Source organism: Carcharodon carcharias, chromosome 5 (assembly GCF_017639515.1).
Source record: "Carcharodon carcharias isolate sCarCar2 chromosome 5, sCarCar2.pri, whole genome shotgun sequence".
In the NCBI taxonomy this organism is placed as follows: Eukaryota; Metazoa; Chordata; class Chondrichthyes; order Lamniformes; family Lamnidae; genus Carcharodon; species Carcharodon carcharias.
The window spans coordinates 68716381-68788469 of NC_054471.1; positions in this window are offsets into that span (position 1 = coordinate 68716381).

The following is a 72089-nucleotide window of genomic DNA, read 5'->3' on the forward strand; positions in this document are numbered from 1 at the left end:
GGTGGGGTGGGGGGCCGGGGGGGGCGACGGCGGGGCATGAAGTGGGATGAGTTGACATGGATGGGGCATAGCGAGTGTGTGTATGTGTGTGTGTGTTGCGGGGGGTGGATGATGAGGGCTCAAGGGCTGTTTTCTGTTTCATTGTTTTCATTGTAACTGAAACAAAGTCCCAGAGCACTGAGACGAACCTTTAACTAGCTTGCCCCAGCATCTGACAGCCTTGTGGCTGCATCTGAACTCTTTCCAGGTTCTGTTAGTTAGTGGTTCCTCCACTCAGCCCCCACAATAAAAATCTGAAGATTCGGGGCACCTTCTCCCAAGTTGGAACAAAGACAGAAAATGCAGGAAAAACTCAGCAGTTCTAACAGCATCTGCAGAGAAAAAAATACAGAGTTAATGTTTCGAGTCCGTATGAATCTTCTTCAAAGCCCTTCAGTGCTGGTCTGCTGATCCTAACAGAAACGCATAACTGAGAGAGCTGATTCACACCAGCCCTTCAGAGCTCTGAAGAAGAGTCATATGGACTCAAAACTTTAACTGTTTTTTTCTCTCCACAGATGCTGTTAGATCTGCTGAGATTTCCCAACATTTTCTGTTTTTGTTTCAGATTTCCAGCATCTGTGGTATTTTGCTTTCTACTCCCAAGTTGGGTTTGCTGATTTGGGAATTTTCCCAGCTCTGTGCTCCCGCGTCAGGAGCGAAAATTTGGTCCAATGTTCACCTCAGTCCCACCTTCAAGTCACAGGTCTTTACCTACCCACCCAAATCACAGAGGTAATTTTCAACTTCCTCTGCTCACACTTTTTCCATTTAACCCATTCATAGGAAAGCACTTACTCTGCCTGATACAGTTCTTACTGTTACTCCCACCTTTAGTTCCTACCCAACCCGACTGATTTGCCCTCAAAGCAGACTTTGTGTTCCATGCTGCAGGTAGGAATTCTTGAACAATCAGAAGCTGCTGTGAGATTGGCAATTCGCACTTGCAGTGAAAGCTCACGGCTGGTATGAATCAGTTTCCTCAGTTATAGATTTCAGGTAGGACCAGCAGAAAAATGATTAGCCAATGAAGTGGCTTCTGATCAGATCCCATGGGATGGAAAATTAACCACTGCAGAGCAAAATTCCAATTCAACAGCTAGGTTTCCACTCAAAGCGGATATAAAGTGTGTCCGCACTGAGATACAATGCACATGCTGGCCTCTGCTCATGTCTGGAAGAGCCCATAGTATCAACTGTTGAAGGAAAAAACACATAAAGCACAGTGGCAATTGAAACTTTCTCCATAATTCTGCTAGCATGGCCTTCAACAAAGGACTGCAAAGAACTCTGATAAGCAGCATCTTTGAGCCAGTTATGGTCGTCAGTCAAATGACTATGGGTGCATCTCTGCTTGTCCAACAGTACTGAATCTATTTAAAAAATTATATAATTTTTCAGGATAAAGCAGACTTTACAATGTTAATAGTATATCTATTCTTTGGATTCTTAGCCATCCCTTGTCTTCAACTGGGTGTGGAAGGGGAAGGGATGCCTGTGAGGATTGTCGAAATAATTCCTCATTCCTGTGAATGAGGAATTTTTTCATGTTACTGGTGCTTCCATAGACTCGTGCAGAATTTAGAAAATGAGATGTGGTCATGAATAATAGTGGAGTGGTAAAAGTTTTTGTGGCATTCTGTCCTGGCTATGTTTGAGTTCTCAGATGTTAAATCTCTAATGTCGTCATCCACTAAATCAAATAAGATATCGGGCTGACTTTTCTTTGGGGGTTGGTGGGGAAGTGGCGGGTGGAGGGGAGGATAGTAGCAAACTGACTGTCTTTAAAAAAAGGCCACTCTGCAAGCAATAATAAGCTGCAGGTTGCTTTAATAAGCTGAGGGGCAGGCTTCTGCCCCTCAGTGGAAGGAAGTCCCCCCTCATGAGCTGCCACCTCCTGGAGTCCCAGCAGCATCCTGAGAGAATGGTGGGCACCATCAGGGTGGCAAGGAGGCCCATGAAGAAGTGTCATGGACAACGGATCTGGGTTTTCTTGGCAGGGAGGAACAGGAACTCTAGAGAGATGGGAGTGCGGGTTGGGGGGCAGGTTTTGGAGGCCACAAAGAGGCACAAAGGGCAGGGAGTGGTACTATCTTAGGGGAGTGTGCCCCCGATGCACACAGGTCATCCCTGAACCCTTCCTTCCTGCCCTGTCACCAACTTTGGCGAGAAACCAGCCTTCCCATTGTCACTGGCCTTCCACTACCCAGTGTATTATGGAGGTGGAGGCCAATTGAGCGCCTTAATTGCCACTTAATTGGGCAGTTAAGGGCCTCAATAGGCCTAAGGGAGGGTGGCCTAGTTGGCACTGTACCCCCCCCGCTCCCCCCCCCCCCCCCCCCCAAGTATTATGGGGACCGGGTCAGGGTGGAAGGTGGTGGGCTACCCACCTGACGTTTTTTACTTGCGCCCCCTGTTGAAAACACACCCGCTGATGGGGCTGTAAAATTCCCCATTGTCTTCTTGTCATGAAGGTGAAGCTTTCAACTCAAGATATTTAGATGCAGATGAGCGGTATATATAAAATTATCACTGGGAAATACAACTTCATCCTCATCCAGCTTAAACTTACTTTATCAGACTTTGAACTTATTTGTTTTAAAAGCTTGTAATATTGAAGAAGCTAAAGGACAATGAATATTTCATTAGTGTCATTAACTGCTGCATAAATATTGGCATCCAGATCAAGTTTGTCCACATTACACTTGGTTAATATTTATAGGTAGAAGCTAAAGTGTCATAATATAACAGAATCTGAAAAGTTTCTGCATCAATTGTCCTTTTTCCTAGTGTATATCTGATTTTTTACAATTTCTTATTTGAGTATCCTTAGAAAATGCCATTTTGCTTAATGGTGATTAAGATATTTTTTATATACATTGGCATCATTGGGATTATAGACACTTCACCTATTTTGACTTGCCTCATCTATTTCAGAAATCTCATTGCCTCCCTTCCTTCCTTTCTTGCATCCTTCTTTGCACCATTCCTCCCTTCTTTCATTCAGTCCTTCTTTAAGTCATTCCTTCATTCATTCCTTCCACATTCCTTCCTTCCTTCATTTTTTCCTTTCTTCATTCCGCATTAATTCCTTCATTATTCCTTCATTCTTGCCTTCCTTTGTCCTTGCCTTCCTTCCATCCTCTCTTCCTTCCTTCATTCCTCCCTTTTATCCTCTATTCCATCCTTCCTTCCTGCTTTCCCTTATTCCTTCCTTCATTCCTCCCTTCTTTTATCCCTCCTTTGTTCCTTCCTTCCTGTCTTCCTTCATTCCTTCACTCATTCCTCCATTCATTCCTTGCCGCCTTCCTTTATTCATTCCTTCCTTCATTTCTTACCTCCTTCCTGCCTTCAATCATTCATTCATTCCTTCCTTATTTCATTACTACCTTCATTCCTACTTTCCTTCCACCATTCCTTCCATCATTCCTTCCTTCGTCCTTGCTTCCTTCCTGCCTTCCTTCATTCATTTTACCTTCCCTCCTTCCTCCTTCCTTTTTTCCATTCTTCCTTCCTTTGTTCATACCCTTATTCCTTGCTGCCTGCCTTCCTCCCTTCATTCCTTCATTACTGCTTTCTTTCCTTCCCTCCTTCATTCCTTCCTCCCTGCCTTCCTTCATTCATTCACGCTTTCATTCATTTTCCCTTCCTTCCTTCCTTCTTTCCTCCTTCCTTCCTTCATACCTTCAATTCTTGCTGCCCACCTACCTTCTTTCATTACTCCCTTTTTTCCATTCCTCCTTTGTTCCTTTTGTCCTGCCTTCCTTCATTTATTCATTCCTTCATTCATTCCTTCATCATTGCTGCATTCTTTGCTGCTTGCCTTTCTTCATTAATTCCTTTATTCCTCCCTTCTTTCCTTTCTTCCTTTGTTCCTTTCTTCCTGTCTTCTTCCATTCCTTCATTCTTCCTTTCATTCCTTCATTCATTCCTTATTTCTTTCCTGCCTTCAATCATTCTTCCCTTCCTTCCTCCCGCCCTGCCTTCCTTCATTCCTTCACTCTTTCATTCCAATTTTCCTTCCTTCCTTCCTCCTTGCCTTCCTTCCCTCAATTTTTCATTCCTTCCTATCTCCCTTCATTCCTTCCTTAATTCCTTTATTCCTTCCTCCCTTCCTTCATTTCCTGCTTCCTTCATTGCTTGCTTCATTCTTGCCTTCCTTCATTCCTTTGTTTCTTCCTGCCTTTCTTCATTCCTTCATCTTTTGCTTCCTTCCCGCCTTCTTTCATTCCTTCATTCCTAACTTCCTGCCTTCCTTCATTCCTTCATACTTTCTTTTCTTCCATCTTTCATTGCTTTCTTTCTTCAATCCTTCCCATCTCCCTCCCATCCTTCCTTGCTTCCTTTATTCCTTCTCTCCTCCCTGCCTTCCATCATTCCTTTATTCCTTTTTTCCTTCCTTTCTTCTTTCATTCTCATTTCCTTCCTTCCATTCTTCATTCCTGCATTCCTCCCTTCATGCATTCCTCCCTTCTATCCTCTTCTCTATACTTCCTTAATTCCTGCCTTCCTTCATTCAATCATGGCTGATAAGTTCCTCAACCCCATTCTCCTGCCTTCTCCCCGTAACCTTTGATCCCCTTACCAATCAAGAACCAATCTATCTCGGTCTTAAATACACTCAATGACCTGGCCTCCACAGCCTTCTGTGGCAATGAATTCCATAGATTCACCACTCTCTGGCTAAAGAAGTTTCTCCTCATCTCTGATCTCATATAAAAGGTCTTCCCTTTACTCTGAGGCTGTGCCCTCGGGTCCTAGTCTCTCCTACTAATGGAAACATCTTCCCCACGTCTACTCTATCCAGGCCTTTCACTATTCTGTAAGTTTCAATCAGATCCCCCCTCATCCTTCTAAACTCCATCGAGTATAGACCCAGAGTCCTCAAACGTTCCTCATATGTTAAGCCTTTCATTCCTGGGATTATTCTCGTGAACCTCCTCTGGACCGTCGCCAAGGCCAGAACATCCTTCCTGAGATACGGGGCCCAAAATTGCTCACAATATTCTAAATGTGGTCTGACCAGAGCCTTATAAAGCCTCAGCAGCACATCCCTGCTTTTATATTCTAGTCCTCTCGAAATAAATGCCAACATTGCATTTGGCTTCCTAACTACCGACTCAACCTGTAAGTTAATCTTAAGAGAATCCTGGACTAGGACTCCCAAGTCCCTTTGCACTCCAGATTTCTGAATTCTCTCCCCATTTAGAAAATAGTCTGTGCCTCTATTCTTCCTACCAAAGTGCATGACCTCACACTTCCCCACGTTGTATTCCATCTGCCACTTCTTTGCCCATTTTCCTAACCTGTCTAAATCCTTCTGCAGCCTCCCCGCCTCCTCAATACTACCTGTCCCTCCACCTATCTTTGTATCATCTACAAACTTAGCCAGAATGCCCGCAGTTCCTTCATCTAGATCATGAATATATAAAGTGAAAAGTTGTGGTCCCAACACTGACCCCTACGGAACTCCACTAGTCACCGGCCGCCATCCTGAGAAGGAACCCCTTATCCCCACTCTCTGCCTCCTACCAGACAGCCAATCTTCTATCCATGCTAGTACCTTGCCTCTAACACCATGGGCTCTTATCTTACTGAGCAGCCTCCTGTGCGGCACCTTGTCAAAGGCCTCCTGGAAGTCCAAGTAGATAACATCCATTGGCTCTCCTTTGTCTAACCTAACAATTACCTCCTCAAAGAATTCTAACAGATTTGTCAGGCATGACCTCCCCTTGATGAAACCATGCTGACTTTTCCCTATTTTACCATGCACTTCCAAGTATTCTGAAATCTCATCCTTAATAATGGACTCTAAAATCTTACCAATGACTGAGGTCAGGCTAATCAGCCTGTAATTTCCCGTCTTTTGCCTCACTCCCTTCTTAAACATGGGGGTTACATTAGCGATTTTCCAGTCCTCTGGGACCCTCCCTGACTCCAGTGATTCCTGAAGGATCACCACTAACGCCTCCACTATCTCTTCAGCTATCTCCTTCAGAACTCTGGGGTATAATCCATCTGGTCCAGGTGATTTATCCACCTTCAGACCTTTCAGTTTTCCTAGCACCTTCTCCTTGGTAATGGCCACCATACTCACCTCTGCCCCCAGACTCTCTTGAACTTTGGGGATGTCAGTCGTGTCTTCCACTGTGAAGACTGATGCAAAGTTCCTATTCAGTTCTTCCACCATTTCTTTGTTCCCCACTACTACTTCTCCAGGGTCATTTTCCAGCCTTTCTCTTACCCCTTATATATCTAAAATTCTCTTGTAATTTTTTTTATATTATTGGCTAGTTTACCCTCATATTTAATCTTCTCCCTCCTTATTTCTTTTTTAGTTGTCCTCTGTTGGTCTTTGTAGGCTTCCCAATCCCTTGGTTTCTCACTGCTCTTTGCTGCATTGTATGCTTTCTCTTTAGCTTTTATTCTGTCCCTGACTTCCCTCGTCAGCCATGGTTGCCTCGTCCTCCCTTTAGCATGCTTCTTCTTCCTAGGGATGAATTTGTGCTATGTCTCCCAAATTACTGCCAGAAACTCCTGCCATTGATGTTCCATTGTCTTTCCTGCTAGGCTCATCTCCCAGTCAATTCTGCTCAGCTCCTCCCTCATGCCTCTGTAGTTGCCTTTATTCAACTGTAATACCGTTACATCTGATTCCAGCTTTTTCCTCTCAAATTGCAGGGTAAATTCTATCATATTATGGTCACTTCCTCCTAAGGGTTCCTTCACCTTAAGCTCCCTTATCAAATCTGCTCATTATACATCACTAAATCTAGAATTGCCTGTTCCCTAGTGGGCTCCACCACAAGCTGCTCCAAAAAGCCATCTCGTAGACATTCCACAAATTCCTTTTCTTGGGATCCACTACCAACCTGATTTTCCCAGTCTACCTGCATATTGAAATCCCCCATAATCACAGTAACCTTGCCTTTCTTACATGCCTCATTCCTCCCTTCATTCCTTCCCTCCATTGTACCTTCCTTCCTGCCTTCCTTCATTCCTTCCTTTGTTCCTTCAGTCCTTAGTTCATTCCTACCTTCATTTCTTCCTTCATTCCATCCTTCACTCCATCCTTCTTCCTTGCTTTCCTTCATTCCTTCACTCTTTCATTCCTATTTTCCTTCCTTCCTTCCTTCAATTCTTCATTACTTCCCGCCCCCCTTCATTCCTTAACTCCTTCCTGCTTTCCTTCATTCCTGTCTTCCTTCATTTCTTCCTTAATTCCTTCCTTCATCCTATCTTTCCTTCATTCACACCTTCCTACATTCATTCCTTCTTTTATTCACTTTTCCCTTTGATTCCATTCTTCCTTCCTTCATTCCCTCTTTCATTCCTTCATTACTTCCTGCCTCATTCCTTCCTTCCTTCCATCTTTACTTACTTCCTTCATTCCTTCCCACCTCCCTTCCTTCCTTCCTCTTTCCTTCATGTCCCGCTTGGTTCTTTCATTCCTTCCAGTCTGTTCTCCTTCATTTCTCCCTTCCTTCCTTTATACCTTCTTGCATTCCTTCATTCCTTCCTTAATTCCTTTATTCTTTCTTATGAGAGGCATGGGCCGGGTGGATTGGGAGCAGCTGTCCCCCTTAGTTGAAGGGTCAGTCACGAGGGGACATAAGTTCAAGGTGAGGGGCAGGATGTTTGGGGGGGATGTGAGGAAAAACCTTTTTACCCAGAGGGTGGTGACGGTCTGGAATGTGCTGCCGGGGAGGGTGGTGGAGGCGGGTTGCCTCACATCCTTTAAAAAGTACCTGAATAAGCACTTGGCACGTCATAACATTCAAGGCCATGGGCCAAGTGCTGGTAAATGGGATTAGGTAGGTAGGTCAGGTGTTTCTCACGTTTCGGTGCAGACTCGATTGGCTGAAGGGCCTCTTCTGCACTGTGTGAATTAGGTAGGTAGGTCAGGTGTTTCTCACGTTTCGGTGCAGACTCGATTGGCTGAAGGGCCTCTTCTACACTGTGTGATTCTGTGATTCTGTGATTCTTTCTTTCATTCATTGCTTCCTGCCTTCCTTCATTCCATCCTCCCTTCATTCATTACTTCCTTCCTCTCTTGCTTCCTTGCTCCCTTCATTGCTTCCTGCCATCCTTCCTTCCTTTATTCCTTCATTCATTCCTTCCTTCCTTCAATTCTTCATTCCTTCCTGCCTCCCTCTATTCCTTCCTTCATTCATTCCTTCCTTTTATTCTTTGCTTCCTTCAATCCCTCTTTCATCCCTACCTTCATTCCTTCCTGCCTTCCTTCATTCCTTCCTTTTATTCCTTTCTTCCTTCATTCAATTCCACTTTCATTCATTCTTTCATTCATTCACGCCTTCCTGCCTTCCTTCATTCCATCATTCCTTCCTGCCTTTCTTTATTGCTTCCTGCCTTCTTTCATTCCTTCCTTCCTTCAGTTATTCTTTCCCTCATTTCTTCATTCCTTCCTCCCTGCTGCCCTTCCTTCCTTCATTCCTTCGTGCTCCCCTTTGTTCTTTCATTTCTTCCTTCCTGTCTTCCTTCATTTCTCCTTCCTTTATTCCCCCATTCCTTTCGGCTTTCATTAACTCCTTTCTGCATTCCTTCATTCCTGTCTTCCTAGATTCCTTCCATCCTCAATTCCTTCCTTCAATCTTTCTTTCCATCACTCATTCCTTCCTGCTTTCCTTTATTCTTTCATTGCTTCATACCTTCCTTCATTCCTTCCTTCCTTCATTCATTCATTCCTTCAGCCATTCCTTCCTTCATTTCTTGCTTCCTTCCTGCCTTCGTTCATTCTTCATTCCCTCAATCTAGTCATCCTTCATTCCTTCCTTCCTGCCTCCCTTCCTTCCTGCCTCCCTTCATTCTTTCATTCCTTTCTTTCTGCCTTCCTTCAATCCTTCATTTCTTCTTGCCTTTTTGCATTCTAGTTTCCTTCATTCCTTCCTGCTTTCCTCACATCTTTGCTGTATTCCTTTATTAATGTCTTCCTTCATTCTTTCCTTCCTTAATTCTTTCCTTTAATCTTTCTTACCATCATTTATTTCTTCCTGCCTTCCTTTATTCCTTCATTCCTCCCTGCTTTCCTCCATTCTTCCTTCCTTCATTTGCTCATGCCTTCCTTCCTTCATTCCCTCCTTCCCTTCTTCCTTCCTTGTTTCATTGCATCCTTCATTCCCTCTTTTATTCCTGCCTTCCTTCCTTCATTCATTCATTCCTTCGTTCCTTCCTCCCTCCCATCATTCCTTCCTGCATTCCCTCCTGTCATCCTTCATTCCTTCCTCCCTTCAATCCTTTTTTTCTTCTGTCATTCTCTCTTTCATTCTTTCCTTCATACCTTTCTGCCTTCCTTCTTTCCTCCCTTCCTTCATTCATTCCTTCCTTTCTTCCTGCTTTCCTTCATTCCCCCATTCCTTCCTGCATTCCTTCATTCTCTTCTGCCTTCCTTCAGTCCTCCCTTCATTGTTTCCTGCCTTCCTTCATTCATTCTGCCTTCCTTTATTCCTTTCTTCCTTCTTTCCTGCCTTCCTTCCTTCATTCCTTTCTCCCTCCCTTCCTTCATTCCTTCCTACCTTTCTTCATCATTTTCTGCCTTCCTTCATTCCTGCTTTCCTTCATTGCTCCCTGCCATCCATCATTCCTTCAATCCTCCCTGCCTTCATTCCTTCCTCCTTCATTTTTTCCTGCCTTCTTTCTTGTCAGAAAAGTAAAAGGAAAAGCCCCTGGGATACAGGGGAATGTGGCAAGTTGGATCCAAAATTAGCTCAGCGACAGGAAACAAAATGTAATGGTTGATGGATGTTTTCATGAACTGAAAGTGGTTTCCAGTGGGGCTCAGTGTTGAGACTCTTGCTGTTTGTGGTGCATATTAATGATGTGGACTTAAATGTGGGAGTCATGATTGGGAAATTTTCAGATGACAACAAAAATTTGCCATGAAGATTGCGAACAGTATGGCTGTCGCCTCCAGAATGACATCAATGGTTTGTTTGAGTGGGCAGAAAAGTGGCAAATGGAATTCAATACAGAGAAGTGTGAGATAATGCATTTGGGGAGGGCAAACAAAGCAAGGCAATACTCAATGAATGGGAGGATATTGAGAGGGATAGAGCAAGTGAGAGACCTTGGAGTGCATGGCCACATGTCCCTGAAGGTGGCAGGACATGTGGATAAGGTGGCAAAGAAAGCATATGGAATGGGCAAGAATAGTATAGAGTATAGATTACAAAAACTGGATTGTAATGTTGGAACTGTATAAAACACTGGTTGGGCCACAGCTGGAAGTTTGTGTACAGTTCGGGTCACCACATTACAGGAAGGACATAATTGCTGTGGAGAGAGTGCAGAGGGGCTTTATGAGAATGTTGCCAGGGCTTGAAAATTGCAGCTATGTGGAAAGAATGGATAGACTGGGGTTGTTTTCCTTAAAAGAGAGGAGGCTGAGGGGTGTTTTAATTTAGCTGTACACTACAGAGGATACAAGTAACATCCCAGAAATAGCTGTAAATCAGGAACTGGAAGGGATGGAGGAAATCAGGAAAATTACAATCACCAGGGAAGTGATATTCAGCAGACTGTTGGAGCTGCGGGCTGACAAATCCCTGGGTCCTGATGGGCTTCATCCTAGGGTCTTAAAAGAAGTAGCTAGTGAGATAGTCAATGTGTTGGTTTTAATTTTTCAAAATTCCCTGGATTCAGGGAAGGTGCATTAGATTGGAAAATAGCAAATATAACTCCTTTCTTCAAAAAGGGAGGGAGACAGAAAGCAGTAAACCACAGGCCAATTAGCTTAACATCTGTCATAGAGAAAATGTTGGAAGCTATAATTAAAACTGTTACGGCAGGGCACTTGGAAAAATCAAGGCCATCAGACAGAGTCAACATGGTTTTGTCATGCTTAACCAATTTATTGGAGGTCTTTGAAGGAGTCACATGTGCTGTGGATAAAGGGGAACTGGTGGATGTACTGTACTTGGATTTCCAGAAGGTATTTGATAAGGTGTCACATCAAAGGTTATTGCGGAGTAATAAAAGCTCATGGTACAGGAGGTAACATATTAGCATGAATAGAAGATTGGCTATCCAACAGGAAACAGGGGTAGCCATAAACGGGTCTTTTTCTGGTTAGCGGGATGTAACATGTGGTGTGTCACAGGGATCAGTGCTGGACCCTCAACTTTTTACAGTTTATATCAATGGCTTTGATGAAGGGATTGAAGCTATGGTTGTTAAATTTGCCGATGACACAAAAATAGGTACGAAAGTAAGTTGTGAAGAGGGAGGTAAAAAAGGGACATAAATAGGTTAAGTGAGTGGGCAAAGATCTGGCAAATGGAGTATGGTGTGGGCAAATGTGAAATTGTCCATTTCAGCAGGAAGAACAAAAAAGAATCATGTTACCTAAATGGTGAGAAATTGCAGAGCTCCACTGGTTCAGAGAGATCTGGGTGTCCTAGTGCATGGATCACAAAAGGTTAGTATGCAGATACAACAAGTAATTAACAAAGCTAATAGAATGTTATCATTTATTGCAAGGGGAATTGAATGCAAAAGTAGGGGGGTTATGCTTCAGTTGTACAGGACATTAGTGAGACAGATTTAAAGTGATTTGAAAAATGAAGCAAATGTGATGTGAGAATAAACTTTTTCACTCAGTGAGTGGTTCAAATCTGGAATGTACTCCTGAAAGTGTGGTGGAGGCAGGTTCAATCGAGGCATCCAAGAGGGCATTGGATGATTATTTGAATAGAAACAATGTGTAGGGTTGCGGGGAAAAGGCAGGAGAATGGCACAAAGTCATAGGGCAGCATTTTTAGGATGGCATGTGGGCACGCGCCTGACCCGATTGGACACAAAATCGCTCGAGATGATGTCGGGTAAGCATCCCGACGTCACCTCTCGCTCATGTGTTTTGGTCGGCGGGCACGCTTCCGGCTTTTGCGCACACACGCCGACAATTAAAGGGTCAATTAGTGCAATTAAAGTTGTAATTGTCTCTGATTTTGCATGGTCCATCCAACCTTATGGTTGGCGGGTGGGCGAATCGGCCAGGTGGACTTTGTATTTTTCATGAAACCTAATCCAAGGGTGGGATGAGATTTCTGTTATTAAATTAAAAATATTTAAAATATATGGACAAAACTTTTATCATGTATATGTTCAGGTGACTGATTGTGATGCGTGGACATTTTTTTCCAGATTTAAAAAATTTTATTTATCCGTTTTGAAGTCTTTAACTCCCTGAGGCAGCCCTCTGCCTTCAGGGAGCTATCATTCAGCGCTTGCCTGTGCCCATGCTTATGTCGGCACCCCACCCCCCCACCCCCCAACCCCCCCCTCCCTCCCTCCCCCACCTCGGCAGCGCTGAGCATTTTAGCATGGGCTTCACATTGGCTAGCCGTTAATTGGCCAGCCAATGTGAAATCACGGTTGGGGGCCGATCGTGATCGGCGGTCCTTCCCTTGGCGTTCTCAGGCCTGCCGACCACGCCTGCACGCTGACCTAAAAACCCTACCCATAATACTCATTTGCAGAGTTGGTGCAGACATGATGGGCTTTATGGCCTCCTTCTGTGCCGTAACAATTCTGAGACCACATCCACAGTACTGTGTACAGTATTGGTCTCCTTAATGTAGGATGTAAATGCCATTAGACGCAGTTCAGAGAAGGTTTACTAAACTAATACCAGGAATGGGCAGGTTATTTTATGAGGAAATATTGGAATTTTATGAGGAAAGATTGGAATTTTTTTCTCTCAGAGGGTAGTGAGTCTTTGGAACTCCCTCCCTCAAAAGGCAGTGGAAGCAGAGTTTTTGAATGCTTTCAAGGCAGAGGTAGATAGATTCTTGATAAACAAGTGGGTGAAGGGTTACTGGGGGTAGGCAGAAGGTTACAGTCAGATCGGCCATGATCTTATTGAATGGCGGAGCAGACTCGGAGGGCCGAGTGGCCTACTCCTGCTCCTAATTCGTATGTTTGTTTGCTTGTATGTACAAGATTATGAGGGGCCTAAATAGAGTAGACAGGAATGCCCTGTTTCTCTGAGCAGAGAGATCAATTACCAGGGACCAGAGGTTTAAGGTGATTGGTAACAGAATTAGAGGGGACGTGAGAAAAATGGGTGTTTAGATTTCATTGCCTGGTTTGGTGGTGGAGGCGGAAACCCTCACCTGGATCAGCTCCTGAAGTGCTATTATCTGCAAGGCTATGGACCAGGTGCTGAAAAGTGGGATTGGAATAGATAGTTGGGATATTATTTTTTCATTTTCGTCTGGTGCAGACACAATGTGCCAAAACATTTTTATGGTTCAGTGGTTCCTTCCTTCATTGTTTGCATCCTTCCTTCCTTTCTTCCTTCCTTTCTGTCTTCTTACCTTCCTTCCTTCCTGCCTTTCTTCATTCCTTTTTCAGCACATCATCTGCACAACACAAAATTACAGAATCACAGAATTTTAACAGCACAAAAGGAGGCCATTCAGCCCATCATGTCTGCACCGGTTCTCCAAATGAGCATTATGATCTAGTGCCATTGCCCCGGCTTTTTTCCCATACCCCTGTACATTGTTTCTATTCAAATAATCATCTAATGCCTTCTTGAATGCCTCGATTGAACCTGCCTTCACCACACTTCCAGGCAGTAAATTCCAGACTTGAGCCACTCGTTGTGTGAAAAAGTTTTATTCTCACGTCACATTTACTTCTTTTGCAAATCACTTTAAATCTGTGCCCTCTCGTTCTTGATCCTTTTACAAGCAGGAACAGCTTCTCCCTATCTACTCTGTCTAGCCTCCTCGTTATTTTGAACTTCTGCATCAAATCTCCTCTTAGCTGCCTTCTCTCGAAGGAGAACAGTCCAAACCTCTCCAATCTATCTTCGTAGCTGAAGTTTCTCATCCCTGGAACCATTTTTGTAAACTTCTTAAACCATAAGACCATAAGACATAGGAGCAGAAATTAGGCCATTCGGCCCATCGAGTCTTCTCCGCCATTCAACCATGGCTGATAAGTTTCTCAACCCCATTCGCCCGCCTTCTCCCCGTAATCTCTGATCCTCTTACCAATCAAGAACCTATTTATCTTGGTCTTAAATACACTCAATGACCTTGCCTCCACAGCCTTCTGTGGCAATGAATTCCATAGATTTGCCACTCTCTGGCTAAAGAAGTTTCTCATCACTGTTCTAAAAGGTCTTCCCTTTATTCTGAGCCTGTGCTCTCGGGTCCTAGGCTCTCCACTCTATCCAGGCATTTCAGTATTCTGTAAGTTTCAATCAGATCCCCCCTCATCCTTCTAAACTCCATCGAGTATAGACCTAGAGTCCTCAAACATTCTTCATATGTTAAACCTTTCATTCCTGGGATTATTCTCGTGAACCTCCTCTGGACCCTCTCCAGGGCCAGAACATCCTTCCTGAGCTATGGGGTCCAAAATTGCCCACAATATTCTAAATGTGGTCTGACCAGAGCCTTATAAAGCCTCAGCAGCACATCCCCGCTTTTATATTCTAGTCCTCTCGAAATAAATGCCAACATTGAATTTCTTAACCACCGACTCAACCTGCAAGTTAACATTAAGAGAATCCTGGACTGGGGCTCCCAAGTCCTTTTACACTCCAGATTTTTGAATTCTCTCACCATTTAGAAAATAGTCTATGCCTCTTCTGCACTCTCTCCAATGTGTCCAATTCCATCCTATAATGTGGCGCCTAGAACTGTACACAATACTTCAGCTGAGGTCTAACTTATATAAATTCAGCATAACCTCCTTGCTCTTTTACGCTATGCCCCTATTGTTAAAGCCCAGGATACTATATACTTTATTAACTGCTCTTTCCACAAGTCCTGCCATATTAAATGACTCAGGTATTTCTGCTCCTGCACCCCCTTCAAAATTTCACCCCTTATTTTATATTGTCTGTCCATGTTCTTCCTAGCAAAATGCAACACCTCACTCTCCTTCACTTTGAACTTCATCTGCCACTTATCTGAACATTCCACGAACTTGTCTATGTCCTCTTGAGCTTCTACACTGTACTCCTATTTGTTCACAGCATTCCCAAGCTTTGTATCATCTGCAAACTTTGAAATTGTCCCCTGCACACCAAGATCTAGATCATTATATATGTCAGGAAAAGCAAGGGTCCCAATACTCACCCCCAGGGAACTCCACTACAAACCTTCCTCCAGCCCAAAAAATATCCATTGACCATTACTTTCCGTTCCCCTCTCAGCCAATTTTGTATCCGTGTTGCTACTTTTATTCCATGAGCTATAACTTTTCTCACAATCCTGTTGTGTGGCACTGTATCAAATGCCTTTTGAAAGTCCATGTACAACACATCAACAGCATTAACCTCATCAACCTTTTCTGTTACCTCTTCAAAAAACTCCAGCAAGTTAGTTAAACACGATTTCCCCTTTAGAAATCCGTGCTGGCTCTTCCTAATCAATCCACATTTTTCCATGTGACTATTAATTCTATCCTGAATAATTGTTTCTAGAATCTTACCCACCATTCAAGTTAAACTGACTGGTCTGTAATTGCTGGACTTATCTTTTCAACCTCTTTTGAACAAGGGCATAATGTTTGCAATCCCCCAGTCCTCAAGCACCTCCCCGAGCCCAGGCAAGACTGAAAAATTATGGCCAGTGCCCCTGCAGTTTCTACTCTAACTTCCTTCAATATCCTTGGATGCATCTTGTCCAGCCCCGGTGCCTTGTCAACTTTAAGCACTGACAGTCTATTCAACACTTCCTCCTTCTTAACTTTGAACCCTTCTGGTGACAGAGTTTCCCCGTCTGTCACCATTGCCTGAGCAGCATCTACTTCCTTGGTAAAGATGGATGCAAAATATTCATTTAATACCTCAGCCATGACCCCTTCATCCTTGTGTAAATTACCTTATAGGTCCCTAATCGGCCCTACTCCTCCTTTTACCACCCCTTTATTATTTATATGCCTGTAGAAGACTTTGGGATTCCCCTTTATGTTGGCTGCCAGTCTTTTCTCATAATCCTTGTTTGCTTTTCTAATATCCTTTTTCACTTCCCCTCTGAACCTTCTGTATTCCTCTTGGTTCTCAACTGTATTTTCCACTCGACACCTGTCATAAGCACACTTTTCCTTTTTTATCTTAATTTCAGTCTCCTTTTTCTTCCAGAGAGCTCAGGATTTGTTTGCCCTACCTTTCCCTATCGATGGAATATACCTTGACTGTGCCTGATTCAATTATTTTTGAAGGTAGCCCATTGTTCAGCTCCAGTTTCTCCCACCAGTCTTTTGTTCCAGTCTACCTGGCCCAGCTCCATTCTTGTCCCAGTGAAGTTGCCTCTCGTCCAGTTAATTATTCTCACTCTGGATTGCCTAACGTCCTTTTCTATCATCACCCTAAATTGTACAATACAATTATCACTGCCTCCTAAATGTTCCCCCACTAACACTTGATCTACTTGGCCCACCTCATTTCAAGAACCAGGTCTAACAGTGTGTCTCTCCTTGTTGGATTGGACACATACTGCTGTAGAAAATTTTCTTGAACACAATCTCGGAACTTTTGCAACTCTCCGCCCCTTACACTACCGTTGTCCCTGTCTACATTCAGGTAATTAAAGTCCCCCGTTATGACTACTCTATAATGCTTGCATCTCTCTTGCAATTCCCCTGCAGATTTGTTCTTCTACACCCTTCTCACTATTTGGCAGTCTATAGACTACGCTGAGCAATGTAATTGCATCCTTCTTTTTCCTTAGCTCTAGCCAAATTGATTCTGTCCTTGAACCCTTTAGGATGTCCTCTTTCTCCAGCACTGCAATACCCTCCTTAACCAATACTGCCACCCCTCCTCCTTTCCTTTCTTTCCTTCTTTTTTGAATACCTTGTACCTGGGAATATTTAACACCCAGTTCTGCCATTCCTTGAGCCAGGTCTCTGTTATTGCCACCACGTCAAATTGGCAGTCTGCGTCTGTAACTCCCCAATCTTATCTACTATACTCTGTGCATTCACATACATGCACAGTAACCCACATTTATTACTTTCTCCCTCACCCTGACTTCACCTGTTAACTTACTATTCTCTATGCTAGTGCTATCTGTCCCTCCCAGTATTTTTTGCAACCTGGTACTCCTCTCTAATATTTTCCCTAGGTTCCCACACCCCTGCCGAGTTAGTTTAAAGCCATCCCAACTAGCAAAACGCCCTGCAAGGAACTCAGTCCCAGCTCTGTTCAGGGGCAACCCATCTGGTTTGTACAGTTGCCATTTCCTCCAGAGCCAGTCCCAGTGTCACAAGAATCTAAAGCCCTCCCTCCTGCACCATCTTTCCAGCCACGCAGTCATATGCCTTATGCTGCTATTTCTGTACTCACTAGCACGTGGCACTGGGAGTAATCCGGAGATTACTACATTTGAGGTCCTGTTTGCTAATTTTTTACCTAGCTCCCTAAATTCAGATTGTAGGACCACATCCCCCTACCTAAGTCATTGGCACCAATGTGGACCATGACCTCTGACTGTTCATCCTCCCCCAGAAGAATATCCTGCAGCCGCTCTGTGACATCCTCTACATTTACAACAACACACTCATGCACTCAAACACAACAAACACACACATACTGGAGCGCCCGGTCCTGCTGAAAGTCAATGGACCTTTGGCTGAGCCGCTGAATCTCCCGCAGTGGGTTCCGCCACAGTGGGGTTGGAAAATCCTAGCCAAGGTTTCCTCCAAAGTTGTGCTGGCAGAACAGAAGAAGCCCTGAGGAAATTCATCCAAAATGAATTAAGGATTATTGATTGTTCTATTTGGATTACCCAAATTCCTAATTTATTTCCCGCTGATCTATCAGTTCTAAAGCCATGAGCCTGATGTTTAATTAGCACAGCTGTATGGACAGTAATTTCTGTTAAGTGCTGGACATCCAGGTAATAATGATATGCTGTTGTATCAAGAACACTGGAGTTAAAAAAAAACGAATTGCATTTTAGCTGATATATGTAAAACTAAGACATTGACTCACAAGAATTCCTACAGATAATCAAGAGGGTGGATTGCAGGAGTGCAAAGAATAAAAGATCCTTGGGTTGAGATTAAACAAATATTTGGCAGTATTCAGGATTTTATATTCAAGTGTTAACTTGGAGCATAAATTTTAAAGAATGGAAGTACAATAGTTTGGTGCTTTGGAGTTCTGCTTGGATCAGGTATTTGTAATGTTTGCCTGGAGCTGAGTGTACATCAAATTTGATAGCTGTGAGACAAACAACAGCATGCTCAGATAGGTTTAAAGCCATTCATTCAGGCTTCTGTCTTGCATGAGATAGCACTCATTAGACAGCAAAGCAAAAACTAGACGTTTTGGACCCTAGTAGTATGACACTGTCAGTTGGAAAATTGCAAAGGTTGAATAAACTCCATTAAGGTTACTTTTGTAACTGAGACTTTGTTGAAATGTAAAGTTCCCATTAACTATTTGTTCATGCATGGCAGTGAAAAGGAATATTATAGCAACAATTTGAAAACTGCTATTAATAATGCCTGTTTTTAATAAATATGCTTAAAACATATACTATGTATGATTTAAAAATCCACCCATATAGTACCATACATGGTTGCTGCTAATGGTGACTGCACACAACAGCAGTGAGTCATTCAGGTATCACAATTTCATGAAAGGTTCAACTATTTCAGTTATAGTACATTTAAAGAGATACTTCAAACTGTGCTATGAAATGTAAATAAAGATACTTACCAGCAATGTAAAAGGCGTCTGCCAAGTGCACTGTACCATTAGGTTTCTGTCACTCTTGAATTAGCTTGCTCAGATGTAGTTTTGTACCAGGATCTTGCAATTACTTGTCATGCCTTTGATTGACAAGTAAGCACATTACTTCACGGGAACTCTGAGCAAGATACTTTGGGCAAATCATGTTTAATGTGCTTCAGAGGAGATGGCCTGCCCTCTCAGGTAGATGTAAAAGATCTGATGGCACTTTTTGAAGAAAAGCAGAGGTCTCCTTGTGACCCTCAACTAAGAACACCAAAATAGATTAGCTGGACACTTAGCTTATTGTTGTTTGTGGAATCTTGCTGTGCGTAAATTGTCTGCCATGTATACCCACCTTATAACAGTGAATATCCTTCAAGTATTTAATTGCACTGAAAGTATTTAATTGGTTGTGAAGTGGTTCAGGATGTTCTGAGGTCATGAAAGTGCCATATAAACATAAGTTTTATCTTTTATATCTGTAAATAAAATCAACATGCAGCAGATTTTTAAAGAAGTTTCAGCAAAAAAACAGGAAGTATCCAGTTTATTTTAATTTGAGGGTAGAGCCAGAATAAATCACCATCCTTTGGACCCATTGTGTACCTTGGCTGAATTAGTAACACTCAGTCTTGTCTCTAAATCAGAAGGTTGTGGATTCAAGCCCGATGCCAGAACTTGGATATATAATGTAGCCTGTCATTTCAGTGTAATACTGTGGGAATGCTATATTGTCAGAGGAACCATTTCACAGCTGGTATATTGAACTGAGGCCCTTTCTTTTCAGGTAGATAGAAAATATCCCTTGGCACTATTTGAAGAAGAGCATGATGGCGTTCTGGCCAACAATCATATTGCAATCAGAAAGAAACCAATTATGTATTGTAGTTGCTGTTTATGAGGTCTTGCTGTGTGTCAGTAAGCTATGGTGTTTGCTTTTATAACAACTGTGATTACATTTCCAATGTCATTTATCAGCTGTGAGGTTCATTGGCATGTCCTGAAGACAGGGAGGTTTACAAGTCCTTTATTAATTTCAAACACACTAAAATTATTTCAGCGTTCAATAAAATTCTACCTGTGGAAGGAAGAGTTTCATTAGGCAGGATTTTCGGGTCATTTGGAGGGCCTGGGTACAGCCGGGAAACAGTCTGCCACCCAGGGAGCTGCTTCAGCGGGCTGAACAATTTTAAAATCAAAAATAAAGACTTTTAAAATCTGAAAAAAATGTCCTCACATAGGACTAACTCACAATAACATGAACAGAATAAAAATTCTGCACAAAAATGTATATATTTTTTTATTTAACTGTGGAAACCTCATCCTGTCCGTGGATGAGTTTAGCTAAAAAAATCAAAAGGCCGCCTGGCCAATTTGCCCACCTGCCAACCTTAAGTTTGGACGGGCAGCGAAAAATATGTTTAAATTAATTGATGAAGGGCCTCACTAGGCCTCTTAATTGTCGGCAGGTGCGCTGCCAACTCTCATGTGTGCTGACTGAGATATCATGTGAGTGCACAATGACATCCGGACGCTTGCCCAATGTCATCGCGCACTATCTTATGCCCGATCGGGTTGGGTGCGTGCCCGCTCGTGGGACTTAAAATCCTGCCCATTGTTATTAGATTTATGGCAACAAACTTCCTTGAGGCCTGAAATTCATTGTCGAAGTAACAGAGAAAGGGGGAGGTGGAAAATAGAGAAGGACCTGCCAATGATGTGTCTCTATTTTGAATAAAGTGGGGACTTCCTTGGGAACAGGGGCTGGGGGAAGCACTTGTGATAGTTTCATCTGCCCCATGCGGTCTGATTCATTAAAAGGTGTAACTGGCAGAATGGGATCACCTGCCAGAAGTCCCACTGGCCCTACCTCCTGTTCCCCAATGTACCATTATGACAACAGGATACAAGTATGCAGTAGAAGCCATTGTCAGAATTGGAACCCACAAGAGTGATTCAGGTCAGGTTGATAGCCTGAAACTCTCAGTAGACAATCAGTCCTGATGTCAGTGGCCTTCCAGAAAAGGGGACGATAAGACAATTTTATTTTTGCTTTTGTGCCACACTAATCAGTATTGCAGGCATTGATTATTCTGTGCCACACATCTCTGACACATCCTTCCTCCTCTGATTGGGTGCTCTAAATATGTCGATACCGCTGCTGGTGATCATTGGTGGTATGCGAACAATTGCTTGACCTTGGAAACTTTGAAAGGATCAAGTGCTTATGGAATTGGTGGGACACATCTCCCAGCTCCACCACAGTAACAGTGCCAGTGTAGAATTGAGGTTTTCTTATACAGCATCTCTTTTTGAAGTTGGCATTGACCCTTCACATTATTAGGTGATGTTATCAGGTCACCCATATCACTTCTATATATAAATATATATTATATATGTTTATATCTTGGGTCTAGTGCTGCTCCCTATGGTAATAGGAATTTACATTTGTACAGCACCTTTAACATAGAAAATGCCCCAACAGCTATATAGTGAGGAGAGAAAAATGTTAAAAGAAATGAAGGAGCATACATGGATTCATAACGTGACAGCTATAGAATTATAGAATCTTACTGCGTGGAAAAGGCCATTAGAATCATTTTGCATTTGTCAACTCTTTGAGAGAGCTGTCCAGTTTTGTCCCCTATGCAAGTTTTTCCCTCATAATTCTGCAAATTAGTCCTCTTCAAGAATATATACAATTGCCTTTTTGAAAGTTCCTATGGAATGTGTTTTCACTACCTTTCTAGTAGTTTGTTTCAAATTTTAACAACCATCTGCTTTAAAAAAAAATATCGTCAATTCGCCTCTTATTGTTTTGTCAATTATTTTAAATCTGCAAACTCTGATTATCAACCCACTTGCTGGAAGAAATAGTCTCTCCCTTAAGTAGAGAAGATTGGTTTGAAAGATAATTTTTGAGAAGTTTGTTGAAAGCCAAAGGGTTTAGGGCAGGAATTTCACAAGATTGTTGGCTTTTTTACTTTATTCTTTCATGGGATTTGGGTGTCACTGGCAAGGCCAGTAATTGTTGGCCATCCCCAATTATCCTGGAATGGCTTGCTATGTCATTTCAGAGGGCAGTAAAGAGTCAACCACATTGCTGTGGGTCTGGAGGTAGAGCAGACCAGGTGAAGATGGCAGATTTATTTCCCTAAAGGACATTAATGAACCAGATGGGTTTTGACAACAATTGGTGATAGTTTCTTGGTCACCATTATGGAGATGAGCTTTATGTTTCAGATTTATTAATTGAATTCAAATTCTATGTGCTGCCACGGTGAGATTTGAACTCACGTCCCCAGAAATTTAGCCTGGGCCAGTGTATTACTAGTCCAGTGACATTACCACCTCCTCGTCCATGCCACCACCATCTCTTTGTACTGATAGCGAGGTGAAGAGTGAATGGGGAAGTTTAAGGACTGAAGGTGGTTGGAGGGATTGAATGGCTGCTACAGGTTGTAGAGATAGAGTTTGGTGAGGTTATGGACGGATTTGAAGATGAGGAAAAAGTTTATAAGTTCAATGCATTAGAGAAGTCAGAACCAGTGTAGGGCAGTATGATAGAAGAAAAGGGTAAGTGGCATCTATTGTGGGGCAGTTGAGTTTTGAACAGGCTACAGTTTAAGGGGAATGAAGGATATGAAGCTGGTAAAAAGGGAATTCAAAAATTCAAGTCTCGGGACAACAAAAGCATAATAGGAATAAGAGTGAAATTGCTATCAGCTTCATGCCAATACATAAAAAAGGAATATGTATTAAGAGTACGCAAAGTTTTATGGATTTAAAGATTTTAAATTTCTGAATGCATTCTTTTCCAACAAAGCAAGATTCAATGAAGACCTCTGTTCCATAGAGAAGGGGGTGATAGTCAACGTTGGACAGGTGTAAGCACTTCAGCTGTTCAACTACTGGCAGTCAAGAACATTATCGCCCCCAGTGTCAAATGAATGAAGTCTGAGGAAGTTATGCGAAATGGCACAGGATGAAACTGTCCTATTCGATACTATGTACTTCTCTGAGGGCGGATTGGCCTTTGGTTTATGCTGTAAGATTCCCACTGGTAGCAGCAGTACTATCAACAGCAGACCAGCAGCTTGAAATGATGGTACCACAGTGGTTGGATGTACAGCCCTTAATGCTGTGCATGGCTGCTCATTCCCCAGGCCAAGTCAATGGTCCCAGTCTCTCTATAATAGATTGTTTGATGGAGTTCATTTGTTTTTAATTTGAGGTAGACATTCAATCAGTGATGTTTATTCAAGCATGAAGCAATGCTGCTTTTATTCCTTACCTCCCTTTTGTTCTTAAATAGCTTGTACTTTATTAACTGATCACCTTCCATGGGGTAGTATGACCTTTTGTTTGTTCCTACATGCCTCTGTAGAGAGTTCCTGTGCTGCTGTTTATCCCATGCTACCAGAGACAGTGAGGAATTTAGGTAGTGCTTGAGGATTGATTCTGCATTATCAGCTCCACAGCCCACTACCTGGTAATTCTGGGTTCAAGCTGCTATGTGCGCAAGTAAAAGTATTGCTACTATTGATCTATTGGAAATCAGCCACCACAGCTATGTAATTATTCTCGTGGCATCCATGAAAGTTTATTGTCTCTTCCATAGACTTATTCCTCACCAGCACGAGAAAAGTCTTTGTACAAAAAGGCTGTGACATTTCATTGTAGGTGAAAAGTGCTATATAAATGCAAGTCTTTCTTTTTCTTCTATATGAATTGACCTTTCTCCTAATAGTTTTTACTTGGAAATCAAACAATTTAAATAAAATTTTGTCACTTAATTATACCTTGTCACCTGTATATTGCTTAAAACTCTTTAATGGCAAATTTAAGTTACTTGGCTATTGCTGCATGTGCTTTTCACAGCTACAATATCTTGAAATTTCTTCATTGCTTGAAGGATGAAAAGCTACATAGCACAATGGTGCTTAAACTTGTACTGGGGACTGGGGCGGGCGAGGGGCAGGGTGGATGGGTAACATGGAACATTCTTCTTTAAAATAAGTTCAAGTATGTAATCCTCCCTCACATTCTTCATTCACTCACCTGCTCGCTCACTCACTCACTCGTTCACTCACTCACACAGTGGGCTGAATTGTACCAGCCCTTTGGGTTGGGCTGAGAGATGGGAAGACTGGCAAAATGGCACAGGAAGGCATCAGGGGAGGGTGCCCATGATCTTCCGGTTGCCATGTCATTTTGCCAGTGGTGGGAAAGGTGGCAGGTTGGCTGCCCATTGGAAAACCAATTGAGTCACTTAAGCTGCGAATTAAGGACCACTTGATGAGAGGGCCCACTGTCATGTGGCGATCATCATGGCCTCTGTCATCGTGGCCTCTGGTAATGGGTCACAGGTGGGGTACCCTCCATTTTGGGTACTTCCTGGCCTACGGAGTGCTCCTCCCAGCGGCAGTGGCTCCCCCTGTGGCAAAGGCGCCACCTGTTCTCAGTGACTATATACCCCCAACCCACTCACCAGGGCCTGCCCATCTCCCCTGGCACCCCCAGATCCCACTTAGCTGCTGCAAGGCTGCATGGCCATCAGTATGTCCTCAACCTACATGTGCCGCCCCAGCAACAGCTGCCAGTAGCTGTGATGCTGCTGAGCTGCCAGCTCTTTGATTAGGCTAATGGTTTCTGGGGGCAGGTCACCATCCTTAATAGGGATGGCAGCCCTGGATGCAGCCACTTAATTGACTGCTGCTGGCAAAATGCGGCTCCAAGTCCTGCTGCTCGCCAAAGCGGGGTCTCCCTGTAACCCTCCCACAACCACTTTCGGCAAAATTCTAGCCTGTCATTCACACTTAGACATATATTTGAGCACAATCAAAGGGTCAAATGGAAAGGAAAATGTAAAAAATGCGAAATAGCCTGGAAAATTATGGATGTACATAGCAGATTAGTCAACAATTGATAGAAAGATAGGTTATGGCGTTTGAAGTGTGTACCCTTAGCAGACATCTGTATAGGAGTTTTGCTGTCAGCATTCTTACATATATTCCTTTTTTGCATGAGTCTGTGTCTTCCTGCAAGATTACTTGTGAGAACCACAGCCCACTATGGGGGATGTGAAAATTTCAGGGCCTTCTACAATAATCCTCCCATGACAAATTGTGGGTATTTGGTATGAATGCTCATACTGCTGCTAAGGTAAAGCAATTTGTCTTGTCTAGCTTTGATATGCTGGGGAATTGAATGGAGAGACTGATGTTAGAAACCTCATTGCTATCCAGGGATCTGCTTGTATATAACTCAGTGAACATGGTGAAAGAGTGCCTCCTCCACATCATCATGGCAGAATGGACTGAAGGGCTACTCATATCTCAGCACAAAGATTTACAGAGCCACTTCAATCATAAGAAACTCTTCCTGCCACTGGGGAAATAGGTAGAAGGAACATTCATTTAGATTCTGGAAGACGGAAATCATACACAATATCATGGATAGAGGATTGGTTAGCTAACAGAAAGTAGGGAGTAGGGATAAGTGGGTCTTTTTCGTGTTGGCAAGCTGTAACTAGTCAAATGCCACGATGATCAGTGCTGGGGCATCAGCTACATACAACCTACATCAATGACTTGGATGAAGGGACCGAATGTATGGTTGCTAAATTTGCTGATGACATAAAGAATGGTAGGAGAGTAGGTTGTGAGGAGGAGATAAGGAGTCTACAAAGATATATAGATAGGATAAGTGAGTGGGCAAAAATTTGGCAGGTGGAATATAATGTGGGGAAAAAGCAAACTTGTCCACTTTGGAAGGAAGAATAGAAAAGCAGAATATTATTTAAATGGAGAGAGATTACAGAACTCTTCAGGAGGGAAGTGCAGGAGTGGTCGTGGACAGGCGCGCCTCTGATCGGCGCCCCCGACTGGGGGAATACCACCATTTTGCGTGGGCAGGCCCAGTGTGACATCCACCAGGAAGTGCTATGCGCTCCTGTGCGGGCAGCGGGGGTAGGGATTCCCTCAGACAGGAGTGTGCTCTTTTGCGCATGTGCATGGAAGAGCGCACTGATCTCCCTGAGGCTAAGTGCTGCCTCAGGGAGATCAGCTCCAAATTTACAAATGGTAAGCAAATGATAGCAACATTTCCCTGACATGTCCACTTATGTGACACTGTCACATGAGTTGGGACATGTCCATCACTTTTACTGAACCCTTTGTTAAATATTTAAAAACCCTCATGAAACCTCATCCTGCCCGTGGATGAGGTTTCATGCTTTTTCTTAAGCCCGCCAGGGCTCCCAGCCTGCCCGCTAACCCGAAGGTTGGACAGGCAGGTCCATTAATGATGTTACTTACTTTTTAAATGGCTTCAATAGGCTGTTGACATGTTGATGGGAGTGCAGCTGATTCGGCTGCACCCCCGCCGACCTGAAAGTGGAAATGACATGGGGTGACGTCGGGAGTTCCACCCGACATCATCCTGCGTCATTTTACGCATCGGTGAGCGGGTCCCGCTCCCACTGGCCGACCAGAAGACCCTCCCATATGGTACAGAGTCCTTGAACATGAATCACAAAAAGTTGGTATGCAGGCACAGCAAGTGATTAGGAAGATAAATGGAATGCTGACATTTATTGCAAAAGTAATTGAGTATAAAAGTAGAGACGTTTTGTTACAGTTATACAGAGCATTTGTCAGGCCACATCTGGAGTACTGTGTGCAGTTTTAGTTTCCTTACTGTAGAAAGGATATAACTGCATTAGAAGCAGTTCAGACTGATGCCTGGGAGGAAGGTGGTATTCTATGAGGAAAATTTGGAAAGATTGGACCTGTGTCCATTGGAATTTAGAAGAATGAGATGTGATCTTATTGATCTACGAAACATATAAGATCTTGAGGGGACTTAACAGGTTGGATGCCGAGAGGATGTCTCCACTTATGTGAGACATTAGAATGAGGGAACACAGTTTAAAAATAAAAGGTCTCTCATTTAAGATGGGGGTGAAGAGAACTTTTTTCTCTCAGGGCGATGTTAGTATTTGGAACTCTCTCCCCAAGAGAACAGTGGAGGCAAGATTATTGAACATTTTTAAGGCTGAGTGAGATAGATCCTTGAACAACAAGGGAGCTTTTCTTATTCATTCATGCGATGTGGACGCCACTGGCTAGGCTAATGTTTATTGCCCATCCTTAATTGCCCTAGAGTATGTGGTAGTGAGCTGCCTTCTTGAACTGCTGCAGTCCATGTGGTGTAGGTACACCCACAGTGCTGTTAGGGAGGGAGTCCCAGGATTTTGATCCAGCAACAGTGAAAGAACGGCGATATATTTCCAAGTTAGAATGGTGAGTGACTTGGAGGGGAACTTTCAGGCGGTGGTGTTTTCATGCATCTGTTGCCCTTAAACTAGATGATAATGATCGTGGGGTTTGGAAGGTGCTGTCTAAGGAGACTTGGTGAGTCCCTGCACTGCATCTTGTAGATGGTACACACTGCTGCTATTGTGCATTGGTGGTGGAGGGAGTGAACATTTGTGGATGGGATGCCAATCAAGCGGGTTGCTTTGTTCTGGATGGTGTCAAGCTTTTGAGTGTTGTTGGAGCTGCACTCGTTCAGGCAAGTGGAGTGTATTCCATCACACTCCTGACTTGGGCTGTGTAGATGGTGGACAGATTTTGCGGAGCCAGGAGGTGAGTTATAAGTTGCAGGATCCCTAGCCTCCGACCTGCTCTTGTAGCGACAGTATTTATATGGTTAGTCCAGTTCAGTTTCTGGTCAATGGTAACCCTCAGGATGTTGATAGTGGGGGATTCAGTGATGGTAATGCCATTGAATCTCAAGGTGTGTTGGTTAGATTCTCTCTTGTTGGAGATGGTCATTGCCTGGCACTTGTGTGATGTGAATGCTACTTACCACATGTCCGCCTAAGCCTGGATATTGTTCAGCTGCATTTGGACATGGACTGCTTCTGCATTTGAGGAGTCGCAAATGGTGCTGAACAGTTTGTAATCATCAGCGAGCATTCCAACTTCTGACCTCATGATGGAAGGAAAGTCATTGGTGAAGCAGCTGAAGACGGTTGGGCCTCGGATACTACCCTGAGGAACTCCTGCTGTGATATCCTGGAACTGAGATGATTGACCTCCAACAACTACAACCATCTTCCTTTGTGCTGGTATGACTCCAAACAGCAGAGAGTTTTCTCCTTGATCCTCATTGAATCCAGTTATGCTAGGCCACACTCAGTTCAATGCTGCCTTGATGTCAAGGACAGTCACTCTCACCTCACCTCTGGAGATCAGCTCTTTTGTTGATGTTTGAATCAAGACTGTAATGACGAAGGCACTGCGTGGCCCTGTTGGAACCCAAACTGAGACTCAATGAGCATGTTATTGCTGAGCAAGTGCCACTTGATAGCACCGTTAATGACCCCTTCCATCACTTTACTGATGATGGAGAGTGGACTGATGGGGCAGTAATTGGCCAGGTTGGATTTGTCCTGCTTTTTGTGTATAGGACATTCCTGGACAATTCCATAGCTGGGAAAGTGCCAGTGTTGTAGCTGTGCTGAAACAAGTTGCTTCAGGGCACGGCAAGTTCTGGAGCACAAGTCTTCAGTACCATTGCCTGAATATTGTTAGGGCCCATAGCCTTTGCAGTATCCAGTACCTTCCACCGTTTCTTGATATCACGTGGAGTGAATTGAATTGGTAGAAACCAGCATCTGTGATGCTGGGGACCTCCGGAGGAGGCCAAGATGGATTATCCACTCGGCACTTCTGGCTGAAGATTGTTTCGAATGCTTCAGCCTCAGCTTTTCCACTGAAGTGGTGAGCTCCTCCATCATTGAGGATGGGGATAGTTGGGGAATCTCCTCCTCCAGTGAGTTGTTTAATTGTCCACCACCATTCACGACTGGATGTGGCAGGACTGCAGGACTTAGATCTGACCCATTGGTTGTGGAATTGCTTAGGTCTGTCTATCACTTGCTGCTTATGTTGTTTGGCACACATGTAGCCCTGTGTTATAGCTTTATCAGATTGACACCTCATTTTTAGATATGCCTAGTGCTGCTCCTGGCATGCCTTCCTCTACTCTTTATTGAACCAGGGCTGTTCCTCTGGCTTAGTGGTAATAGTTGTATTTGGGATATGCCGTGTCATGAGATTACAGATTGTGTTTGAGTACAATTCTGCTGTTGCTGATTGCCCACAGCACCTCATGGTTGCCCAGCCTTGAGTTGTTAGATCTGTTCAGAATCTATCCCATTTAGCACGGTTGCAGTGTCACATAATCTGATGGAGGGTATCCTCAATGTGAAGCCTGGATTTTGTCTCCACCATGACTGTGCGGTGGTCACTCCTACTGATACTGTCAGGCAGTAGGCAGGTTGGTGAGGATGAGGTCAAGTTTGTTTTTCCCTCTTGTTGGTTCCCTTGCCACATGCAACAGACCCAGTCTAGCAGTTATGTCCAGCTTCGTCTGTGGTGGTGCTCCGAACCACTCTTGGTGATGGACATTGGAGTCCCCCACCCAGACCACATCCTGTGCCATCCTCAGTGCTTCCTCCAGGCAGTATTGAACATGGAGGAGCACTGATTCATTAGCTGAGGGGGTGGGGGTGGGGGGGCAGCACGTGGTAATTAGCAGGATGCCATCTTGCCCACGTTTGACCTGTTGCCATGAGACTTTATGCGGGCCGCAGTTGACGTTGAGGACTCCCAGGGCAACTGGCTCCAGACTGTATACCACTGTGCCGCCACCTCTGCTGGTCTGTCCAGCCGGTGGGACAGGACATACCCAGGGATGGTGATGGTGGAGTCTGGGACATTATCTATAAGGTATGATTCCATGAGTATGATTATGTCAGGCTGTTGATTGACTAGCCTATGAGACAGCTCTCCCAATTTTTGGCAAAGCCCCCAGATTTTAGTAAGGAGTGTTTTGCAGGGTCGACGGGGCTGAGTTTGCCGTTGTTGCTTCCGGTGCATAGGTCGATGGCTGGTGGTCCGTCCAGTATCATTCTTTTTTATTGACTTGTTTTTAGTGCTTTGATACAATGAGTGGCTTGCTAGGCCATTTCAGAGGGCATTTAAGAGTCCAGACATTGTGATGAGCGACAATGGCCCTCAGTTCATGTGTGAAGAATTCAACCACTTCATAAAGGATTGGGAAATTCAACACTATACATTATCTCTACACTATCCCTGTTGAATGGAAAGGCTAAGGCAACAGTGAGAATCACCAAAGGAATCATCAAGAAATCAAGCAAGTCTATCACAGATGTTTACAAGCCAATCCTCGAGTGGAGAAACATACTGAGTGAAGGCATGGAAAGTAGTCCAGTCCAAAGACTAATTTATGCTGCACCCAAACTACTCTTCTATAGCAAAAAAGCTACTGAAGCCAGTAGTAGTAACAGGCATGAGTGAAAAAATCAAGATGGAAAGACAGAAAGCCAAATTTCAACTTGACAAAACTGCCAAACCATTGCCAAAGTTGAGCATTGGAGAGCCAGTCAGAGTACAAACCTTCAATGCTCTTAACAGGAGTCAGCCTTGTGGCAACTGGCACATGGGTAGAGCAGTCATCACCTTGATTGTATATGGTGGGTGATGTGAAAGACCAAATATATTGGTGCAACTGCAGGCATATACGCACAACTAGAGAAGCTGTTTCTTCACATCAGGCAGCCCATCAGGAAGCTGATATCTCACCAGCTGCACAGAATACAGAATGACCATCATTTTCAGAGGTTCACTGGTCCCTAACAATGGAAATGGAACACCAACGACAGTTACCATGGCAACACCAAGTGCCTCAGGAATGACGCTCTCCTGAGAGGGAACATCATCCAGAAGAACAGCCAATGACAATGAGCATGCGAAACAATAAGAGACCTGCATAATTTAATGACTATGTATGCAATGCATGTGAAGAGGCTGACTAGAATAGCAAACCGTTTGTTAATGCATGAGAACTGTATAGTGGGTAAGCTGGGTAACTCACACTTGATAGTGCATGTAAATTTGCCTTTTGTTAGTTATGAAAAGGGGGATGTTTGGATTGAAACGCAATCATGTACTAAAGGTCCTATGTGGCTTGCCATAGTCATGTGACCTCTGCCATAAGGCACTGACTGGAAGCAACCATGTTACATCCATTCTAATAAAGACAGAGTACAATAAGCACTGAACTCTTTGGGTTCTTAACAGCGGATGCTGGAAATCTGAAATAAAAAGAGATAATTCTGGATGTACTCAGCAGATCTACTTTCCTCATCTGCATTTATCAAGCATTTGGCCTCTGGGAGTCAGAAGATCGGAGCAGCCCCATGATCAGGGCTATGGGGAGGCGCCTGTCAATCAGGGCTGGGGAAAATGAATGTGTAGTTGAGAAGCCTGGTGAAATACTCCTCCTCCTGGCCCACAGAAAGTGACAAACAAGCATTGTAGAGTTAATATTGCTCCTGCCTCCATTTCATTGCTGAGTTTCTTGACTTCCGGGAAATCCATGCAGCTGCAGCAAATTTTAAACGATAATCCCAATTACACTGTGGGAGCCCAAATCAGATATGTTAATTAAGTGCTCCACCATTCCACAGTGGGATACTCAGACATCCCAATACCTGCCAACATAAAAAGATATAACTCTTTAACTCATCCTCTACCATCCATTGTGGGTTGCTTATTGTCAAGGCCAGTAGATTTCTCTTGCCATTCACACATACACTGAAAAATTACTGTTGCCAATGTTAACATCTGAATGCTCAAAAGGAGAATATTAAGCTCCTTTCTCTGTTGTTTTAATAGAGGCATTAAAACAACCAGGTTAACTTTTCCATTAAAGTAGCAGAGAGGAGAATTTGACAAAAGTATATTAAACATTTGTGTGAAAACTATTGACAGCAATTACTACCCTATAGCCATTTAATAATCTTCCTCCTTTGATTTACATATGCTTGGGATAATTTTGTGAATCCCCACTGCCAGTGGGTGAGGTAACCCCCTCCATCAGCCCTCCCCCTCCAACAGTGCAGACTCTGAAATTACCCTTGTTTAGCATAGGGAAAAATGGCTTAGGCAACAAAACAAGATACATAAGGTCATTCTCTTTTTATAAAAAAAAGGTTTTGTTCCTCTAGGAAAATGATTTAAAAGCTTAAGCTAATCTTCGCTCTATGATATTGCCCCTAATAACTATTGGAGGAGTAATGGAAAAAAATGTTGGAACATTGAAGTTTGGCTTGAACCAATAAAATTTCCTCAGTATTTGCCAGGGAGGATATAAAGGGATTTAAAGAAATAGAAAGGGAGGAGTTAATTGATAAACTAATCAAATTTAGTGTGGACAAAACCCTTGGAATGGATTTTATCTGTGCCTATTAAAAAGAGGTTGGGGAATAGATGGCAGAGGCACTATTACTTTCATAAAATACTCATTAGAGAAGGGGAGAGAACTGGTGGACAGCTAATGTGATTCCTAAATTTAAAAAAGGGAGATAAAACAAGTCCAAGGAACGACGGCCAGAATTTTGAGTTCGGCGGGCAGGCGGGGTTGGTGGGCCCAGGAGTGGGCGGGAAACAGCCCGCTGCCCACGATTGGCACCCGATGGCGATTTCACACTGGCGGGCCAATTAAGGCCCGTCGAGCGTGAACGGCGGCTCCCTAATGGTCAGGAAGGGGTGGGCGGTGGGGGGGGGGCGGCCTATTGGCTGCTGGGTCCAATGGTGCCCCGGCGGCCAGTTTAAAACCGGCACAGTCAGACCCTGGGAGGCTGCCAGTGAGGAAGACATCTTTGGTGTTGTCAACAGGATTAGAAATTGTGCAATTCAAAGCAACTGCAGACGCCAGGCGGGAGGGCAGGTTGCGTGGGCACTCGGCCCCCCAGCTTTCTGAGGAGGTCGCTGCCAGGAGGGACACCCTTGTCCCCAGGGTTGGAAGGAGGAGGCCACCATACCTTACAAAAAGAGCTTGGGAGGAGGTGGCAGTGCTGGTCAGCAGCCATGATGCTGTGTGGCGCACCTGGGTCCAATGCCGCAATACGTTTAATGACTTGCTGCGCTCAGGAACTGCGATTACTATGTTAGCATGGATCAGTGTGTTGAAGTGGTAAGGGCTGGCTGACTCCCTGTGGAGCTCAGGGTTAGAGTCTGAGTGCCAACTGTAAATGACACCAGAGCTGCCAAGGTGGTAAGCCCTGGCTGCTTGAACTGAGTGCCTTGCGGCTCGAGGACCACGACTCGGATGTGCCTTGCCAGGTGCTCCTCAGCTGGGGTAGGCCAGGCTGCAATGGCGCTGCAGCTAGAGAGTGGACTAATCAATGCTCCTCTGTCCTTTCAGGAGAAGATGGCTGATAACAACACTGAAGGTCACAGACCGGTGGAGGCCCTATTAACCTCCTAATCCTAACCAGATTCGAGCAGGGCGTCTTGGAGCTGGAGAGGCTCCAAACACCTTGGTCAACCGGCCGCAGAGAGGCTGGGGTGTCAGACGAAGGTAAGAGGTCAGTGCACAGAGGTGAGAGTTTCGGATGGTGCAAACATTCTTGTGTAGTCTCTTCATTGATAGGAGCCTCAAAACTGGATTCTCCATTGATCATTGAAAGACGATGATCAAGATGCTGATCTGCATGGTCTCACCAGGGTAACAGTGTGATGACTTAAATTAATGACATGTCGTTGTTCTCCCTTAGGTTTGCCACTACACATCCAATCGCAGGACCTCGAAGACCCATTCCTAACGCCAGAAGACCGCCAATCTCTAGATGCACCTGTGTCACACCCGCTCTCTGAATCAGATACCAGGATGGATACTAGTACTTCGGTGGGCGTTAGGTCTTCGGCTGGAATGTTGGTGCGCAGCAGTGAGGGCACTTCACACCCACTTGAGGTGTAAGTGGAGGCAGAGAGTGCCCAGGGCTCTGGAAGTAGTAGGACTGTTGGAGACCAGGATGATGCTCAGTCGAAGGTAGATGGAGTTATCCATTAGACAGTAGATTCTGGATGTCCAGTGAGATGTGCGGGAGTGTATGGTGCTATGTCCAGTGAGATGTGCGTGCTATGGTATCCAAAATGGAGGAGTCCATATGGAGTGTGAGCTCTGCGTTGACCCTCATGGCTGAATGCACTGCCTCCAGCAATGAGACAATGGGGATTCTCATGGAGAGCAGCTCCAGGGGCAGAATCAGGTGTTCCTGGGGTTGTGCTCGGACCTGCAAGCCCTCACACAGACAATGACCTCAGGTGGTCATTGTCAGTGTGGGAGATGGATGAGGCACCCAGCTAGGTGCCCGTCCATCAATGGTGAGCAAGGAGCTCCACAACGACCTCATGTTGGCACATGAACTGCCTGTCATCTCTGCGGGATCCTCTTAGGGCGCTCTGGATGATGGCAGCAGCTCCTCTGCCCCTCTGCCAGTGACCGTGGCATCTGACAAGTCTGTGGCAACTGGGGAGATTCCAGCCGTGGCACTGGCCATTCCCTCCCAGGCGTGGTCTACACAGGTTCCACTGGCCAGAGGACGGCTGCCAAGGTCATCAAGGTGAACCGGAGAGCAGAGTCAGCAGGCTGTCTCCAATGCCAGTGCCAGCGAGGGGTGAGCATCAAGACGTAGCACTCGCAAACATAAGTTTAAGGCACCATAAGCACAAGAGGGACTGGTCATGAGTGATCTTCTCTTGTGCAATGTTTTGTTTAGTTTAACTGACCTGGGTTTGAAGACCAGAGAAGGTTCTGTTAATTTATTTTGACTGTCAATATAAGATAAATTTTCTTTTGTCGTAATGGCCTGAGCATGCATCATATTTTTTATTTAATTTGGTGCAGGGTACCCCAGTGTGTAAGGCAGGATAGTGGCGTCTTCTGTGGCCCCTTCTGCCTTGGACTGCCAGCTGGCCCTGCACCCCTTCTGCCTGCATCTCTCCTCCCACAGGTCCCTCCCCTGGAAACTTCATTGGGACACCTGACCTCCTCTCCCTTCTGCCCCTCTCTTCCTCCCCAGAGTGGTGGCCCAAAACTTTATTGCACAGTGGGCAATAAAGAGTGGACTTTGGGGTCAAAGGAAAGGGCCATTTCAGACATCCGGGATGGAGGTGACAGCCCTGGCATGAGGTGGTGGCGCTCATTTGGCAGCCTAGTTGAAGGAGCATTGGATCAAGGCATTCCTGGTGTCCCTGCCTCCCTGGAGGTTACCGAAGTCTGGCTCCAGGCCCTCAGTGTTCTCCTCACTGTGCTCCTCTCCTGACTCACCAGTAGATTCATCCTCTGTAGCCTGTGTAGCTGCGTCAACATCCTCTTCCTTCAGTGGGTCCCTCCTTGCCAGTGCCAGATTGTGGAGAGAGCAGCAGATGACCACTATCAGTGATATCAACTCTGGGGGGTATTGTAGTGCTCCCCCTGAAACAGCCCAGGCATCAGAAGTGAGTCTTCAGAAGACCTATGATCCCCTCTATCACCGCCCTTGAGGTGGCATGGCTCCTGTAATAACACTGCTTTGCCTCTCTTCTTGGGTGGTGGAGAGGTGTCATAAGCCACCTTGTCAAGAGATAGCCCTTGTCATCCATCCATCATAACAGCCATCCATCCAGTCGGGCTGGAGCACTGAAGAGCTTCGGCACATGGGAGCTGCCAGGATACCTTGCACAAACTTGCAGAATCTGCATATTGTGGTCACACACTATCTGAATGTTCATGGAGTGGAAGCCCTTCAAGTTAACAAAGGCACCTGGCTGACCTGCTGGTGCTTTGATGGCCACATGTGTGGAGTCAATGGCACCCTGGATGCGGGGGAAGCCAGCAATCGCTGCGAAGCAACTGGCTCGCTCAGCCTGGATGGCCTCGTCTGTACAGAAATGAATGAAAGTGTATACTCACCTGAACAGAGCTTCTGTCACCTACTTGATGCAACTGTGGACAGCTGATTGAGAGACTTGGCAGAGACTTGACCGCTGGAAAGAGCCGGAGGCATAGAAGTTGAGGGCCACTGTGACCTTCAGGGCCAATGGCATGGGGTGTCCACCCATACAGTCGGAGTTGATTTCAGGTTCAATCATCTGGCAGATGGAGGTCACTGTCTCCCTTGAGAGGCGGAGCCTCCTTCGGCATTACACCTCAGACATATTGAGGTAGCTGCATCACTGCCTGTAAACCCTGGCAGCAGGATAGTGGTGTCTTCTGTGGGCCCTTCCACCTTGGACTGCCAGCTGGCCCTGCGCCCCTATTGCCTGCGTCTCTCCTCCCACAGGTCCCTCCCCTGGAAGCTTCATTGGGACACTTGACCTCCTCTCCCTTCAGCCCCTCTCTTCCTCCTCAGAGAAGGTGACTCCAGCAGAGACCACAATCCCCGTTATCAGGGTAACAAAAGGTTGTCTGATACCTGGAAGGGTCCACATGGTCTGAATTTTCCAGGGTCTTTGGAGACACCTGAAATGAAGCCTGAAAATGCTAACAATGAAGCCTCGAACAGAGATGAAGCTGCCATACACCAGTTTGTCACCAGCAGCAAATTATGTACCAAACTCCTGGCTACTCACACTGACAATGCTACTGACCCTTTTTTATCTCGCCCTTGGATGAGGTTTTGAATTGTCGGCTGGCCGTCAGCCTGTTTTGTGCGACAAGTACAAAATTGCACAGGGAATGAAAAATCGGCGTCAATTGACTTTTTAATGGCCTTAACTGGTCTCTTAATTAATGGTGGGCGCGGCTCCAGCACCCACCAAGCAAAATATTGTGAGTGCACGATGACGTTGGAACACTCACCTGGCATCATTCGCGCTACTTTACACTCAACTCTGTCGGGTGTGCACTTGCACGCCGAGCGAAACATTCTGCCCTATAAACCAGTTCGCTTAACATCGATGGCAGGAAAGATAAGTAAGTTCTTACTGATATAACTGAAAATATCTACAAAGTGAAAATATAATAGAGTGGTAAGCATGGATTTTAAAAGGGAAGATCGTACAGTGGAATTTTTGAAGAAGTAACAGAAAAAATTGACAATTGGTGTGTAAATGCAATATAATTGGATTTTCAAAGGACCTTCAACAATTTACCACATAGTAGATCCATGGCTATGACCATAGCATATAGACAGCAGAATGGATAGCAAACTAGCTACAGGGGAGCTCAGGTTAATAGGAGCTATTCAGACAAGTAACATTCGGGAAGAGATGTTGTACAGATATGGTGCTGGGCACACTGATCTTCATAGCCTATGTTAGTGATTTGCAAATTGCAAGTACAATTTCAAAAGTTATGCAAGATATCTAATCCAGTGGGGTGGTGAAGGGGGGGTGCGGTGAGAGAGGATGCTGGGTGTATTTAATACAAAGGAAGAATGATGACAAAATACAGGAAGTTAGTAATAAGCTTGCAGAATGGGAATGTAATTGGCAAATAAATTTTAAGGTGGATGAGCATGAAATGAAGTATTTTGGTCAGAAGAATAAAGTGAACCACATACTCCTTGAATAAGAAATCTAAGTGAGGTAGAGGAACAAAGGGATTTTGGGGTATTCAGCCCATGAATCAATCCAAATATCAATGCAGGTTAATAAGGCCACGAAATTAAACCAAACATGAGTTCATTTATGGAGGGATTGAATTGACAAGCAGTGAAATTATGTTAAACTTGTATGGAATCTTAGTCAGACTGAGAACAGTTCTGGTCTTGATACTATAAAAAGGATTTGGAGAAAGGAAAAAATAGATTCATAAGATAATACCAGAACTGAGAGGATATAGTTATCAAGAAAGATTAAACAGGTCGGGGCTGTTTTCATTAGAGAAGGGAAGGTTGCGGGGCAACTTGATGGAGGTCTTTAAGGTAATGAAAAGGTTAGATAAGATAGAGAGAATGTTTCTGCTTGTGCGGGAGTCTAAATCTAGAAGTTATATTAGATTGTCACTAATAAATTCAATAGGGAATTCAGGAGAAGCTTTTTTGCCTTAAGACTGATAAGAATGTGGAATTTGCTACCATAAGGAGGAATTGAGCTAAACAGTCTAGGTGTATTAGAAGGAAAAATGAGGGAGAATGGAAGGATATGCTAACAGGGCTAGATGAAGAAGAGTGCAAAGAGGCTCTTGTGGGACATAAATACTGATGTAGACCGGTTGAGCCAAATGGCCTGTTTTGGTGCTGTAGACATCATGGGACACGATGCATTTATAACATGTTTAGTTGTCAGTTGTCAGCAATGTTATACCAGGGCCAGCTGAAATCGAAGAATCTAAATGCACTTCTTTATGTTGGATTGAAGCTTTTAATTACACAAATGCAGTTGTTGGAAAGTAACACACTATTCCAGTATTTGGTCTCACTCCCCCAGAAAGCAAGAGTATTGATTAGAATGATGTGCCACTGATAAGAGTATAGCTTGCTGCCTCATCTTGCCTATATGTTTAATTTTGGAATTATTAAATATTTTATGGCATGAACAGCAGATGTCCATCTCTTTTTCCTCCAAACAAAGTACAGATAGAAAGGCAATAAATAAATACATATGGTGGAGGTGGGGGTGGGGGGGGTGGGGGATTTTATGCTTTCCCCATGGCGAGTTTGGAGTTGCAGAGGGCATTTAATGGGGTGGGAGGGTGGCGGGTGGGGACCATACTACCTTCGTGCTTCCACCCTGATTAAGTCCATGGTGGGAATCCCCACTTAAGGGCCTCATCCCACCGCCAGTGGTATTAAGCCAACGGCAGGTGGACCTGTTGCCATACAGTGGGGTGGGGGTGGGGGACACGACAAGAAAACCCATGCAGGATTGCTTGAGGCCTCCAATAGGGGTCCCTCATTCAAAGGCACTCTGTCTGATCCAGGGACCCAGCATGGGGAAGCAGGGGAGTGCCACTGAGAATCAGCCCCCTGCCCTTGCTGCCAACTCCCCTACACTACCCTCTCCTGGAACTCCACCCCGTAAAATCCCTCTTGCCATTACGTACCTCTGGCCTGGGTTGCTCCACGATCCTGGGCTTCCAGTGGGTGTATTTCCCACAGCAGCCACTGCCACTCCAGTGATGCTGTTGAGCAAAAGAGCTGCTGGCTGTTGATTGGCTGGTAGCTCTTGGCAGGTGAAACATCTCACCCCTAGGGGACCTGACCCCATGAAAGGCCCACCGATGGCCTGATTGGCTCGTAATTTGGCCAGCCTTCCCCAAAGGAGGAAACCCAGGTCTCTTGCTGTCTCTGTAGCTGGCAGCTGAGACCAATGTTGCCTCCATAAAACTCCCCCCTACACTTCTGTGCCTGTGTCGATTATCAACTATTTGATTGTTGGGTCTGGGCGTGATGTCTGATTGTTGGGTCTGGGCGTGATGTCTGATTGTTGGGTCTGGGCATGATGTCTGATTGTTGGGTCTGGGCATGATGTCTGATTGTTGGGTCTGGGCATGATGTCTGATTGTTGGGTCTGGGCATGATATCTGATTGTTGGGTCTGGGCATGATGTCTGATTGTTGGGTCTGGGCATGATATTTGATTGTTGGGTCTGGGCGTGATGTCTGATTGTTGGGTCTGGGCATGATGTCTGATTGTTGGGTCTGGATGTGATGTTTGATTCTTGGGTCTGGGCATGATGTCTGATTGTTGAGTCTGGGTGTGATGTTTGATTCTTGGGTCTGGGCATGATGTCTGACTGTTGGGTCTGGGTATGACGCCTCACGGTCAAAGAAAATGGACTCTAATCTTTTACCTAGGCCAGTTTTGTAAAACCAAAAATCTTAGCTGAGCCTTGGCAAGTTTACACACCTGTGCAGGTTGTCATAACATAATTTAGTAGCGATCTTTGGCCTAGACAGAAAGACGCTGCTATAATCTGTTGACCAAAACATGTCCAGCACAAAAATGCTGGAAAACAACAGTAGAATTGCACCCAGCACTAAAGAGAAGAGCTTATGTGTCAGACACTTATTAGCTACAATGCTCTAATACTGACTGTTATTGAGGGACTATCAACACAAATCCAATGTTTACTTTGCAGCTCCTCTGTTCTATCTTTTCAACACTACCACTGTGAATGCAGCAGACAACTCCTTCAGGCATCTGGGACTTCTCCACATGGGAGACTAACTACTGGGAAGCCAAGAATGTTATCCAGCTAATTCCCCTCTATTTGAAAGTTGTGTTGTTCATTCCCTTGACCTAATGAATCCTTAATAGGAGCTGAATCACAAACTGATAGTCTGAACTGAGAGAGACAACATGCTAAATCCTGGTGACAAAAGGACTGATCCCTTCGATGTTGGCCTGGTCATTTGGGGATAAGAAAGCTGCTGGGGCTTTAAAAAATGTTTCTGACTGACTAGTAAAAACCAGAAAAGCTTCCATTATTCACGGGGAAGACTTCAGTAATTATGAGTTACCCCTACCCCCATTAATAAAACAATTTCTTCACAATGCATCACGTCTCTGCTAAGCCTCTCTCATGTGAGCTATAACATAAAATGCACCATTACTCATTCTTTAGGAAACTTAAGACCTGGTTCCAAATTGATATTCTTTTCAATGAATGCATTTCCTTTTTGAACTAAGAAATTAAGTCTTGTTTCCCATCCTTCATATTTGAATATACTTCTGCAAGTCCCAGCGCCCCACCAGTAACATGATCGTTTTCAATTGTGAGTCTAGAAAGTGAGTGATACAAGGTCAGTCATAAGGGCATTAGAGCTCAAGCCCTATCTTCACCTTGCTGGGTGGCCACACTTTCCATTTTCCTGCAGTCACTGGATAACAATAAGAAATGGAAATCTTAGCTGATTGCCCCTCCCTAACCCAGAAGCACTGCGATCAACTGTCTTCTCTTTGAATAATCAGTATAATATGTGTCATTTATCATTTACTAAAACTTTGCAGTCACACCAAGACCCCAACCTGTTTCTAATGGTGACTACTGTTCAACAACGTGACAAGCATTTGTTGATCAGATTCTTCAGCTACACGAATGAAATATTCCACAGGAAGTTCTAAAAGATATTTTCCTTTGTTCAAAGTGAAACGTCCTAATCTGAGTCAAAAACCTGGAACTTACTACCAAGCAGCACCATGGCAGTACCTTCACCAAACAGATTGCAGCAATTCAAGAAGGCCCAATACCATCTTCACTGGGGCAACTAGGGATGGGTAATAAATGCCAGCCTTACGAGTGATGGCCACATCATGAGAATTAATTTTAAAAAACACATTTAATTTAAATACTGTTCTTCAGATGTGTGTGGCATGTTCATTGGCCTGGTGTGTAGAGCTATCCAGTTACTGTGTTAGATGCCAATAGATTGCTGGTATAGTGGTGCAGTGGTTAGTGCTGTTGCCTCTCAGCTCCAGGGACCCAGTTCAATTCTGACCTTGGGTAGCTATCTATGTGGAGCTGGCATGTTCTGCCTGTGTGGGTTTCAGCTGGGTGCTCTGGTTTCCTTCCAGTGATATGGTGGATAGGCTGCAATTAAACTGCCCCTTAGTGTGTGTGCATGCTCTGTGATGGTCTGGTGTACCCTACCTGGCATGTGTTGCCTATCAAAATAGGTTTCAACTCCCCATGACCCTAGATTGGAGCTGAAGCATCATAATGACCTGAAATGTTAACTCTTTTTCTCTCCACAGATGCTGTTAGACCTGTTGAGTTTTTCCAGCATTTTCTGTTTTTGTTCCAGATTTCCAGCATCCGCAGTATTTTTCTTTTATCTATTGGTAGATTGGGCCCAACTGACTGCAGAGGTGTTTCATGTTCTGCGCACTTAGATGATGTGCACACATGTGACTCGAACGAAAGCTCCACGCCAGTGCCAGTAAACCAATCAATGACAAACCCAGCAAAACTACAGTGAAAATGGAATTTTGTGTTTTTATGGCTAACATCAGCTTTTCTAATGAAGAATGAGAGAGCAGCAGATCAAGTATTACAGTTAAATTAATCTTCCATGCTGAAATTAGAAACGTAGGGCAGGATTTTTCCAGTCTAGTGGACCTAGATTCTGGAGCACACAGGGTGGGAAAATTTAGAAACTGACATTGGACGGAATTTTTCGTGCCCGCTGGCGTCAGGCGTGCTCAGCGGTGTGAGTGGGCAATATGGCGAGAAGGCCGGAAATCGGTTTTACGATGTCGTGAAACAGGTTCGCGATTGTCCGCTCAATCCCTCGATGGTGGGTCCCGTTTCCCACCATCAGATGTTGGGAACCTCACTGTAATACACCTGCATATCATTATAAGTCCAGAATCACCACCCCAGCTCAATTGTCCGCCCACATCGGCGTGACTGCATACCAACATGCAGGGGTGGGGCCCGGTCGCCGAGGCATAAAATGATGCGGGGTGACATCGGGCGTGTGTCCCGATGTCACTGTGTGTCATTTAGATTTTCAGTTCAGTGGGTGCGCAGCTGAGTCGGCTGCACGTCCGCCAGACTGTCAAAGACCTATTAAGGCTATTTAAAAAGGCAATTGAGCAATTACCTGAGCTGCACGTCCAACCTTAAGGTTGGGGGGCAGGCGAAGAGCTCAGGCGGCCTTCTCATTTTTCATGGAGCCTCAACCACTGGCGGGATGAGGTTTCATGAATGACTTTAAATTTCACACAAATTTTTATTAAAATTAATGCACATGTCCCAGCTCATGTGACAGTTTCACATGATGGACATGTCATAAAAATTATTTCTCCACTTTATTAGCCTTTTAAAACTTAAAACTTATCTCCCTGAGGCACAGAGGTGCCTCAGGGAGATTTCTGTGCTCTTTCGCAATGGCGACGCGGAACCAATCGGGGGCGCCAATCGGGTCCACGCCCGCCCGCAGCCCCCGACGGGGGAAAGTTCTATCCATGAGGGGAACCCGGAGGTGAGTGCACAGTAATGTCACATAGCGGTTGTGAGGGTCTCCTGTTTAACATCAAGTCGAGATTCGTTGGAGAGGGGGCAAGGGCTGCCCTGTGGTTGAGACACGTTGAGGAGGGGGGTGGTGTCAAGGGCTGCCTAGTGTTTGAGGTGCGTTTAGGCCGGGGCAAGGGCTGCCCTGCAGTTGAAGGTAGTGCACAAGCCCGTGCGGGGTGGAGGGGAGGGAAACGGCCGTGCATTAGGGAAACCTTGTATAAAGTGACCATTCCTCTGTGACTGAGACGGTTCAGAAGCAGCCACATTGACATGCTGGGAGTTGGACGTCCAGCTTATCTGCCCACTCAAGCAATGCAGAGGCATGAAAGTGCCACGGAGTGCTCCAGAGCTTTTCACCCCCTCAGGCACAGACTGCAAACTAATGAGTGTTTTAATGGGCTGCAGACCAATTGGATGACTGGGCACGTTGTACAATCTCCTTGCTAAAGCTGGTCATGGAGCAGTCACTGCTGGAGGCGCTCACAGCCCCTTGCAATGTCATCATCCCAGTCTGGACTAGTCTCCCCCGTGGGCAGCCAAGAAGCACAATACTCTCTGGCCATCCAAGTGGTGGCCAGCACTCTCCAGGATGCGTTAAGGGACCTTCAGACTTAATCAAGAGAGGTTCCTAGAATACCCAAGCTAACCTACCCATCTTTCTGTTTCACCCTGAAGGAGGAGTACATCAAGAGCATGGAGCCTGGCGATCTAGCTGTATGCCTCGTCAGGACGACAGAGAAGAGAGAGAGACAGAGGTGCTGGGCGGAGCAGAAGGAGGAGCAGCAGCCTCAGGAAGAAAGGGCAGCTGGGGCTCCAGCTCACGCCACTGAAGAGTCACAGCAAGCCGTCACTGGTTAGTACCTGGCTAGACCCAGGGACTACAAACGGCGCCTTTCATTCCTGCAGATAGCCGAGAACTAGTGTCTCCGAAGACTGCACATATCTAGGGAACTGGTTGTCCACATCTGCCAGTTACTGAAGGATTTGGCACCATGAGGACATGGAGGGCATCCACTGCCAGTGGCTATGAAAGTGGCCGCTGCACTCAATCTCTATGCCAGTGATTCCTTTCAGGGCTCCACAGGTGACCTCTGTGGGATCTCACAAGCCTCCACCTACAAATGCATCCATGAGGTCACAGATGCCATCTTCACAAGGGCACACAACTTTGTGCATTTCGCCCGGGACCAGGGCAACCAGGATGTGAGAGTGATTGGATTTGCCCAGATCTCGGGATTCCCACAGATACACAGGTGCAATCAACTGCACCCACATGGCGCTCAGATCTCCATGGCAAAAGGCGGCCAACTATGTCAACCACAAGGGCTTCCATTTGCTGAATCTGCAGCTGCTGTGTGACAACCACAAACACATCCTACAGGTCTGCGTGTGGTTTCTAGGGACTGTCCACAACTCTTACATTCTCACTCGGTCTCAGATCCCTGAAATCTTCCAGGGCCCACAGAGGATGCAGCGATGGCTCCTTGGAGACAAGGGCTACCTGCAGAGGCCATGGCTGATGACCTCCACGTGGCAGCCTCAGACGACAGCAAAGTGAAGGTGTAAGAGGCTCATGTTGCAACTCACAACTTGGTGGGGCAAACCATCAGGATGCTGAAAATGAGGTTCTGGTGCCTGAACCGGTCTGGTGGAGCCTGCAATATAGTCCACGGAGGGTGTCACCCAACATCGTCACCTGCTGCGCCCTTTACAACCTAACTCTGCAACGGGGAGAGGAGCTGGCTGAGGAGGAGATGGAGGAGCTGGAGGTCTCCTCCAATGAAGAGGATGTCGTCGCTGACAGAGGTGAGGAGCTTCTCGAAGGCGATGACGATGGCAATGAGTCTCTCGCACTGGCCAGACGTAGCAGGTGCACTCGGGAGGCCCTCATAGCTGCTAGACTTGTGGAGCATGATGACGACATGCAGTGACATGACCCCATAGATCTTCTCATTGCATCTATGAATGTTTGACTCCAGTCTGGCTTATGACAGCGCACATACCCTCTGTGAGAATGCTCCTGTCATGGAGACACAGTGGAGGCCCAAATAGTCGCTCGATTACAGGAGGATGATGATGACTATGCAGTCAGGACACTCCATAAATCTTCACATTGCCTCCGAGAATGTCTGACTCCTGTCTGGTTGAAGGCAGCTGGCTTGCGCTCTGTGATCAGGGTCATATCATAGAGACACAGCCATGAAACTTTAAAAGCATTTGATCCATTGTCCGCCTTCAGCACCTGAGCCCTTCAGGAGCACAGCATCACTGGTTACAGATGCTGAACAAATGGGGACCAGTCCCACCTCAAAGGTGCTGAGAGCACAAAGAGAGAATGACAGAACTCTGTGGCACCTGCCCACGACATTCTGGCAGCAATGACCAGCACCATCGGGGTGCAGGCATCAGTAATGTGGCCAGAAAGTGTGAGGCTGGGCTATCACTTTGGCCTGAAGACTGCACAAAGCACAGGGAAGGAGGCCTTGGACTGAAACGCCTGCCTTCATATTGTGCAGAAAGGTGCACAAGATATCTGATATCTGAGTGACACGAACACTGCTCATCAGAACAAGGGACCATAGGCAGGGACAGATTGTTGGGAGTTTATTGACAATAGTGAACATTATGTACAAGTGGTTAACACCTGTGCCCAGGCTGTGCAACTATATCTTCTTACCCTTCCTAATCCTGCGCTAGGTCTTGGAGCTCCCCAGGCATCCACAGCAGAGGTGGAGGCAGCCTGCTGAGTGCTATACCCTGTTTGTGATGACCTCTGGAGGGCCAAGACCTTCAGACCTGCTTTCCAGGTCCTGCAGTGTGCCAGTGGCAGCCTCCTCCAGTGGTGGAGCTGGAGCTGCTGGGGTCGCAGCAAGAGGGGATTCTCATAGGCTAGACAGGAAAGACTTGTTTTTCAGGAAAGACTAGCTGAGGGGCCAATTACCAGGGGGCATAGTTTTATGACGATTGGTAGAAGGATCAGAGGGGACGTGAGGAAAAACTTTCTCACCCAGAGGGTGGTGGGCTGCCTAAGTTGGTGGTTGAGGCTGAAATGTTCAACTCATTTAAAAGTGGATCTGCATCTGAAGTGCTGTAACCTGCAAGGCTACGGACCAGGTGCTGGAAAGTGAGATTAAAATGAGCAGCTAGTTTCTTTTTTCTATTTTTTAGCTGGCGTGGTTTTCTGCACTGTAACTTTCCTGTGGCTCTAAGGATGGGCTGGACACTCCCGGGGTCACCTGGGTGGATGGCCCCAGGGTGTGCACCTTGTTTTAAAATTCATTTGTTGGATGTGGGCATCACTAGCTAGACCAGCATTTATTGCCCATGCCTAATTGCTCTTTAGAAGGTGGTGGTGAGCTGCCTTCTGGAACCACTGCAGTAACAGTTTTTTTACAATTTAGTGGCTTGCTAGGCCATTTCAAGCAGCATTTAAGAGTCAACTGGGGTCAGATGTAGGCCAGGCCAGATAAGGAGGGCAGACTTCCATCTCTAAAGGACATTAGTGAACCAGATGGGTTATTACAACAATCGACAATAGTTTCATGGCCATCATCAGACTTTTCAGATTTTAATTGATTCAAATTCCACCATCTGCCACGATGCGATTCAAACCCAGGTCCCCAGAGCGTTACCCTGGGTCACTAGATTACTAGTCTAGTGACAATATCACTACGCCAATGCCCCCAACCTGCTGACCCTCCTCCCTGTGGGTGCCCAAGGGCCCCTAGCTAACTTCATGAGGAGAAGGGCAAGCTGGAGTGAGATCAGGTTGCCCCGCACCCCTCTCGCATACACACTGTTGAAGTTCAACTATGGCATCAGCGATGGAGTTCTGCCCACACAGCAGTGCAGGGTTGATGTCCTGGACCAAGGTCTCCATGGCAGCCATCATTCTACCAGTGTTGTCCTCGGTGCATTGCAATGCCGGCACTATCACCTCAGCCTGAAGGTGGACAGACTCTTCCATCGTGCCTTGCAATCTGAGGAGTGCAGCGGACATCTCTTCCTGATGTTCCCGAGCTTGCCTTTGTAGCTCCAGCAATTGTGACATGACCGAGTCCAGAGACTCATCATTTGACTCTGACTCAACAAATTTCCTGCCTGGAACACTCCACCGAGTGCTGGGAGCCTGGGAAGTCCCTGCTTCTGCCTGCTGTGGATCAGATACAAAAACAAAACATGCTGGAAAAACTCAGCAGGTCTGACAGGATCTGTGGAGAGAAAGATAGAGTTAACGTTTCAAGTCCGTATGACTCTTCTTCAGAGTGGAGTGGATCAGATAGTGTGATCCTGAGGCTGCTTTAAAGCTAGGTGTGTGTCTCTGCACTGGTGGCGGGTGTGAGCGAGCACGGTGACAGGTCTTCAATGAAGGTGCCTTCAGATTCCTCTTCAGAGGTTTCTTTGGGGCTCGGCTGGAGGCCCTGGGTTGTCGACTCTGTCGGCTGTTTCCCAGATATGCCTGCAAAAGCAAGGGGAGATAATTACTGCATGGCAGTGGCCTGTGAAACAGAACACATCACTCACAGCATAGTTGTCAGATGGATGTTGCACTGCTGGATTCTCACTTGGTAGAGCATCACCGACCTCACCGTCAGCACAGGAATGGTCCAGATCCTCACTGGCCAGCTGGATGGTTCTGTTTTCAAAGTCCATGAGGACCTGGATTTCAGGCAATACTCCACCAATCTGTGAACTCTCCCTTTTGTTGTGTGCTAGCTTGTCCTGCATGAACAGAGATGGTGAAAGTGTAAGCAGGATGCCTGCCAGGCCAGATGAAAAGTATGCTTGGCATGTGTGGATGGTGAGTGTTCCCAAGGACGGAATGAGGACAATGAAGGTGTGTGAGAGGGTGAATGGTGATGTCCCTTGAATTGGCAGTGAGTGAGGGCCTGTGGATGTGTGATGGGTTTGTGAGTGTGTGAGTTGAGAGTGATGAGAAGAGTGACTTACCCTGGCAGAACTGAGATCATTCATCTTCTTTCTGCACAGGGTGGCTGTCCTCTTTTGAAGGGCGTTGGCGCTGACTACCACTGCCACCACCTCCCAAGCCAGATTGGTGATGCCGCTGACCCTCCTGCGGCCAGAATGGGGGTAGAGGACATCCCAGTGGGCCTCCACTGCATCAAAAATGCACTTAAGGGACGCATCACTAAACCGGGGCCCGCAGTCTTTTTGGCTTTCAAGCCCACCCTGTCTTCCACGCAGCAGTCCTAGGCTGGAAGCACTGAGAGGTGCTTGCATGGCTGTACTTTAAATATGGCGCCTGACACGATGATGCCATGAGGTGATGGCATGGCATGCGAATGGTGGTCTCCCTGTCATCGAAATGGTGTGTTTCCCAGGAATGCATAATTAATGAGGCGGGTTTGAGATGATACAGTGTGAGAAGCTGCCATTGTTGCTGGCGTGTAAAACCTTGTTTTCCCTGCCCGCTAATGCACTTGGTGCAAAACTGGGACGATTTTGTCATTGGTTAGGGATCCTACCATGATGTCTTTCCATGGGGCAGATTCGCAGTCCAGCTGGGAGTCATCGTGTGTCAGCGGGAAAGCAATTAAGAACCTTATTAACCCAGGATTCATTCTTTTCTAACTGTGCACGAGTTCCATGTTGTGTCTGTACCTTGCACTGTGCAGTGGGAAGAACTTCATCAGTGAAACAGGCGGGCTGGGAAGGGTTTGATCAGTTACTCCAAAGAGCTTCCGCAATGGCCTGGTGAGAGGTTCCTGCTTAAAGCACATCTTCTCTTAGAGAGTGCTCTCACTACTTGACAGATGATTGCCAACTTCTTGGAAGGCACTTCACCTGTTTAGTGCTCCACTCACATTCAGCTGTACATCTCTGCTGCCAGCCTTCACCATGGGAGCAAATTATGTAGCTCCATCTACCACCTCTGTTGAGGGGCAAGAGCAGAGGCTGTAGCACTGCCCACAGCTCCAGAGCAGCCAGAGTAACACCAGCAACGCCAGCTTTCTTCTCCTCAGCTAGATGCACTCCACAGGGCAGAAGAGATGAACAGCTGGAAGAAGATGAGACCCCAACATAGGGCTACAAGCAGAGGATCAGCTGTCTCCACATGTATGAGCACCTGTGCCTCAGGAAGGCGCAGGCTTTGATGGCAGGTCACTGCTAACATCTGCAACATCCTGGAAGAAGACCTCCTTCCCAGTGGACCAGGCAGGAACACATTGGAAATGGCTAATAAGGTGCCAGGCACTGGAGGGCCACCTAACCTGAAATGCTCCCACCATTCCAACAGGGACTATAACGTGAGAAGAATCCTCCCATCATTTGTCCTGCAGCATCTGTTATGGAGTTTAATTGGTAACAATATAAAAAACGCTTCCGTTTCAAAATATATGAAAACAGGTTTTCCTCCTAACTGTGCCTGGGGAATTGACATCCCTCAGGTGTAACGATGATCCAAAAAATGGGTGAAGACTGGTTACGTCAGATTTCCACATCTGTGCATTCTTCTGGGATTTCCTTGGAATTTCCTCTGTGAACATAAATGAGTCTATGCCTCTCAAGCTTGCAGCTACACTTTAGTTTTCTTCCCAATTTTTCGGCACAAAATCCAGCCAGGGTACAAATTTGCATCTGGAATTCCCCATGGCTGCACATTGGCAGCTACCTCCTGGTGGGGTAGTTTCTGCTTTGGGCACAATTGGACAATTGGACACAAATTGAGCTTGAAATTGCATTGGTTAGGTTTGGTTTCAAGTTCTGCCACACTTCATTAGCATAATTACTAATGTAAAATCTTCCAAGAAGCAACGCAATCATCAGCATTTTTTAGAAAGTATTAATCAAGTTTGATGTATTTAACCTGCAGTTTTATTAATTCAGCTGGAATTGGGTATATCACAAAAATTAGCATTTTTAATAAGTATGTAGTCCTTCAACTGTGAGTGACCTAATAGTAAATTACTGAAGATGACAAAATTAAACTATACCGAACAATTTCATTTTTAGGTAATTAGCTATTTTTAACATGTAAAAACGATTAAGCACGCCAACTAGCAACTGTGCACCAAATGAAGAACTCAATCTGATAAGCCTCAGCAAAGGGTTGCACATGGGCACAATTGCCTCAAAGTCACCATATTCGTCATTTGGACCTTGAGGGTGTGGCCAGTTTTGTGGGTGGGGCTGACTCCAGGCGAACTGATTTTTAAGCCAACATTAAAGATTGCGGAAATTCAATTTAAACTTGATGGAATTTACGCTTAAATTTTCCAAATTTTTGTGCTGGTTTTGGGCAATTTTACCCAGATTACACTGATAAAATTAATTCAAACTCACAAAACTGTACCCGTTGCCCCCCCACCCTCGCTACCTTGTTTCCTGATCAGCTGTCTCAACTAAGTTGCATTAAACTGCCGATCTAACGAACAAGATTATTAAAATTAATGGTCAGAGTGAACATTTGAGAAACTTCCTTTACTTGACCAAGGATGCAAAGTTACGCCAATATTGATCCACATCTATTTGAAATCAAGGTATGCATACGGATACATAATGCAGTCCTAATCATATGTATAATGATTTCAAAATAAAATAAATAATCTCTTATAAATCAGCTTAGCATAAATCTTCCTTCTAGGTTGGATCTTCATGGAACATCTGCTGGTCCCCTGCCTGACCTCTTGAACCCAGCCCGGTTCCCATGGTTGGGGTATATAATGTATGGAGGACATTTGCCACGGTGACGCTACAGTGCTTCAGTTGGTAGGAAGGAAATTTCCCAGGTTTCTTGTTGCAGCATAGATGGACTGGCGGTGTTGAACTGAAGTATTAGAAAAGCTAGAAGTTGATTGAATTGACACTGTTAGGAAATAGAGATAGTTTAAGTAAGTTATACTTGTATTTGCGGGTGTTAGGATTGAGTTTTAGTTTTAAAGTTTAAGTTTGATTTGTATTTCTGTGTCTGTGTGTTAAGAAAGGTCAAATGGAGTTTTAGTTTCACTTTAAAAGGCTGCTTGCCTTTCTAATGAAAAGTTTACGACCCCTATGAAGTAAAAGTAAACATAAGAGTAGAAAGAATAGTGCTGTTGCCTAGCAACAGGGGTGACAGATAGGCAGGTTCCTCCCACAGACACATACACAGAAGGAGAAAGACATTAGTTTTGATTTGAAAGCTTTGGAATTCAGCTGGTTTTTGAAAGTTGCTGCCAGGAGAGACTGTCACTTCTGGTGGCAAATCCCAAGCAGTGTTGCGTGGTGGGAAGTCAGAGCAATGATTCCCCAATTCCTCTGCTATCTGTCAAAAGTGCATGCAACAAAAGGGGTAACAGCAAAGATGGTGACTTCAAACAATTTTAATGACTTCCTCAAGTCGGCTTTAACTATGCCTTAATGTGTACCGTGTGGTCTTCTCATGTGAAACCCATGTTATTCTTCTTCTTCTGAATTTGAATAGGTCTGATCTGTGCTCTTCATTCCATTGCCCTTCCAGCTGTCAAGATAATTTTGGGAAATAGTTGACTGAGGCAGGTAGATTACATAGAAAAACTGTGTGAAAATAGATATTAAAACAGCATGAGCGGGGACATGTCAATTACTTTTATTTAAAAATGTTATACATATTTTAAATCCCTCATAAAACCTCATCCCGCCCATGGATGAGGTTTTATGTTTTTTCTGTAAGCCTCCTCGGCTCTTTGCCTGCCCGCCAATCTTAAGGTTGGGCTGACAGGCCCATTAATTGGGTTAATTACATTTTTAAAGGCCTTAAATGGCTGTTGACAGTTCGGCAGGCGTGCAGCTGACTCCGGAGCGCCTGGTGAAATAAAGATCGTCATTTTATGTGTCGGCGAGCAGGCCTAGCCCCCGCTTGTCGATTGGAAAATGCAGCCCATTAAGAAACTGTCCTGAATATACTCATTTGAATATATATATGAACATATGAAATAGTAGCAGAAGTAGGCTATTCGGCTCCTCAAGCCTGCTCCACCATTCAATAAGATCATGGCTGATGTGTTTGTATTTTGAATTCTACATTCCCATCTACCCCCCAATAATCTTTGACTCCTTGCCTAACAAGAATCACTCATCCTCTAGGCTAATTTTTTCAATTTGATTTGCCAATCTACATGAGGATTAAAATCTCCCATGGATAATGCAGTCCCTTTCTTAAAAGCCTCCGATATTTCTTGATTTATACTCTGTCCTGCTGTGCAGATACTGTCAGGGGGACTATAAACCACTCCCACCAGTGACTTTTCTTTGCTAATTCCTATTTCAACCCAAAACAATTCTAAATTTTGATCCACTGAACCAAGGTCATTTCTCGCTACTGTAGTGATCCCTTCCTTTAGTAATAGATGCACCCCACCGCAATTTCCTTTCTTCCTGTCCTTCTAAAATGTCAGACACCCTTGAATATTCAGGTCCAAGCTGTGGTCACTTTGTAACCAACCCCCTGTAATGGCTATTACATTATTCTTATTTATTTCGATTTGTGCTATCAATTCATCCATCTTGTCACAAATGGTGTGTGCATTCAGATAAAGAGCCTTTAATTCTGTCTTTTTACCATTTTTCCCTACTCTGATCTTATTTGCTGCTGCACTCTTGCATGATTTGTATGCTCTGTCTCTTCTTGTCTCACTCTGGTTATCATTACTCACATTGCTACCCTGCAGCATTACCTTGTCCTTTCTCTTTAACTTTCCAAATCTCCTCTGATGTGAACCCTTCTCCCTCCACTATTTAGTTTAAATCCTCTCTACAGCCCCAGCTCTATGATTTTCCGGTACACTAGTCTCATTGCAGTTCTTACATTGGTTGTTATCATAAATTGGTTGTCAGTGTAGTTAAATAATCAGTTGAGCTCATAGCAAAGCTTATTTATGCTTGCTAGAAGCAACATACATTCATACTCAGGGACCCGTCCTCTGTAAACAAAAGGAATAGATTCAAGCCTTGCCTTTTTTTTTGTTACCCGGGTGCTTGGGAGCCAGTAATTCCTTGTTGGTTTCAGCATGGCTACATCCGTTAATCAGAGTCGACTTGCCAAACAATCAGCACAATTTTTCCCTGTCGTATAAATTGTTGTTGTTGTTCAAAATTTGGCATTCTTGCAATTGTATTAATGAATGCAAGAGAGAAAGCTTCAGCGACACGTCTCTTTTCAGTAACGATCATTAGTGAATCTTGGAATTCAGCTAAGCACTCATAATGAGGTCGTCTGTGAATTGAATAAACAGAAACAGATGGTCAGACATCTGTTTCTCCAATGGCCTTATTATGAATGCTTGTATGAGCTCCAAGACTCACTAATGGATTAACTCAGCAGGGGGTCTGTTATCACTAGCTGAAGTGGAGTGTTTTCTTTGATTAGAATGACATCTTTATGAGGTTATAATAAATTATTCTTTCTTTGGTCTATTTATTTTAACGTCTATATGTTTATTTGGAGCTCCTGTTATTGACACCATAAAGGCTCAGTTTGATTCACTTTTGTGGGTTGCAAGTGAAGCAGTTTTTTCAAGGAAGATTTTTAAATTGGTGCTTTTAAAATACATTTCAAGACTTGCCATTGTGTTATATGGCTCATTGGTTCTATAGTGCGTACAAGGTGAGTAGCCATGGAGGATTTTTTTTTTTTATTCGTTCATAGGATGTGGGCTTCGCTGGCTGGGCCAGCATTTATTGCCCATCCCTAGTCGCCCTTGAGAAGGTGGTGTTGGGCTGCCTTCTTGAACTTCTGCAGTCCATGTGGTGTAGGTACACGCACAGTGCTGTTAGGAAGGGAGTTCCAGGAGTTTGACCCAGCAATAGTGAAGGAACAGGGATATATTTCCAAGTCAGGATGGTGAGTGACTTGAAGGAGAACTTCCAGTTGGTGGTGTTCCCATCTATCTGCAGCCCTTGTCCTTCTAGGTGGTAGTGGTCGTGCGAATGGAAGGTGCTGTCTAAGGAGCCTTGGTGAATTCCTGCAGTGAATCTTGTCGATGGTACACACTTTAGCTACTGTGCATCGGTGGTGGAGGGAGTGAATGTTTGTGGATGTGGTGCCAATCAAGTGGACTGCTTTGTCCTGGATGGTGTCCAATTTCTTCAGTGTTTTGGGAGCTGCACTCATCCAGGCAAGTGGGGAGTATTCCATCACATTCCTAACTTGTGCCTTGTGGACAGGCTTTGGGGAATTAGGAGGTGAGTTACTCATCACACAATCCCTAGCCTCTGACCTGCTTTTGTAGCCACAGTATTCATATGGCTAGTCCAGTTCAGTTTCTGGTCAATGGTAACCCCCAGGGTGTTGATAGTGGGGAAATTCAGCGATGGTAATGCCATTGAACATTAAGGGGCAATGGTGGATTCTCATGTTGGAGATGATCATTGCCTGACACTTGTGTGGTGTGAATGTTACTTGCCACTTGTCAGCCCAAGCCTGGATATTGTCCAGGTCATGCTGCATTTGGACGTGGACTGCTTCAGTATCTGAGTCATGAATGGTGCTGAACATTGTGCAATCATCAACGAACATCCCCACTTCTGACCTTATGATGGAAAGGAGGTCATTGATGATGCAGCTATAGATGGTTGGGCCGAGGACACTACCCTGAGAAACTCCTGCAGTGACTTCCTGGAGCTGCTGAGATGACTGACCTCCAACACCTTCCTTTATGATACGAATGACTCCAACCAGCGGAGAGTTTTCCCCCTGATTCCCATTGACTTCAGCTTTGCTAGGGCTCCTTGATGCCACACTCCGTCAAATGCTGCCTTGATGTCAAGGGCAGTCACTCTCACCTCACCTCAGGAGTTCAGCTCTTTTATTGATGTTTGAACCAAAACTGCAATGAGGTCAAGAGCTGAGTGGCTCTGGCGGAAACCAAACTGGGCATCAGTGAGCAGGTTATTGCTAAGCAAGTGCCGCTTGATAGCACTGTTGATGACCCCTTCCATGACTTTATTGCTGATGGAGAGTATCCTGAAGGGGCAGTAATTGGCTGGGTTGGATTTGTCCTGCTTTTTGTGTATAGGACATACCTGGGCAATTTTCCATGTAGCCAGGTAGATGCCAGTGTTGTAGCTGTACTGGAACAGCTTGGCTAGGGGCGCCGCAAGTTCTGGAGCACATGTCTCCAGTACTATTGCCGGAATATTGTCAGGGCCCATAGCCTTTCTGGTATCCAGTGCCTTCAGCCGCTTCTTGATGTCACGTGGAGTGAATTGAATTGGCTGAAGACTGGCATCTATGATGCTGGGGACCTCCGGAGGAGGCCGTGATGGATCATCTACTCCGCACTTCTAGCTAAAGATTGTTGCAAATACTTCACCCTTATATTTTACACTGCTGGCTGGGCTCCTCTGTCACTGAGGATGGGGATATTTGTGGAGTCTTCTCCTCCAGTGAGTTGTTTAATTGTCCACCACCATCCACAACTGGATGTGGCAGGACTGCAGAGCTTAGACCTGATCCGTTGGTTATGGGATCATTTAGCTCTGTCTATCACTTGCTGCTTATGTGGTTTGGCACGCAGGTAGTCCTGTGTTATAGCTGCACCAGGTTGACACCACATTTTTAGGTATGCCTGGTGCTGCTCCTGGCATGTCCTCCTGCATATAACCAGGGTTGATTCCCTAGCTTGATGGTAATGGTAGAGTTGGGGAATATGCTGGGCCATGAGGTTACAGATTGTGTTCGAGTACAATTCTGCTGCTGCTGATGGCCCACAGCGCCTCATGGATGCCCAGTCTTGAGTTGCTAGATCTGTTCGAAATCTATGCCATTTAGCACATGGCAGTGCCACACAACCCAATGGAGGGTATCCTCAATGTGAAGGCGGGACATCGTCTCCACAATGACTGTGCGGTGATCAATCCTACCGATACTGTCATGGACAGATGCGTCAGCGGCAGGCAGGTTGGTGAGGATTTTCCCTCACCATCTGCCGCAGAACCAGCCTAGCAGCTGTGTCATTTAGGACTCGGCCAGCTCGGTCAGTAGTGGTGCTACCGAGCCACCCTTGGTGATTGACATTGAAGTCCCCCATCCAGAGTACATTCTGCACCCTTAGTACTTCCTCCAAATGGTGTTCAACACGGAGGAGCACTGATTCATCAGCTGAGGGAGGGCGGTACGTAGTAATCAGCAGGAGATTTCCTTGCACATGTTTGACCTAATGCCATGAGTTGAAGTTAAGGACTCCCTCCCGACTCTATACCGCTGTGCTGCCACCTCTGCTGGGTCTGTCCTTCTGGTGGGACTGGACATACCCAGGGCTGGTGATGGTGGAGTCTGGGACATTACCTGCCAGGTATGATTCCATGAAGATGAATATGTCAGGCTGTTGTTTGCTAGTCTGTGAGACAGCTCTCCCAATTTTGGCACTAGCCCCCAGATGTTGGTGAGAAGGAATTTGCAGGGTCGACAGATTGCTGCTGTCGTTTCCAGTGCCTAGGCTGATGCCAGGTGGTCTGTCTAGTTTCATTCCTTTTTTGTGACTCTGTGCTGGTTTGCTACAACTGAGTGGCTTGCTAGGCCATTATCAGAGTCAACCACATAGCTGTGGGTCTGGAGTCACATATAAGGCCATCATTAGACTTTTAATTCCAGACTTTTATTGAATTCATCTGCTGTGGCAGGATTTGAACCCAGGTCCACAGAGCATTACCCTGGGTCTCTAGATTACTGGTCCAGCGACACTACTATGCCATTGCCTGCCCATGGAGGTGGCACAGGGCATGGAAGAGGCATGGACGGAATGGAAGGGACATTGTGGCATTAAGGAGCAAGGACAGGGGGCAGAAGTTTTAGCTCTGCGGGCAGGATAGGTGGGGGCAGTCAGGAAGCTGACCATTGCCCGCAATTGACAGCACACCATGATTTCAGGCTGGTGGGCCATTTAAGGGCTGTCCAGTGTGATACGTGAGCGGCAGCACTGAGTGCTCTCTGTGTGGCGGACGGGGGAGGTGGGTGAGCAGGTCTTGCGTGAGCTTCATGCATGCACGCGAAAGAGCACTGAATAATTTCCCTGAGGCCCGGAGATGCCTCGGGGACATGAAGAATATATTAAAAAAATCATTAAACAGAAAAATTTAATAGAACATGTCCCCTCATGTGATGAGCAGGCACATGTTTTTAATTAAAAATTAAGGATTTTATTTCATCTGTATTTGCTTTTGGAAACTTCATTCCGCCCGTGGATGAGGTTTCCAAAAAAATGCAAAGGCCGCTTGGCCTTTTCGCCTGCTGTCAACCATTAGGTTGGATGGGTAGTGAAAAATTAAGGACAATTGATTACTTAATGGCCTTAACAGGCCTTTTCATTGTCGGCGGGAACGCTGCCGGCTCTGGCTTGCGCCCGCCGACTGAACTATCACGCGACTGTGCGTTGATGTCATCACGCTTGGCCGATGTCAATGCATGTCATTTCACGCTTGGGCGGGTTGGGTGCACGGAGGGCATGGGCATGGAAAGTGCATTGAGGGCATGGAGGCAGCATTGGGACATGGAAGGAATGGAAGGGCATGGTAAGGACATAGGTAAGCCCTCTTAAACATACCTTTCAAAATGTCCCTGAATCCAGACTATGGTTCATGACTCCTCTGAGGGACCGTGAACCATGTGCCTTCAAAAAGTTGGCCCAACTCCACAAAATTGGGTGGGGGTGTGGCATGAGGTGCCTCCCCTTGCAATGGAATTGGCCCGGTTGGGGGAGTGCAAGGTGCAGGCTTGTTACCCGCAACCTTATCCTGCACTGGCTAAAATTGCTGTTGGCAGCAATGGGAGCGGCGACCCAGAATCAGGTACCGCCTGCCATTTTTGCAGGCCTCTGGAGCCGGCCTGACTCCATGAAAATCAGGGCCAACATATTTATTCAACATAAAAGCAAAATACAGCAGATGCTGGAAATCTGAAGCAAAAGCAGAAAACGCTGGTAAAGCTCTGCCAGGGCTAACAGCACCTATGGAGAGAGAGACAGGGCTAACATTTTGAGACCTTATGACCCTTCTTCAGGGCTAAAGAGAAGTAGAAATGTGGTTAAATTTATACTGTTTAAAGGAGGGTGGAGCAGGTGAAGCTGCATAGAAGGCAACCGATAGGTGGGAGATATTTGTTCAATGTCTCTGCCTTTTCCTCATTCCCCATCATAATTTCCCAGTTTCTGCCTCTAAGGGTGGAATTTCTTTCTCGTTGGGCGGACGTGCAGCTGACCCGAACAAGTGAAAATGACGCACGATGATGTCAGACGAGCGCCCCGATGTTATCGCGCACTCACGCAATATTTCAGTTGGCGGGCACATGTGGAAGTTGGCAGTGAGTCTGCCGACAATTAACCTATTAAGCCCCTTAATCAATTAATTGACTAGAATTTTTCGCTGCCCATCCAACCGTTCGGCCTTTGCATTTTTGGCGAAACCTCATCCACGGGCAGGATGCGGTTTCAACCAGTGATTTAAAAAAAACTTTTTAACACTCATATTTAACATGTCCCTGATCATGTGACAGAGTCATATGTGGGGACATGTTTTCATCATTTTTAATATTTTTATTTTTTATTCTAAGAATCTTCAGCACCCTGGGGCAGTTCTGTGCCTCAGGGAGATTTTACTGTGTGCACCCACGTGCATGCGCAAACTTCCGTGCTCACACTCCTCCCGCCCCCTGACCCTGCAGCGCTGAGCCCTGCAGTGCGTGATTCATGCTAGCTGGCCTTTAATTGACCAGCCAGCATGGAATCGCGGTCGGCTTCCCGACTGCTCCCAGGCCTGCCTGACCAACGACTGGAAACTCCTGGCCGAAGGATCCAAAGTTTACTTTAGCTACTCTCCTCCTTTTTTATATACTTGTAAAAGCATTTCCAACCTGTTTTTATATTCCTGGCAAGTTTACTCTCATTTTATTTATTCCATTTTTATCAACTTTTTGGTGGTTCAGTTGGGAGACACAGCAAAAATTCATCCCTAGGAAGAAGAAGCATACTAAAGGGAGGACGAGGCAACCATGGCTGACAAGGGAAGTCAGGGACAGCATAAAAGCTAAAGAGAAAGCATACAATGCGGCGAAGAGCAGTGGGAAACCAAGGGATTGGGAAGCCTACAAAGACCAGCAGAGGACAACTGAAAAAGAAATAAGGAGGGAGAAGATTAAATATGAGGGTAAACTAGCCAGTAATATAAAAAAAGATTACAAGAGATTTTTAGATATATAAGGGGTAAGAGAAAGGCTGGAAAATGACCCTGGAGAAGTAGTAGTGGGGAACAAAGAAATGGCGGAAGAACTGAATAGGAACTTTGCGTCAGTCTTCACAGTGGAAGACACGAGTGACATCCCCAAAGTTCAAGAGAGTCATGGGACAGAGATGAGTATGGTGGCCATTACCAAGGAGAAGGTATTAGGAAAACTGAAAGGTCTGAATGTGGATAAATCACCTGGACCAGATGGATTATACCCCAGAGTTCTGAAGGAGATAGCTGAAGAGATAGTGGACGCATCAGTGGTCATCTTTCAGGAATCACTGGAGTCAGGGAGGGTCCCAGAGGACTGGAAAATTGCTAATGTAACCCCTCTGTTGAAGAAGGGAGTGAGGCAAAAGATGGGAAATTACAGGCCCATTAGCCTGACCTCAGTCGCTGGTAAGATTTTAGAGTCCATTATTAAGGATGAGATTTCAGAATACTTGGAAGTGCATGGTAAAATCGGGCAAAGTCCGCATGGTTTCATCAAGGGGAGGTCATGCCTGACAAATCTGTTAGAATTCTTTGAGGAGGTAACGAGTAGGTTAGACAAAGGAGAGCCAATGGATGTTATCTACTTGGACTTCCAGAAGGCCTTTAACAAGGTGCCGCACAGGAGGCTGCTCAGTAAGATAAGAGCCCATGGTGTTAGAGGCAAGGTACTAGCATGGATAGAAGATTGGCTGTCTGGCAGGAGGCAGAGAGTGGGGATAAGGGGGTCCTTCTCAGGATGGCGGCCGGTGACTAGTGGAGTTCCGTAGGGGTCAGTATTGGGACCACAACTTTTCACTTTATACATTAATGATCTAGATGAAGGAACTGAGGGCATTCTGGCTAAGTTTGCAGATGATACAAGGATAGGTGGAGGAACAGGTAGTATTGAGGAGGCGGGGAGGCTGCAGAAGGATTTGGACAGGTTAGAAGAATGGGCAAAGAAGTAGCAGATGGAATACAATGTGGGGAAGTATGAGGTCATGCACTTTGGTAGGAAGAATAGAGGCATGGACTATTTTCTAAATGGGGAGAGAATTCAGAAATCTGGAGTGCAAAGGGACTTGGGAGTCCTAGTTCAGGATTCTCTTAATGTTAACTTATAGGTTGAGTCAGTAGTTAGGAAGGCAAATGCAATGTTGGCATTTATTTCGAGAGGACTAGAATATAAAAGCAGGGATGTGCTGCTGAGGCTTTATAAGGCTCTGGTAAGACCACATTTAGAATATTGTGAGCAATTTTGGGCCCCGTATCTCAGGAAGGATGTGCTGGCCCTGGAGAGGGTCCAGAGGAGGTCCACGAGAATGATCCCAGGAATGAAAGGCTTAACATATGAGGAACGTTTGAGGACTCTGGGTCTATACTCGATGGAGTTTAGAAGGATGAGGGGGGATCTGACTGAAACCTACAGAATACTGAAAGGCCTGGATACAGTGGACATGGGGAAGATGTTTCCATTGGTAGGAGAGACTAGGACCCGAGGGCATAGCCTCAGTGTAAACAGTTTTAGAACAGAGATGAGGAGAAGCTTCTTTAGCCAGACAGTGGTGAATCTATGGAATTCATTGCCACAGAAGGCTGTGGAGTCCAGGTCATTGGGAGTATTTAAGACCGAGCTAGATAGGTTCTTGATTGGTAGGAGGATCAAAGGTTATGGGGAGAATCAGGAGAATGGGGCTGAGAAACTTATCAGCCATGGTTGAATGGCAGAGCAGACACAAAGGGCCGATTGGCCTAATTTCTGCTCCTATGTCTTATGGTCTTATGGTCAGTCTTTTAGGAATATCTGTTACCGATAAGCACTGTTTGTCAAAGCAAGGATGCGTGCAGCAGGCAACAATGACCCAGGAGACCCTGGGAGCCAATCTTGTCCTGCAAGATATCCCAGATTTTCTCAAGCATCTGAAGATCTGCACCTGGGGCGCTGCCCCTTTCTTTGCTCTTCTTCCCTCTCGTGCTAGTGACCACGTTGCGAGTTTCAAGGATCGTCTGCTTTTTACCTCAGCCTTCCTTCTCATTACTTCCCTGATTTTCTTGAAATTTTTGTGTACATCTTTTCTTTGCTCTTTCCCAACTTTGCTGAGCTGCTTTTGTGACTTTTTTTTCCTTTTATTACCCTTTTTATGTATGTTGGGCACGCACACTGCGAAAGCTTGTCCCAGAAAAAGAGAGAGTTTCATGCCTGGCTTCGTTTTTTGTAATTTAAATAAGATTGCCTACTAAAGTGTCGGGCAGAAATTTATGTGTTTTGTGAGTCTTGCAGAGATCTGGCAAATAGGATTGTTGCCTGTCTTCCAGCATGTCTACACCTCACTTATACTGATGCCAACTAGGGGCACTCAAGTTCTTCAGCGGGATTTGAATCCACAGACTCGAGTTTACTACCAACTCACATCGCTTCATCGTAACTTATTTCTCAGGTGCCATAATCAATTTATTGTGCCTAACATTTTTATGGGCAGGATTTTTCCCCCGTTGGGGGCGAAGTTGAATGTTGGGTGCGCACAGGCACGCCTTCGATCAGCGCCCCTGATCGGGGGAGCGGCGCCATTTTATGTGGGCCAGCCAATTAAGGCACGGAAGCGCTGTGCATTCCCTGTGCGGGCGGGAGGGATTCCCTAAACCCAAGAGTGTGTGCTCTTTTGCGCATGCGCAGGAAAGTGCGCACTCATCTCCCTGAGGCTAAGTGCTGCCTCAGGAGGATCTGCTGTTCTATGACAAAAATTAAAAATAGGAAAAAAAAAATTCCCTGACATGTCCCCTCATATGACAATGTCACATGAGTTGGGACATCTCCAAAATTTTTACAAAAACTTTAATAACATTTTTTAAAACCTACATGAAACCTCACTCCACCCGTGGACGAGGTTTCATGCTTTTTCTAATTCCCGCCGGGGCTCCTGGCCTGCCCGCCAACTATAAAGCCCACTCCCCACCAGTGTCAGCAAGTGTCTCCTTATATCGGCACAAGTAATTATCCAATGTGCACACCACCTATATGCAATTAACCTTCATTTATACAATTAATAGCCAAGCGTGCCAGCCATCCAATAAGGATGTTGATGCTAGGGGACCCAACAGAAAGCCCTTCAGCACTAGGAAAGTGGCAGCCTGCTGATGTAGGTAAGAGACAGAGAGGGAGCTTCAAGATGGAGGCTTCCTCTCAGCACTGTGAAATCTTTAAAAAAAATGTCCACAGCTTCCAGACCATCTTGGTGGAGGGGGAGCCCCCACCCTCTGCCTTCTCATCCACCACAGGGTGCCTTGTGTCCATAGCTTTGGCCATCTTTTGATAATAGCACTGAGGCAGTGGATTTTTAAATGTCTCTGGATGCTGCCCTCCCAGTCTACCACCGGAAGGCCACCTCCTTTCACTGGCCCTTTATTGGTTGCAGCTGGAAAATTCCAGTTGGTGTGGGGAGGCTCTTTAATAAGTCCCTTAATTCCTTCTATTGGTTACATTACCCACTGCTTGCTTGGTGGTGGACTGGGCCAGCAAATTGGCAAACTGGCCAGAAATTCCAAGCCAGCTCACTTCCAGTGCCCCTTCCACTGACCAGTGAAAATCCAGCCCTGTATGTTTGAATCTCAGCCTCAGCTGTTTTTTTGCACTCACCTACCCTCGTGCAATTGTTCTGCCCACTTTCAATTGGCACACAAGATGAATTGCCACATACTACCAGAGGTCTTCCATCGCAGGGAGAATTAAAACCATCGGATGAGTTCTGTCCTGGTGAAGCACACCTCCTATTGATTATCATAGACCAATACAGGCAACTGCCTTGGAGAAATCCATGAATTGAGGCTTTTGTGTCTTCTGACAGCAAAATACTAGACAGCAGAAGTTGTGAAGCTAAAAGGGTGAAAGGTTGGAAAATAAAGCAATTTTAAAAACAAAGTAATTTAAATGCCTGTTTACTTTCCACATCAGTGTAAATATTGGAAGCAATATTCTGCAATGCATTTCCTTTATACCTTACTCAAACTCTCTCTTGGGTAATTACCAGACTGTCTGCTATATGGTTGCTAGACTTCAGCCTTATTATGTTACGTTTCATGTCATGCTATTCATTGCAACAGGCAACCTGACACAAAACACATCGAGCTTAGCTCCAGAGGCTTTGTGACAGTGCGGATGGGGTACCCCTTGTCAAATTTAATCTTTCAGCACTACGAATTACACTGAATATAAAGTGAAATAATGCAGATTGTTTTGAAATTCATCAAAAGATTTTCAAAGAATTATGCACTGAAAATGTTAAAGTAGAAACAGAAACAGGAATTCTGGAAACACAAAGCTGATCAGCCAGTATCTATAGAGAGATTAAGAGATGCTGAGCTGCTGAATGTTCTCAGCATTTGCAGTTGTTTTTAAAAACTGTAATGTCAGAGCAAAACTTCCATTAGTTCAATGGTTGTTGTACCCTTTGAGAAAAGTGGGTGTGTAGCAAGTCAAAAAAAAAGTCATCAATTAATCTCTGGGACACAACTAACTCGAAGTTTTCATATAGCCGGATACAGTACTACTCAAAACAACTGGCCATCAGGGCTGAATCTTCGGCTCGGCGAGAGGGGGCGGGACCTGCTCACTGAGGTGTAAAACGACACGAGGTGACGTTGGGCGTGCATCCCGACATCACTGCGCGTCATTTAGATTTTCACTTCAGCGGGCGTGCAACCGAGTCGTCTGTGTGCCCACTGGACTGTCAAAGGCCTGTTAAGGCCATTAATTAACTAATTAAGGCTATTGAGAAAGCTGCCCGTCCAACCTTAAGGTTGGGGGGGCAGGCGAAGAGCCCAGGCGGCCTTCGCATTTTTCATGGAACCTCATCCACGGGCGGGATGAGGTATCATGAAGGGCTTATAAATGAAATAAATGTTTTCATTAAAGTCCATTGACATGTCCCAGCTCATGTGACACTGTCACATGAGAGGGCATGTCTTAATTTTTCTTTCCCTTTATTTTATAACTTATCTCCCTAAGGTACCTCTGTGCACAGGTAGCACACAGCGCTTCCGGGTGCATGTCATGCTGGGCGGGCCTTAACTGGCCGGCCCACATAAAATGGCAGCGCTGAACCGATCGAGGGTGACGATCGGGTCGCCACCCGCCTGCATCCGGCCCCGCACAACCCACCCCGACAGGGGGGGAAATTTTCTCCCTGGTTTCAATTTCTGATTGTAGGTAGGATTCTTTATGGAATAGGCCCACAGCCAGCTCTGCAGTTACCCCTTGTGACCAAAGAATTTTTTCTAACGTTTTATAAATGACTTTTTTCAATGAACCCAAGGCCAATCCTCAACTTTCCTGAGGACTTCAGCATTTGCTATGTTGTCTTTCATCTTATATTCATAATAGCCATACTAAGCGTGGCAGACTAAAAGTATTACATTGACGGTAGTAACTCAGAGGTCTGATCTTTTTCTGCCTTTGAGAAGAAAGTCATTGAAATAAGTATCCCCTTAATACTGTACACCAGTAATAAATCATAAAGTCATGGTAATTAAAATCATCTGGTAGAATGTTTAAGAAAAATTGTGTCAGTCACGGTGGCCATATGAATTTTACTGTTTATGTTGCAAGTGACCCACACAAATAATTGTACAGATAATTATCTCTACCTTCAAGAAAATGTGGTTTGTGAACCCTTTGACCAATTGGTTTTCAGTTGATTAATTAAAAAAACTTTGTCCTGTTTTGTGGGTGAATTTTAAATTTAAAAAAAGAATTTTGTTGTTACATTTCATTCCACATTTCATTCAGACAACAAATCAAGGGGTTACATAGATGATGAGCCTTGCCTTGCTGTGCAGCAGTGGGACAGTTCAGGCAAGCGTCTGCGACTAATTACGCAGTTCATTTTCTGATCGGAGCCCTGTTGGTGAGGTCTGGTGCCTTCCATAGACAGACCTGGCACCAGGATGTTTCTGCTTTCTGGAAGCTGAGTCTAAAATAATATTGACAGTCACCTGGATCTTGCCTGCCTATTTTCTGGCTTAGTGAAGTGGAGGAGTAAGCGTAGAACTTCAAAAAAAATGTGCCTAACTTTGCCTTTGTATCCATTTATTAGCTGGCAGTGGTGTAGGTACAACAACCTGTTTTGTACAGAAATTTCTACAATTGAATCATTCAGACTTATTTCTTTTAAATAATTCTTGTCAGATTTAGTACAGTAAAGTATGGTCTCATACTTGTGTTGATGATACCTATTTTCATTTCTGATAACTTAAATGACCAACGTTGAACATAACTGAGACGTCCTGGGAGATGGTACTAAAAGAGATGGGCAGAAACAGCTGACTGGAAAATGAGACCAAAAGCTGCTCAGTGTTTTCTCATTCATTGTAGGACCACAGGCCACAAACTGTCCCTGTTAACGGAGTGAGAAACTATTAAAAATGACCTTGAACTGGCTCTGTAAGCATGGCAAAAACAAACTGCTGTGAAATGTCTCTAAGCAATTTTATCAGCAACAACAGTGAGGGACTATTCTGAATTTTCTACATTTCACTCCAGCTCATAGAATACACTGTTATTTTTGGTCAGCATTGCTAATGTCTGGAGCAGAGGATCTGGACATGTTCACCTGCCAATGAATAAGTTTGTCTTATCTGGCTTTTCTTCAGGTGTCTGGAAGGTTGAATTAGTTTGCTATTTGTTGTGAACTTTTTATTGATGCATTTATGATTTAGCCATAAATAGCAAACAAGCAAAATCTTAAGTCCTTGTGTAATCTTCTCAGTTTCATTGATCATGGGTTTCTATGGGTTACTATCCTTGATTATATCAAAACCCTGGTCTAGGTTATATGCTCAAAAATCTGGACCAGGCTTGAAACTCTAACTTTCTGATTCAAAAGTGAGTTTGTTATTAACTGAGCTACGATGACACTTAAGCTTGTATACTGTGCCGACTTAGGTTGCAGATGCAGTGGGAATTCAATTAATTTGCAATTTTTGGAATACATTTTAGCAGATATCAGATTGGTTAGTGAAAGCGAGTGCTGTGCTTATGTGTCCAAATTCATTACTCGTTTTGAAATTAGGACTCATGGGGTTAAATGGTGCCTTCTACAAGACCATGAAATGTGTGACCAGATGCATTGGTAAGAAGAAATGAAAAATAAAGAATATGCATTCTATGAAGTTATAGAGCTTAAACAAACTCTTTTAAATTCTTACTTCGCCTAATAGACCCAAGCAAAATCTAATTATGTATCCCTGATAAAAAGTGAAGCCACTTTATTAGACCAGTACTAGCAATCAGTGGCAATTTAGAAAAAGTGAATGTTCTTTAATGTTTACAGAACTGCTCTGTTGAAGAGTTTGCACCTGCATCAAAAAGCCTGTGGAGAGGGGACTGCATCCCCTGGCACTAATTTTGGGGGTGACCTTGCTGCCCCATATCTTACTTCTGAAAGCTGACAGCCAATCAAATGGAGCAGTGCCCACTGCTGGGATTACATCTAGTCCTCAAAGGAGGTCGTTGCTAAAGATGGATTGGGAGGTAAGTGTGTCTGGGGGGGTGTGGGGGGGTGGGGGGATCATGGAGTGGGGGCAGGGTGTTTCAGTGGGCCAGAGAGGGGTGGGGAGTGGAATGCTGGGGTGGACCGGCTGAAGTGGGGAGGAGGATCCTACGGGAGAGGGGGAGTGGAAAGACCACAGTGGGGGTACCCTCCAATGGACCCAAGGGGGCTGCCACTCCTGTCCGCCACCAGCCTGGGCAGTATAAGTCTACATGGCATGGCTTTCATATACTATAAGAAAAATGGGTAAAGACTACCATCATTTGATCACTTCCACTGAATGTCTGGCTGTTTCACTATTTTATCCCAAACTGTTCTGAAAGTTGGTCCTACTTGAATTTACTGTAGTTAGGATGACATGAATTTCTCTTAAGCATTCTCAGGATCACTGGTATTCATTGTCTATCCCAGAATGGTTTGTAAGTTGACAACCACGTTGATGTGGGAGTAGAATCATATATACATCAGACTGGGTGAAGAGAACTGGTTTCTTCCCTGAAGAAAATCAGAGACCCAGTTGGATTTTTAAGACAATCCAATCTCATTAGGGTCACTTTTATTGATAACAGCTTTTTATTTTCAGATTTTTGAATGTTGAATTCGAATTCTCAAACTGCTTGCTAGGGTTTGAACACATGGTCTCTGGATTATTATCCGCCCCTCTGGATTACTACCATAACACTAACAGTAACATAACAATAACTATAACACTGAGACATTCTAAAGTCAAAGCCTCATGAGATGTACAATAGGGATTGATAAATAATGGTATTTGTGAAAGTTAGACTAAGAAGGGTGAGAGCAGGTTCATGTAGAGCACCAATGTCAGAGTGGATCATTTATGTTGAACGACCTCTTTCTGGGCTCTATGTAGTTCTCTGGACAGAGTTTTACATTGTGTCGGGGTCCCTGCACCCTCCTGGCATAGAATTTAGGGATGAACTCGCTGCCCCCTCTCTGCAAGGATGCCCCTGTTCTGAAAGCTGGCAGCCAATCAAATGGAGCAGTGGTTACTGCTGGGAATGCATCCAGTCCCCAAAGGAGGTCTTTGCTAAAGCTGGATGAGGAAGTAAGTGTATGTGTATGGGTGGAGGGTTGTGGGGGGTGGGGTTGGAGGGATGTGGGGTGTTTCAGCGGGCCAGAGATGGGTGGGGAGTGGAATGGCGGGGTGGATGGGCTGAGGTGGGGAGGGGAACCCCGGGGGGAGGTGGGGGCCGGGGGAAGACCATGGGCGGTGCCCTCTGATGGGCCCAAAGGGCCTGCCACCCCTGCCCCCCCCATCAGTCTGAGCAGCGAGAGCTGCTGGGCTTCCTGCCTGGTGCTGATTTTAGCCTGACTTGAGAAAAATTATGGCAAGGGGCAGGAAGAGATCCTTAAGCGGCCATTAATTGGCTACTTAATGGCCTCAATTGGCCCACAGGTGGGTGGACCGCCTGAAGCCTCCCCTGCCATTTGTAAAATTGTGGAGGGGGCGAGAGCAGGTGGGTCAGTACCGAGAACGGCACCCAGGACATTATGACCAATTTTATACCCCTGCCTACCTTCCAACACCCTCCCGGGGAAGGGTAAAATTCTGCCCTATGTAATACAGACCATTTCTTCTCTTAACAATCATGATTTTTAAAAAATGCCAACACAGCTCGAAAGTAACCTCAGATTATGTCTTAAAAATTCAGAAAAAAACTCTGATAAATTGACCTCAATCTAATCCCAAAGAGTTTAGTGACATTCTATTGGAAATCTTAACTAAATAGGAGTACTGAGAAGCTATAGGTTAGCAAGAGATTATGTTGAGTAACAAAGAGATAAGCTCTGGGCAGGAGGAAAGCTGGGGCATTTATAATAGTGGTATCAGGAGGTCAGACAGGGGAAAAATGGGAACAACTTGGATTTGGCAGTGCAGCTGAGGCAAGGCGAGGGTAACGGAAAGGTAAGGTATCGGATTTACATCATACATTCTAAATTTTGCATGGTCCGATGGAGCTTCAATGTCAGACGAAATGCTGGAAAGGTCATTTGCCATTAGATTGAAACCACTTCTGTATCGTTAATTCACCATTTCTATTACTGAATTGAACATGAAGACAACCATTGATCTAAGTGTACATACACGTGTGTGTATATATACAGCAAGTAATATTAGAGCACTTAAAATGAACAGGAAATTTTATATTCTATAAACACGAATAGTAACTTCAGAGCCTGAACAAATCCTTATTTTACAGCGAAAGTAAAGATCAATACTGCCTTTTGAAATAGAGATCAGCGCTAAACCAAACTGAAAATCCTAATTTATAAGGAGACACAGTAGGCTAAAATATTGCCCTTCATTTATGGCAAAAAGAGCCCCCACGAGAGCATACACACAGACACGCACACCTGCTAGAGACAGGTTCCTCCCCAGTTTCCAGCTTTTCCATTTCTAGGTTGCCTGAACCCTGATCGAAGAAAAAGGCACAGGGTTTTGCCTCTGGTATTTTAAAGTACAACAACAACTTGCATTTTTTTTGTGTCAATGGGATAGGGGCTTCGCTGGCTGGGTCAGCATTTATTGCCCATCCCTAACTGCCCTTGAGAAGGTGGTGGTGAGCTGCCTTCTTGAACCGCTGCAGTCCATGTAGTGTAGGCACACCCAAAGTGTGTTAGGGAGGGAGTTCCAGGATTTTGATCCCATAACAGTGAAGGAATAGTGACAAACGGCAGAAATTTCCCCCTGTTGGGGGGGGGGAGAGCGGGCATCAACCCGATTGGGTCTGCGCTGCTATTTTATGTGAGCAGGCCAATTAAGGTCCGCCCAGCGTGACGCGCACCCGGAAGCACTGAGCGCTCCCTGTGTGGGCGGGGGAGATTCCTGAGTCGGGGCCTGTGTTCTTTTCGTGCATGCATGTGATAGAGCGCAGAAATCTCCCTGAAAAGAAAAGAAAATATTATAAGACATGAAGGAGGGTATAAGTGGCCTTGCAGGGATGGGTAGGGAGCATGGGTTGTCATGAGTTGGGATGGAGGGTATAAGTGGCCATGGGGAGTGGAGGAATTGACTCTGTGGAGAATGTTGTCTCATAAGCTCGCTTACAATTGTAGAAATAAGATCTTAGGAACAATTGTGTTGGACTGATGCCCATGGTGGGCATTTATTCAAAATAATCTTTTCTAATAATTTGTTTTTAAAAGATTTTCTTGGCATGCAGGTACCACTGGAAAAGATGCTTTTAGTGAGGGCTAGAGGCCTAAAATGTGACAATACAATTAGGACAAAGTCCCAGAGAACCAAAGCAGGCCTTCTAACCAGTCCATCTTGGTCACCCCCATAGCTGCCTACGTTTCATTTCGAGGAGCGGCGGGGCCAACTGCATCCCACACCTACCACGGTCCACCCCCAAAGTGAAGATCATGCCATTCAGGAGCCTTTCTATTGAGGTGGGTTTGGTGAGTTGGGAAATTTCCTGACTCGTGTTATCCGCTTGGTAGCAAAAATCTGGGCCCAAGTGTCACTGTGTGCTGAGGTTCACCAGCCCCGGTATTACGAAGGATGGGTCTAGTCACGTTGCCATGGAATGCTCCATTCAATTGGACATGCTGTACCATCTACCCTTCATGCAAAGGTTCATGCAGAAAAACACCTTTCATCACAAGCCCATCAGGAAGTGCTCAGTAAGTAACATCCTTGTAGCCTTATGGGAATGGAAATGTGCATCCTGTCGGATGGCTCCCTGACCAGACTGTCAAAGGCACTTGGCAGAATGCTTCATCATCAGAACTTTCAAACGAGCACCATGATACAACTTGGTTGGTAGTGAGAAGGGCTTTTTCCATCAGATCCTTCCTGCACATCTGAAGTCTCATCCCTTCCACATTCCTGTGGTGGTAAAAAAGACCACTGCCCACCTCTGTCTGGAATGCGCCTATTCAAAGAATGTCCGGAACGAGTTGGCATGGTTTTTGTTGAAGTTCATCCCAAGCAGTGCTATGGGCTGTTCCCCAATGACGCACACTGAAATAAACATCAACTGTGGTTGGAGGACCATCACCTCGATGATAGATGCTCTTTGGTCTGCATGAAACATACTGCTCTTCCAGTGCAGAGTTATCTATGACTGATTGTTGCAGACTGGCACGTTCCAAGGTCCAGGACTACTTACTGAGGGACACACTAAAGCTTGGGCAGTCATTGCAAAGGTGCAATGGAGAAAGGTCATAGTCTGAGTCCTTCCAGCCATATCAACCAAGGGTCTGGAAACTAGGTAAAAGCCCTCGGGCTATATGTGTGACATGTCATGAATATTGTAAATATTAACTGTCATTATAGTGAGTAACATATAATATCGGAAGAAGCTGATTTGGTTTGCAACTTAAGTTATGCCAGCTTTGAACAGTCATGTAACGTACTTTTATACATTTTATGAATAAGGTAAAGTTCTGGAAAAAAAAAATTGCCAGACCTGGTTCTGTGAAAGAGGTGGGCCAACTGAATCAAATGTCAGCAGGGGAACATTTAGGGGACAGTGATTATTGAATCATTAGTTTTAGGAACAATCCAGAGTAAGAACAATTAGTTGGGGAAAAGTCAATTTCAATGGGGTAAGAATGGATCTGATGCAGATCCTTTTACCACCCCTTTACTATTTATATGCTTATAGAAGACATTTGAATTCCCTTTTATGTTGGCTGCCAGTCTCTTCTCATACTCTCTCTGTACTTCCCTTATATGTTTTTTCAATTACCTTCTGAACCTTCTATATTCAGCCTGTTTCTTGGTTGTATTATCCACCTGACATCTGTCATAAGCACACTTCTTTTTCTTCATTTAATCTCTATCTCTTTTGTCATCCAAAGATCTCTGCATTGTTTGCCCTACCTTTTCCCTACATGGGAATATATCTTGACTGTGCCCAAGCTATACCTTCTTTAAAGGTAGCCTATTGTTCAGTTACAGTTTTGCCTGCCAACTTATAATTCTAAATTATCATATTAAAGATAGGCTCAGTAACTACAAGCCAGCCAGTTTAACTTTGTGGTGGTAAAGCTTTTAGTACAATATTCAGGACAAAATTAATAGCCTCTAGGGCAAATTCAGGTGAATTAAGGAAAGCCACCATGGATTTGTTCAGAGAAAATTGTGTTTAACTAACTTGCTTGAGCTTTTTGATGTGGTAACAGAGGATGTTGATGAGGGCAATTCTGTTGATGTGTACATGGAATTCCAAAAAGTATTGATGAAGTGCCGTATAACATACTTGGGAGCAAAGTTGGAGCTTATGGTATAAAAGGGACAGTAGCAACATGGATATGAAATTGGCTGACTGATATGAAACAAAGCATAGTGATTAACAGTTATTTTATAGACTGGAGGAGGTTTTAACGGAATTTCTTGGGGTCGGTGTTAGTACCCCTGCTCTTCCTGATATATATTATTGACCTAGACCTTGATGTACAAGGCACAATTTCAAAATTTGGGGACAATACAAAACTTGGAAGCATTGTGAAGTGTGAGGAGGATAGTATTAAACTTCAAAAGGATATATATATAGGTTGGTGGAATGGGTAGGCAAGGGGCAGATGAAATTTAATGCACAGAAGTGAGAAGTGATTCATTTTGGTAGGAAGTTCACGGAGAGGCTATATCAAGTAAAGGATGATGAGTCCAGGGCCTGAATTTTTCCGTTGGTGAGTTGGGGGGAGGGCCTGCTCCGCCGATGCGAAAATGATGCGGGATGACATCGGGGGTTCCCCCCAATGTCATCCCGCCCCATTTAAATATTCAGGAAGGTGGGCAGACAGTGAAATCAGCTG